The 72,089-nt window shown below is 34.2% G+C and overlaps 1 protein-coding gene, 1 long non-coding RNA gene and 1 pseudogene across 2 annotated transcripts; 2 read left to right on the top strand and 1 right to left on the bottom strand.

The window, feature by feature from the left end:
• Positions 1–39,836: 39,836 nt before the first annotated feature.
• LOC120178936 (aconitate hydratase, cytoplasmic-like) lies at positions 39,837–46,996 on the bottom strand. The gene is made up of 20 exons (XM_039184694.1): positions 46,548–46,996; positions 46,103–46,207; positions 45,781–45,941; positions 45,593–45,685; positions 45,014–45,199; positions 44,661–44,822; positions 44,022–44,166; positions 43,793–43,935; positions 43,656–43,712; positions 43,427–43,506; positions 43,217–43,292; positions 42,499–42,684; positions 42,221–42,288; positions 41,990–42,108; positions 41,717–41,838; positions 41,445–41,543; positions 40,879–41,358; positions 40,521–40,619; positions 40,196–40,438; positions 39,837–40,086 (listed from the first exon to the last, which is right to left on the bottom strand). Exons 1-20 carry the CDS (start codon positions 46,825–46,827, stop codon positions 40,018–40,020), a joined length of 2,973 nt encoding a protein of 990 aa, XP_039040625.1. The 5' UTR covers positions 46,828–46,996; the 3' UTR covers positions 39,837–40,017.
• A 17,662-nt stretch (positions 46,997–64,658) lies between these two features.
• LOC120178917 lies at positions 64,659–68,368 on the top strand (annotated as a pseudogene).
• A 35-nt stretch (positions 68,369–68,403) lies between these two features.
• LOC120178918 lies at positions 68,404–69,490 on the top strand. The gene is made up of 3 exons (XR_005521565.1): positions 68,404–68,793; positions 68,882–69,061; positions 69,200–69,490. It is a non-coding gene; the product is annotated as an uncharacterized LOC120178918 (long non-coding RNA).
• The last annotated feature ends 2,599 nt before the right edge of the window (positions 69,491–72,089 follow it).

Below are 72,089 nucleotides of genomic sequence, written 5' to 3'. Positions count from 1 at the left end.
TTTTAAATTAAAAGAATATTATCCTTAATCAAATTATGTAATAATGTCAAGTTATACACGTGAGGCTATCATGCAAATCATACAAAAATGATATTAAAGGGAAAAAAAAAACCTATGTCTAAACGAGCATACCAATAAACAATGGTAAACACCAAAAAACCTATCACACTATGAAATTAATTATTCAATATGACTAAATGCAAAAAGGGCCTAGGATTACAAATTTTTCGGGAAATTAATAATTTTTCCAACATTTATTAAGTCTCCCATATTCATTTACATGCAACAAACGCTCTCATCCTAAATTAATTAGCATTTTAAGATAATATTTTTCCAGTTACAAATGCCACCTAAACTAACACTATACATACAGGCCTACAAATAAAATATTTATACATTAAGATGAAATAGTACAAGACTAAATCTACCATTAATAATTTAAACTCAACATAAGATGACATGAAGGGGCCAAAATTATAGAAAGATGAAAATAGACATACAAAAAGGAAATTACTCCTTAAATTAACAAGCATACAACGTGACTAAATTGTGAAATAACCAAAATTACAAGCTACATTCGAAAATAAAACATAACAACAAATCAAGACTAAAAGTAAACACACTTTAAAATAAAACAACTAAATTAAAAACACAGAAACGCTCAAAATAAGGACTAAAACGAAACATGCGAAAATTACAAGCCGAAAGCATAAACAAACAGAAACTAAATACATTACCAGTTAGGATGAAATTAAAATAAGGATAAAACATGGAGACAAAATCAGAAATGCAAAAACACCAGTTTAAGGACCAAAATTAAATGCGCACAAAACCTAAGAACCATATTAAAAACTTGCAGAACCACGAAACCAGGACCAAAACATAAGAACTCGGAAATAAAAGGGAGTCTTACATGATTAAGCCTCTCAGACACGGAATCTATACGACACCGTTTTAACAATACCATATATTTAATTTCTAAGGCAAAAATAAACCCTAATTCATTTGTGTCATCTCCCAGCCGCAATGCTCTCTTCTCTCCATCACACTCCCCTTCTTTCCTGGTTCAACCGAGAACCACAAATCCTCATCTCCACCGCCTCATACTCCGATTGGGAGCTAAACCTCACCAAAACCGAAACTAGAACACCATTCAAACTAAACCATATAAAACCCCATCTATTAAACTCTCAACCAACTACCCTAAACCAAGACGCAAACTTCACATACTCTAAATCTTCCAACAATGGCCGACGAAGATAATGGACTGTTAAGGTAAACAACTTCCTCTCTTCCTATTTTATTTATATTGTACTTGCGTTTTATTAGTGTATGTTGCTGGAATTTCTAACTGTTTCAAAATCAAAACAAACATAGATTAAACTGGAAATCAAAATAAATCTAGAATATACCAAAAAGAGTTATTTTCCTTTTATTTCTTCTCGGCACAACGAGGGTTGGGTCTCCTCTTACAAATGTTCTTCGAGCTTTCGAATTGGGAGAGGATTTACACTGATGAGGAAATTTTTTTACTGTTCTTTCTATTGATTCCCCTCCTCCAAACTACTTTTTTTGCTTCGTCCTCTTCCAATGTAATGGTTACCCCTCTTTTTCTCTGTTGAATACCCTCTCCCTTGAATTATGTGTATCCTTGTTATGTAGAAAAAACTGAGCCTCTCCTGTTGGTTTCTGGTTCTGTTGAACGCCCTCGTTCTTCGCGTGTTGTAGGTCACGGGTGATGGGGAGCCGAGCTTGTCTGCTCGGGTATGGTGCTGGCAGGAGCTTCTGGGAGTCTCGTGCAGTGGAGCATGGGCACAGGGTCTTCACGCGTGGAACGTGGGCAGCACGGGCTGCTGGGGTCTCGTGCATCGTGGAGAAGTGAGTGCATGTGTGCTCGGTTGTGCTTGGTGGCTGAGCGTGGCATTGCTTTGGGCTTGCTGTTTGGTGGTGTAGATCACGTGGGAGACATAAATGTTACAACCGGGTCCGGATCAGTTTGTTGGGTCGGATCGGGTCTTGAACTGCTGTTGGGCTTTGGATTGGGTTGTAATTATTTTAATTTGGGCCTGTTTGGTTGTAATACCAGTGTATGCCCTGTAACAACGACAATAATAAGATTTAGTATATGTTAATAATTTTTTGTTTACATATATTTATATATATTAATAACTGCAAAAATACCAAACTTATGCTAATAACCGAAACTATAATAAAAACAATAATAATAAAACCCGATTAAAATCGAATGACACCCCGGACAAATCGAGCATCTACAGATTGAGATCAAATTTCGAGAGTTTGCAATTGATATTTGTTGATGGAACAAGATGCGCTCATCCGCTGTGAGTCATGCACTCATTGTGGTTTGGACGTAGAGCTGCAGTAGGTGAGGTAATGGCATTTATGAATCGATATTTGAAGGAGGGAGAAGGAGAAGAGAGGGTTGGCCGGCTACGTGTTGTCAATCTTCTTGTTCAGTCTCGATTGAAGGTATTTATAAAGGCATTGATGTTGTCAATTGTAGGATCATCATTGTTAGGTCGATATGTTAGATGGATCTGACAATCGAACTTTAGATTTTGTTTCGACGCATCATGTAGATCTATGAAAGGTTTTGTCTGTTAGAGATCTTGTATACGTACTGTAATTAACTACTAGAATGGTCGAAACCGGGGGTGCATCCTATTATTTAAAAAAATGTAAAATCTAGTTTAATATGTATGGAATGTGACAACGGGAATGAATGTGAGCATAGTCAAATTGGAACCATAAACATGCATGTCTCCCATTAATAACGTGGGAAAGGGCCCACTCAAGGACCAAGCTATACAGTGAATGGAAAGGACTCTTATTTCTTTCAAAAAAAATATTATTCAATAATATTTTAGATCTTTAGTAGTTTAAATTTAAGTTGAATTAAACTTTTATCCCCTTAAATTTTTAGATTAAATATATGATAAATCTTGATTATTTTGAAATTAAATATCTTATTTTTTTGATATTTGATTATGACTCCACATCTGTGGGCTCACTTCCACATGGAAAGGTAAAGTCTCCAATAGGGTTGTAAATGAGACGAGATAGATCGTGAGCTACTCGAGATCGACTCGGTCAAGGCTCGATAAATACTCTGATCGAATGAACTCGACTCGAGCTCGAGCTCGACTCAAGTTCTTAACGAGAGCCGAAACGAGTGAGTAGCTCGAAAAAATATTATATTATAATTTTAGATTTTTTAAAATTACATTATTAAAAATATATTAAAAATACACTATTGATAATTATAAAATTTTAAAAATATATTAAAAATTCTATAATACAACTACCCTCAAAATTTAATTAATGTCTTTGCAATGAGCCCTAAACCCTAAACCTTAAACTCTAAATTCATAAAACTTAAATCATACCTACCTCATAAATCGATACCAAATCAATTAATTAATATTTAAACCTTAAACCCTAAATCATAAACCCTAAAGGCTTTGACAGGAACACTAAAGAAGTCCAATAATGGTCCCTTGACAGGAACACCAAAGAACAGATCATTTGCCTTGACAGGAACACCAAAGAAGTCCAATGATGGTCCCTTCAGGGAATTACCAAATAATATATAAGATTCACTAAAAGGCTTTAGAATTACATTGGATAAAGTATGAAAGTATAGAATTGGAACCAAATACAATTCATTACTCCTTCAACGAACCTTAGGCTCTACATTTCCCACTTCTATAGCTTCTCTGCACCCTTCAACAAGGGCACTGAAAAGCTCAATCTGTGCATCAAGTGGAGCTGATGCAACAGCACCACCAACTTCCTCTGCTATCGAAGTGATTTGGTTCTCATTCCCAAATTTCAAAACCTGAATTTTGAAGCAATAAAGAAATTGTCAAAAATAAATACAGTATAAAGAAAGATGTAGGTGAGAACACATCTAAGAATTAATTTAACTTTCGAGAACTTCAATGCTGCATGGATTGAGAAAACGTGCTTCAGATTCTATCTAAGTACCAATATCCATTTACGGAAAGAAATGTGGAGGAATATACTCTTATATGCATATGACAAATTCCAGAAGACAAGAAACTATACCGCTCGAGAAAATCGCAATACATCTCTCTTAGGAAGATTCCCATAAGACCATCCTCTCACTTGAGCAGTTGCTCCCTCAATCATTGGTGCCACAGGGGCAGAGTATTCTGCTTTACGACGCTTTTGACCTCTCTCCTGAAGCTCTTGAAGATCAGAACCCTTCTTTCTTTTGTTACTCCTCTCAGGTTGACTTATTTTGGCATAACTCTTGGTATTTCTTGCAGCACGAGGAGCTAGAGTGTCCTAATGCAAAAAGAATAACTTAGGCAAATGGATCCAACTAATTGCCTAATAGAAACATAGACCCTAAAATGTACAAGCAACATTCAAGAAACTTTTGGTAGGAATGAGATTGACAGAAGACAGCAGGATCATACTTCAGCTTGACCAATGGCATCTGGTTTTATCCAGTGACTCCAGAATGTCCCATCATCTTCAGCACTACAGAAATTCGCAACCTGACCACAATGAATGTAACAGAAACCAATTTCATAAGACTTGAAAGAATATGTAAACCTAATAACAATACTTCATCACTATAACAACATATTAGCAGCTTGCCTTAAAAGCACTAAACAATTCATTCCCTAGTAGGAGTGTTTGGGTGGTGGGAAAATGTGTGAAAGAGAAGGCTTTTTGACGGGAAAAAAACAGGGGAAGAAGGTGAGGAGAAAGTAGTAGAGTTGTGAATTGAAAACAATCCCACATCGGTAGTGAATAGAGAGAGAATCTTTGAGGCAAGGGATACGCAGGTTCAAAACAATCCTTGAGCATGAATTGATCTTAAATTCTTGAGCTTCAATCGAGTTAGTATTCAGTTTTAATTAAGCTTGAATCTAGTTATAATTGAGTTTGAATCTCAAGCTTTAATTGAGCTCTTTAAGTTTTTTTGAGTCGAGTTTTAATTGAGTTTGAGACTCGTTTTAATTGAGTTTTTGAATTTACTTTTGAATTTGAGTTTTTTTGAGTTTGAGTTGAGTATTAATATTATCTTTTAAATTTGAATTGATCATGAAAATTGTAAGCTTGTGAGTTTTTGGGATAGTTTTGTGGTGCCTAAAAAACGGCTAATATACGGTGTGACTGGTTAAATAAGTTATCGGTTAAAATTTAGACCGGTTATGTTATATTATTTAATCGGAAATATTATCAGTATAATAACATATTAGGTAACGCTTATATAATGCAATAGATAGTGTTTATATAATAAAATAGGTATTTAACGGGAAATATTATCAAGTACAATAACATGTTAGGTAACGCTTATATAATGTAATAGATAGCGCTTATATAATAAAATAGGTATTTAACGGGAAATATTATCAAGTACAATAACATATTAGGTAGCGCTTATATAATGTAATAGGTAGCGCTTATATTGATCTATTTTATAAGTAAATCAGTATATTTATACCGGTAACATTGCAAATTTATCTATTACATTATCAGTTTTGATATTTCATAAAGTGTCGAAACTTTTTATAAAAGTATCGACACTTTATGCTTGCACCTCGTTGGGCATTAATATTTCATTCTGGACAAAAATATCGACACAAACTAAAAAAGTGTCGATATATGATTTAGACCTATTCTCTCATAAAATCGGTATAATTGTACCAGTTTTATTGATCATTTACCTATTACACTATACTTATGGGTTTTGATATTTTAGGGATCGATATTTTTTTAATAAATGTATCGACACTTTTTAAGGGTACACCTTTTTTGGCATTCATTCTAGACCGTAAGTATCGACACTTTATGCTTGTACCTCGTTGGTTTTAATATTTCATTCTGGACAAAAATATCGACACAAACTAAAAAAATGTCGATACATGATTTAGACCTATTCTCTCATAAAACCGGTATAATTATACCGGTTTCATTGAACATTATACTTATGGGTTTCGATGTTTTAGGGATCGATACTTTTTTAATAAATGTATCGACACTTTAAGGGTACACCTTTTTTGGCATTCATTCTAGACCATAAGTATCGACACAACTTTAACAAGTGTCGATACTATATGCTGACCTATTTTAGCATAAAACCGGTATATTTATATCGGTTACATTGTAAATTTACCTAATACATTATAATTATTGGTTTCGATGTTTTCGGGATCGATACTTTTAATAAGTGTCGATACTTTATGTTGACCTAATATATTATGCGTGCACCTCGTTTGGGTCGATACTTGTTACATTGTTAATTTACCTATTACATTATAATTATTGGTTTTGATGTTTTTTGGGTCGATACTTGTAGTTATTGTACATACCTAAATATGTACTGCGAATTTAATGTTGTACCCACCCTTTAACTACCACTACCAATACCACATCCTATTGAAAGCAGCACGACTGAAACATGTTCAAAATGAAACTTTGCTTACATCTCCAACAACTCCTGGACCACTGAACTTGCACAACAAAATTTTTGCCATGGATAATACTGATGTAGATAATGTTAAGCCAACCGAGGAATGCCATGAAGTACATAATGTTGATGAATCTGACAGATTGGTTGGTCAGCTCTTCTGTTCATGTGATCAAGCTTGGTACTTTTACAAGGGATTCGTACAGGAACATGGGTTTAGTGCACGTAAGGGAACAACACGGCTTGACGTGGAAGGGAATGTGAAGACACAAGAATTTTGTTGTTCCAAAGAAGGGTTTCGAGTATCAAAAGTCAATACTGTTGATCGTCAACGTGCTCATACGCCAGTTACAAGAACAGGATGTAAGGCTAGAGTCGTAGTTACAGCAACAAATACAAACGATCAGTGGGTTATAAGTAAGTCTGATCAGAAACATAATCATGCATTGTGCACACCTGCTATGACACCATTTATGCGTTCTAATAGAGCTGTAAGTAAGGCTGATATCGATGAGGCAACAACATTGAAAGAGGTCGGTGTTGGCACTTCACAAGTAATGAACTATTTAACACAGCAGGCAGGGGGCTATCATAATGTTGGATTTACACATAAAGACCTCTACAATGCACTTCAAAGAGGTAAAGCAAAGGAAATCGTCGATGGGGATGTGAATGCGCTTATTGCCTACTTTGATTATAAGAAACATAATGATCCCGGGTTTTTTATGACATACTCAGTAGACGAATCGGGGGCATTGTATAATCTTATTTGGTCGGATTCTACATCGAGATCAAATTACACATGCTTCGGTGATGTAATTGCGTTCGACACAACGTACAAAGATAATTTGTATGGTCGACCAATTATGCCTATTGTTGGTGTCAATCATCACCATAACACAATTGTGTTTGCCACTGCCATAATCGCTGACGAGACGTCTCAATCTTTCGAGTGGGTGCTACAGAATTTTTTAGAAGCCATGATGAATAAATCACCTATTTCAGTTGTCACCGATGGGGATAGGGCAATGCAGAGGGCAATCAAATCTGTTATCCCTTATGCTAAGCACAGATTATGTTCTTGGCATCTTTCTCGCAATGCACAAGCTAACATTGGTGACCCAAAGTTTACAGCAGCATTCTCAAAATGCATGGCTTCCTGGTGGACAACCAAGGAATTTGATATTCAATGGCGTTCGGTTGTTTCAGAATTCAACGTCCAAAAGCATCCATGGGTGATTGAGAAGGGAAATACACGACACTTATGGGCATAAGCATATCTAACCGGTCATTTCTTTGCCAATATTCGCTCAACACAAAGGTGCGAGTGTATGAATGCTTCACTAGCTATTGCACTGAAACACAAGAAGACATATTTAGATGTTGTTTGTGCAATTGAAGATGGAATTAGTAGAATGCGTATGAACGAGTTGAAAGCGGATTACTTAAGTTCCCATACAAAGCCCTTCCAGATCACAAAACTGGTCGACCTTGAAAGCCATGCCGCTGCGATTTTTACCCGCGAATCTTTTCGTGTGTTCCAAGATGAACTTATACGGGAGACGTTATACTGAGGCAGAGATTAAGTCCTTATCAGATGAATGTCAACCTTATATTTTGTCAAAGTACGTAGAAAAAAAAAGGAAATTTGAAATTAATTTTGATTCTCGTACGAAAACTCTAATTTGCTCCTGCAAAAAAATCGAGACCGTTGGACTTCCGTGTCGCCATCAACTTCACATTTTGAAGCACTTGGACTACACATATTTGCCCGAGACTTTGATTCAAAGTAGGTGGACTAATGATGCGAAGGCTTCTGCACCCAGTTATGTTGATTTGAATGTGTCTCCAGAAGTGATGCAAATGGCAAGGTTCGCTGCTCTACGTTCAACGTCAAGTAGGTTATGCTACATTGCATCAAAGACAGATGAGTCTTTAAAAACCGCAAGAGATGAGATGAAAAAAATAATAGAAGAATTAGAAAACTCGTTTGGTTTGAATGATTCAGTCAACCAGAGCATTATAGTAAACAACGTTCGTGACCCTCAACGAAAACAACGCAAGCGAAAAGAAGTGCCGAAGAACAAGATCGAGAAGAAAATTAGGCGATGTGGGTACTGCAACGGTGAGGGACATAACAAACTAACATGTCCTCAAGTCAAGCTCAGTTTGAGTACAAACATAAAGCCTACATCAACTGATTTTTTCGAAGACGGAATGGAATGACAACGATCTCCATATATCGTAAGTATCAACATGACTCCTATTGTGTATAAGAAACATGTACATATAAATATTTTGAATGAAGAAAGAAAAACCACGTTACTTAAAATTAGCGACACAATATTAAAAAGTGTCGATATAGGTTGTAGACCTATTCGTTCATAAAATCGGTATATTTATACCGGTTATATTACAAAATTATCTATTACATTATAATTCTAGGTGCCGATGTATAAATGTCGACACTTTTTGACAAGGTATCGACACATTTTTCTTTCATTCTGGACATAAAATACCGACACAATATTAAAAAGTGTCGACATAGGTTGTAGACCTATTCGCTAATAAAACCGGTATACTTATACCGGTTATATTACAAAATTATCTAGTACATTATAATTCTGGACATAAAGTACCGACACAAAATTAAAAAGTGTCGATATAAGTTGTAGACCTATTCTCTCATAAAACCGGTATATTTATACTGGTTATATTACAACATTATATATTACATTATAATTCTGGGTTCCGATGTGTATATGTCGACACTTTTTGACAAGGTATCGACACATTTTTCTTCCATTCTGGACATAAAGTACCGACACAATATTAAAAAGTGTCGACATAGGTTGTAGACCTATTCGCTAATAAAACCGGTATACTTATACCGGTTATATTACAAAATTATCTAGTACATTATAATTCTGGACATAAAGTACCGACACAAAATTAAAAAGTGTCGATATAGATTGTAGACCTATTCGCTCATAAAACCGGTATATTTATACCGGTTATATTACAAAATTATCTATTACATTATAATTCTGGGTTCCGATGTGTAAATGTCGACACTTTTTGACAAGGTATCGACACATTTTTCTTCCATTCTGGACATAAAGTACCGACACAAAATTAAAAAGTGTCGATATAAGTTGTAGACCTATTCGCTCATAAAACCGGTATATTTATACCGGTTATATTACAAAATTATCTATTACATTATAATTCTGGGTTCCGATGTGTAAATGTCGACACTTTTTGACAAGGTATCGACACATTTTTCTTCTATTCTGGACATAAAGTACCGACACAATATTAAAAAGTGTTGATATAGGTTGTAGACCTATTCGCTCATAAAACCGGTATATTTATACAGATTATATTACAAAATTATCTATTACATTATAATTATGGGTTCCGATGTTTTTTCAATCGACACTTTTTGAAAAGGTATCGACACATTTTTCTTCCATTCTGGACATAAAGTACCGACACAATATTAAAAAGTGTGAAAACTTTGTTGTGGATATCATGGAAAACAATGATATAGTAATGTGTTTCGATATATTTGCAAGCAGATGTAAAATACATTAATAACTAGTATTGATATTTCAACAATCCTCAAATGTATATGTATACAAAGAAGCAAATATGGAATAATTAATGAAAATATACACACAATATAATCACACCAAAATATACATACACAAGAATGTTCAAATAATGTACCGACAAACGAAATTAATCCGATGAAAAAGGGTTATTTCTAATGAAGTCCGGAATATTAGAGGCCTTCAACAAATTTTCCAAATACTCTCGTATGTTTCCGCCTTTTTCTGAGGACATACATAAATAATTTCAATTATCAAACTAATGAGGTGCAATTTTACTAACAATAAACTAAATTCACATAAGCATGAATAAATTTGTGTCATACCTAGAGCATTGTCGTTCGAATGGGAAGCAGCGTCAAAGGTATGTGGACATATGTAATTGTATTTCTATATAAACACATAAGTTGTTAAAATAATCAATGTCTGAACACCTGTTCAACTGGAAAAACATATTGCATAAATGCAACTTACCGGATTATAAATCATTTTTTTCGTTGAATCATCGACCAAAAGTGTATTTAGCTCATTAAAGTTTGGACACGCGTTCCAAACATCATTGAGATCTTTACATTAGGTAACAGTATCGTATGTTTTGCATTTTGCTTGATCCTGTTCACAAACAGTCGAACATAAATATGTAGGAATCATAGACAATGAAAAGTCAGCAAACTGTAATGACATTCATCTTACCCACACGAATAGAAAATGCTCAGAAAATAAAGGTAGTTTCTCAAGTACACGGTCGACGTTATGCCTGAGATTGTAATCAAGTTTGAATGTTAACATTCAAATGTATATTAACGATTTTGACTACAGTAATTCAATTGCTCCAAACATGTTCTAACCTCATCTTTGAAGACCAAAGGGCAATAACAAAATTGTCGACACAAAATTGCATAAATTCAAATAATCCTGTTTTGAGGACAACATCTACAACATGAAGAAAATGAGATTAAAGTTCTACGCTTATATGTTAAAATAATTGATACAAAAGAATAGAATTAAAACCTGCAGGCAGTCTTGGGATGTAGGCAAGGACACCATTGAGATCAAAAATTAAAAGTTTTCTTGAAGGCGGCGTTGCAGACACGATATACTTGTTTGGATCATCATCATCGTCATCTTCATCATCATCTTCATCGTCAGCTTCATCTTCATTGACCGCTTGGTTGTCCACATCTGTTAAAAGAAAATAAAATACAGTTCAGAACGTGTAAATGTTTAGAAACATAAATAATGAATTACCTAACTTGTTTGATGTCGTTGACGTAATTCGTCACGTAAGGAGACTTCATGTTGCAATGATGAAATATCGGATCGCATTCCACTCACAAGGGAATCAATATGCTCCCGAAAATTGACCATGTATTCCATCACGGTCTTAATTGTGACATCCTCTGCAACTGGAGCTTCTTCCATCATTGCGTCTCCACTTGGTTGCTCTTCTTCATGGCCAACGGGGTCCATTTCCTCCCTCTCTTGATCTAATCCGACCTCCTTGAAATGCTTCCAACCGAGTTTTTCAACAAAATCATATCCCGTTTTTTTAATAAATACCATGTCAATCTTGCGGGTTAATCAAACAGGGGCGTCATGCGAAAAATCAACTTCCTTCTTCTTCAACAGATGGGCGATGACACATCCATATGGTAGTGTAGTTGAAATTGTTGATCCCTTTATGACCATATATACAATTGTATTAAATATGAGTTTTGAAATGTTTGGAGCTGTTTTGGATTTGGATTTATACTTTGCTATCCACCAATAATCGCTGTCTCGAAGCGTTGAATGTTTTCCTCCACTAGGCCGGATATACCATGTGAGCATTTTGTGAAACACTCTCGACTCTACATCGAGGTGAATTGGGCTATTTCTAGCAACCCATTTAATTGTAGACCAATCTACACCATTTTCATCTGAATCCCCTTTATTCGCTACACCTAAACCCTCCGCAATAGTTTCCGGAGATATATATATATCCTTCCCCATGACATGTGTATTAATTCCTATTATATTAGTCTTATTAGGCTCGTTCTGTAAGGAAGCATTATTGTAGAAGACTCTAACTAGGTTGGGATAATATCTTGGTTCTACACCAAGGATTTCAAGCCAACCCCAAGATGTAAATGTGGATTTAAAACTAAATGCATATTTATCATCAAACAAGAAACCCAGGTCAATGACATGTTCGGGACGAATCTTCCTTACTTTAAAACTCGTCTGTCATCTTTGTTTCTCCATATCGGATCTAAAGTTCAGAGTTTCGAAGGACCTGATTTCCTCAGAAGAACCGTTTGTTTCAGAAGGAGGTTGTGGTTGAGAAGAACTGGGTTGAGAAGAGCTTTGAGAAAGACCGCGCTTCTGACGCTGACGTTTTGGAGCCATTTTGGTTGGATGCTATTACAATGCAACACAAACACATTCAGGAAAAAAACTCCAATATATAAATCAATCAAACCCATAAAATATCGATAAATTTATCTGAATAGCTGATCGTCACTGTTATGATAACGCTAGTATTCTTCGGAGAGGAAGAGTTACGGGTTTTTCGATTTAGAGTACTATATATAATGAACGGTGAAAAAACACTTGATATTTAAATTAGTATCGACAAAACATTAAACAGTGTCGATACATATTATATACCAATTCTCCCATAAAACCGGTATACTTATACCGGTTAGATTGAAAAATTACCTAATACATTATACTTTTGGGTTTTGATATTTATGGGATCAACACTTTTTATATATGGATCGATACTTTATGGTTGTACCCTGTTTTCCATTCATTCTGGACCAAAAATATCAACACAAACTACAAAAGTGTCGATACATTATTTAGACCTATTCTCTCATAAAACTGGTATACTTGTACCGGTTAGATTGAAAAATTACCTATTACATTATACTTATGGGTTTCGATATTTATGGGATCGACACTTTTTATATATGGATCGACACTTTATTGTTGCACCCTGTTTGCCATTCATTCTGGACCAAAAATATCGACACAAACTACAAAAATGTCGATACATTATTTAGACATATTCTCTCATAAAATCGGTATACTTGTACCGGTTAGATTGAAAAATTACCTATTACATTATACTTAGGGGTTTCGATGTTTATCGGATCGACACTTTTTATATATGGATCGACACTTTATTGTTGCACCCTGTTTGCCATTCATTCTGGACCAAAAATATCGACACAAACTACAAAAGTGTCGATACATTATTTAGACCTATTCTCTCATAAAACCGGTATACTTGTACCGATTAGATTGAAAAATTACCTATTACATTATACTTTTGGGTTTCGATGTTTATGGGATCGACACTTTTTATATATGGATCGACACTTTATGGTTGCACCCTGTTTGCAATATTGTAAATTTGCCTTTTACTTTAAAGTGAATTTTGTAGTTATTGTACATACCCTCAATATATATGGAATTGCCATTCATTCTCGCACATGATGACAATTATGATGACATTTGGTATAATACAGACAACAATCTCCATATATCGTAAGTATCAACATGACCCTTAATGTGTATAAGAAACATGTACAACAACATACTGCTAACTTTTCTCATCTCATTCATAATTATATTCACATACAAAATTATAAATCGTATACAAAATTATAAATCTTATACAAAATTAACCCTACATTTACATCATTGCATCCTTTTGTTATTCTTATGTATCATGGCAGCTTTTGTTATCTCCTGTCTTCATTGATTTTGATTGTGGCTTACGAGATCGTTTAATATTCGCGATCGATCCCACTCTCCAACAACCTATATTCAAATTGTCAGAACGTTAAGTATTGTAAACTACATCATTCAATCTATGACTTTTAACAATTTTCCCACAAACGAATTTTTCTTTCCACTTACAAAATCACCAGTTGCCCCTGTAGAACCGATCGATTCCATCCACATCATCACATACATGCCGCAATCATGTTTGTTACAAAATTTGAAAACCACACATGTCAATTATGATGAATACTGCATAAATTAAGCTTTCTATTTGTGATAACATCTCATACCCATTCAATTGCTTATTCTTCTTATGCTCCACAAATTTGAAATTTTTCAAGGGATACTTTCCTAGAGATCCACAGGATTCAACCCAAATGCGTTTCTTATTATAAAAATCTAATATTTTAATCTGCATTAAAATAGAAGAAGTTATGATCCAAAAAAATTATGCATTATAATTTACATAATGTCCTTTCATACATACATACATACCAATCTCTTAGCATCTTTCACTCTTTGTTTAGCTGCTTCAGTTGTAAACATACTATCATATATTGTTGCAACACGATCTACCATATCCAACACCAACAGATACCAATGTGAATTATGGTAGTTTATTGTGATCATGATCTACAACAAATTTCACACCCAATTTGACAAAATTCAACATTCTATATCCGAAAACATCATTTGCAATTGGTATGGTGTCTTACCTTCTCACAGTCAGTGAATTTCACATAGTTATTCAATATGGGACCCCAGAAGGTAGCAATACTCTCAACACTTTCTTTGATGTTGGCATCCAACGCCTGCTGCTGCAATTACGCAACAAACATTATTAATTTACCGTCTATAACACTACTTATCTCCATTTATTAATTTAACTCACCGCTAAGTGGTATGGAAGGTAGCCAATCCTCCGGAGTGACTTCTGATAATCGTAGCATACTGTCCAGGCGAGCAAATCAATAACCTAACAAAATTAATTACACAATCAGAACATATTCAATAAGTTTAACATTTTCTACTTTCTACTTACCACACCGCCAACCTATTCCGTAGGCTTCAACGTTGCAACGTCGTATACACTAGCGAATTGATTTCCTATTGAGATTACAGAATATCTGTATGAATCATTAGGATTAATATGTTGTCATGAAATATTTAAATATAACTCATAAAGAAATATATTTCACTTACTCCGATTCTAACTTACTATTCCATAAATAATCACAAATTGCAGCTTCGATGTCATCAATTCTGCTTGGAATATCCGCTTTTTCAACCTACAATTTTGCATACAAATTTTTGTCACAACAACATAATAAAAATCAAATTAAGTTTTCTTTTATTCAACTTACCTTCAGCTTCTTCTTCTGGGGTGCAGGACATTCCGAATCCAAATCTGCTGCTATAACACTCTCCGGTGTATAAATGACATTGACTTCCTTCCTCCTCATTTCTTCCATCTCTTCTTCTTCCTCCTCCCTCTTTTCTTCTTCATATTTTTTCAGTTCATCGTATTTTTTTCTACATAGCTCTTCATCTCTTTTATTTCACCCTTCAATTGATCTCCTTCATCCAAGTATTTATCAACCACCCCCTTCACCCCCGTAAGTTCACTCCTCAATTCCACAACCTCCTTCACCACTCCCTCAAATTTTTCACCCGTCACCATCTTAATATCACCCCTTAACACCCCAACTTCTTTCACCACTTCACCCCTCAACACCTCTACTTCTTTCACCACTCCATCTATTTTTCCTTCCACTACCCCTTTATGCCTCTCAAGTGTATCTTCGACTCTCTCAAGTTTCTCTTCGACTCTATCAAGTTTCTCTTCGACTCTTGATTGTCTTTGCATGATATCAAATTGGATTTTTTTTATATCAGCCAATTCAGACATCAAAATGTCGAAGTTACTATGTTTTCCCTCACCGTCGTCCCACTCACTGTCATCCCCCAATACAACCATCTCTCATTTCTTCTCCTCTGCCTCCTCTACATCCTTGCCAATAACCTTCAAAATTAAATTACAATATTAAGACATTGATTATATTCTTAATATTATTTAATTACATTTATTACCCTTTCTTGCTTCTTCGCTCTATCCAACTTCAACTTCACCATCACTCTAACCACCTCTTCCTTCCCCCATGCACGGATGCGTACCACTCCGGTTCTTTCATAAGCCGGTACTGCCTCACAGCCCGACCAAAAATCGAATAGTGCAACCTGCATTTATAATAAAATTTATATTTTTATATAAAAACACAAAAAAGTTCTTCAACTCATTTACCTCTAAGATTGCTATGCACCCTTTGAGGTATCTCTGGCTGCCCTTTTTAAAGGTGATTATTGTTTCAATCAATCTCGAATGGATATATTCAGCCCAATTGAATTCACCCTTCAAGCCTTCATCGCAAATGAGCTTCATATGTTCCTTGTTCGTTGACGTATGACCCGTTGGACAAAGAAAGATACCGACAAGGTATAATAGAACTCTGGCCTTCAGCTCATCCCCAACGTAAGATCCACTTTTTATTTCCTCTTCAATTTCATCATATGTCACCTTCTGCTTCAAACCATATTTGGAGGCAAATGCTTTCCAGTCCTTACTCTTACAGACTTCTACAACACTTTTGCCTTCATTTTCTACCCCCAATACGGCTGCAGCACATGGGATCCCGAGAGGAAATGAAAAATTACCATACTTAGCAATACATTGTCTGACATCAAATTGCGCCATCAAGGATCGACACAATTCCCTCCGAATAGGTCGATCCCTTACTCCTACCAACGATCCAAAACCTATTTCTCCCAGCACATTCAACTGACCCTTCTCCTTAAGGTGTTTAATTAATGAATTCACCCTTTTAATGCTGCATCTTGTCGACACTTCCTACATTTTTTAACAATATATAATGTTATAGTTCTTATATATTTTGTATCAACGTATTTACAAGTTTAATGAATACCTTATTTTCATGTGCTTTCCTCCGTTCTTTGTATTCTTTACTATCATTCCTTGACTGTGTGATGTAAGGTTCCTTTTCAGCATTACTCATTGAATTCCATTTGGACCTCACATCTTTTGTCACCTAATATTAAACATAAACGTTTCTTAATCAATACATTAACACTAAATACTACTCAATGTCAATTTCATTTTACATACCGAACATCTCTGTGTGCCATCTTCCTTCATCCTTTTGCATTCGGCCATACTGTCAACATTTAAAATTTGTAATCAATTTAAAGTTTATCGATACTTTAATCCAATTACCATTTCAACAATAATAACAAAAAGACATTGATACTTACTAGAAGTACATATATCCACCCTTTGGTTGCTTTCGAGTCTCGGCCTCAATTTCAAAGTCATCTGCGCCACCAACAATTTTCCAACCCATTGACTACATTTTTCCTTCATATATCAGTTTACGCAAATCAAATTATTTTGTTACATACACTTTATTCAATATACAAATATAGATAACTACTCTTGTGGTAAAACGGTTTTCTTCAAAAGAATTTGAATGACCACTACAAAATGTATTGGCACATTTATACAACCTATAATATCATTTTCTACTTATAATATTTAATAAAAGTATCAACATTTATATTTTACCTTCAATATCACTTTCTACCTGCAATCGGTCCCAAATGCTTCTTTACTCCAAAACCCCAAACAACACATAAAAACCCTATTCGCGATTACTGTAATAATAAAAAACTAGGGTTTCGACAACATACTTTTCGATTCGACTGCATCAACAAACAAACAAACATCACTTTAGAAATGCCTTCTGAAATGCAGCAACAATTATACTTCGATTTCAAAAACTCGTCCGTTCTATCGATTTTCAGAGGATATTTAGATATGGCCTTTATATTTTCATCGGATATGTTATTTATATTTAATCGATACAAATACAAAAGTGTCGATACTTTTATGTCAGGTGTCGATACTTTCGAAAGGATAATTACCTATTTCTTTGAAAGTGTCGATAATTTATTACACGTACTTACGAAAGTATCGACACTTTCAATATATCCGGTATCGTTTTACCGATTTTATCATTTTGATACCGGTTTTATCATATTTTTACCTGTTATATCGTTGTGGATCGATATATATTTTTAAAGTATCGACATATTATAGGCGCTAAAACTGCTTCTCTTTTAAATTCACAAAGTGTCGATCCTTATATAAAGTATCGACACTTTCAATATATCCGGTAACGTTTTACCGGTTTTATCATTTTGATACCGGTTTTATCATATTTTTACCTGGTATATCGTTTTGGATCAATACATTTTTTAAAAGTATCGACACTTTATAGGATTTAAAACTGCTTCTCTTTTAAATTCACGAAGTGTCGATCCTTATATTAAAGTACCGACACTTTAAATGTATCCGGTAGCGCTTTACCGGTTTTATCATTTCAATACCGGTTTTGTCATAGTTTTACCTGTTATATCGTTTTAGATCGACACATTTTTAATTTGGATCGACACGAACCGACAAGTTAAGTTTGCCGGTTGCACAATTTTTTAATATTTCTTCATGACTTAGACCTACTACATTATTATTAGTCAACATTTCTGGTAGCACTAAACCGAATTTGTTAAATATCTTTTAATGTATCCAGTAACGCCGTATATTAGCCGTATATTAACCCGCCTTTCCTGAGACAATCCCGAGTTTTTGAGTCGAGTTTAGTTTACATATAAAGTTTTTGAGTTTGAGTCGAGCTTGGTACTACTCGAGTTCGTCCCACCATTCTCGGTTTTAATTTAAGCAAAAAAATGAATTATTTAAGATGATGAATTATATTTTATAATTCAAATTTAACTTAAAATATTTTAAGCCGAGTCGAACGAGTCAATTTATTTGAGTTTTTGTTTAAACTTAATTATAATATTTGTAATATTATGATACTGTTTGATCTTAATTCAGATGATTTTCTATAGCTATATATAATACATATATGTTTATCTATATTTTTATATATATATGATATACATATATCATACATAGTCGAGTCGAGAGATTCGACTCAAACTTTGAAATTAACATGCTAATTACTAAAAATTTTGAGTTATTCGAGTTACAATTTGAGTTTTATTTTACAACTCGACTTAAATTTTAAAAAAATCGAATCGATTCAATTTTATAAAATTACAATCCGAAATCAATTTGAATCTAATATTTTCGAATCGAAACGAGTTAAAAAATCGATATTTCAATTTAAGTCAAGTTTTATTTACCCTTAATTACGTATAATATTAAAAGTTTTAATTATTTCAAAACCAAATATCAAAATATAAATTTATATACCAAAATATATCGTATATAAATATTAGACCCATCGAGTTTGAGTTTTGAAATATGGAAATCTATGAAAAGAAATAATTGGTCGAAAAGGTTACAATAATATATAATTGATTGGCTTATTTTACTTTTAAATTATTGAAAGTTATTTCGATTTTTTTATTTTTTTAACACCGTTAAAATAATTTCGTTCAATCAAAATATACCACGTGTAAATTTTAACTGATTTACTTTAATAAAAAGAATAAATGAGATAGTAAGTCTTTTGAAAGTTAATCTTGTTCAGTTTAATCCCTAAATATTTTTATTTAAATCGAACTTAATCTCTGTTTATTTTTCATGATTTATTTTATAATATTTTTATTTAATATATTATTTTTGTCCAATAAGAATATAAAATGTAACATCATCTTTTAGAGGAAAAGAATACCAACGAAGGAAATTGAACCTAGATCTCTTGACAAAATAATTTAGCACTCAATCACTAAATCAAATCCTTAATTTATTATTTTTGTGGAAAAATTGATATTTATTTTAGGACTTAATTACATGAATGATCGATTTCGATTCATTTTTTTACTTTTGAGCATCGATTTTGAAAAAAAGTTATGTTTCAGTCACTTATATTACCGATCTATCGAGTTTTAGTCACACTTACGTTATCGATTAGTACATTTATAATCAATGAGTCGTTAACTCCGGTTAGTTTGATGACGTGACAAATTAGTCAAAAGGGGTAAATTTTTATTTTCCCCCCTAAACTTTAGATAAATATCATTTTGATCCCTAATCTTTAGATAAAATATTAATTTTACCATTGAATTCGATCAAAGTCTCCCATCTTCGGCCACTACTCACCACCATCACCGTCAGTCGCCGTTGACTAACGTCGTTAACAACTGTTGCACCTAATTTTTTTTCAATTCATTCTTTATTGTTAATGACGTAGATTTAGAATATTAATTACAAATTCATTATTATGATTTAATTTTAAAGGAGGTTGAAATATTTTAGGTTAGATTTGTTCAATACGAGGCATTTTTGTGTGAAATGGACACTAAATTCACATTTAGGAGACCAAAAAAGAGTGATTTAAAAGTTTTAAGGTGCTAGTTGTCGCAACGACAGTGGTGAGTGGTGAAAGGAGACATGACACGTCATCAAAGTAACGGAAGTTAACGATCCAATCACCAAAACATAACAATCGATAATGTAAGTAACAAAAATTTGATAGATCAATAACATGAATAATTGGACGTAATTTTTTCAAATTTGGTGATTAAAAGTGATCAAAATTAAAACAACAGTGATCATTTATGTAGTTATCCCTTATGTTAAACTAAGATTGATATTTAATATACTCTAAAATCTAATCCAAATAAAGGAGAAGATATTAGGAATTTTGCAAAATGAAGAATCGTGTCACCTTGCGCAGCACTTTTAAAACCCCAGGCTTAATAGCCGCCTTATCATGTGCTCTCTCCTACCTTTTTTTTCCCTATGTAACTTCCACCCCAAATACCCTATTTTCTCTTCGATATTTTTCCTGAATTTTCTTTGTTTCACATCTCAAGATGGGTAATTGCTTTGCAAGCAACAAAATCGTATCACAAAACGACCCTCAAAGCTGCATGAACGATGCTAATGAAGCCATCAAAGATACGGGAAATTTTACAGTTTCGAACAAGGAACGGCCTGCTGGCGTTTACATGAAGAAGAAGAAGAACGTAGTAAGGTTCAAAATAAACGAAGAAGACGGTGGTGTTGATGAAAGATCGAGAGAACAAGGTGAGTCCATCAATGGGGTTGTGAGGATAAGACTTGGGTGACTCGGGGAGAGTTGGAGCAGATGATTTGGAGTGCCGGGAAAGATTTGAAGCAGTTGCCTTCGATGGAGCGATTGATAAAAGTTCTGAAGTTGAGAGGTGTTAGGGTTTCTGCACAAGGAAGAAGAGCAAGTGATGATGACGAAGACGGTGGCTTTCACGGTGGTTGGATGCCGGCGTTGGAGAGTATTCCGGAGTAGCATTAACAATATGAAACTGTTGTCTACTTGACTTGCGGTAGTTTTTGTGGTGATTAACCGATCTCTCTTATTGTGTGAAATCTTTTTTTTTTTCTTCTTGAAAACAGTTATGATTCGAATCATTATGTTATTGCAGTTGTAGTTGATTTTTTAAAAATAGTTTAGAATCACTATAATATATTTTTTATTATTAATTATTAATAATATATATGCTTTATAGCCGGATAACATACTATAAAAATATGGGATTATCTCAGGAAATGCGGGTTAATATAAGGCGTTACCGGATACATTAAAAGATATTTAACAAATTCGGTTTAGCGCTATCGGAAATGTTGAGTAATAATAATGTAATAGGTCTAAATCATGAAGAAATATTAAAAAATTTGGCAACCGGCAAACTTAGCTTGTCGGTTTAGGTCGATACTTTATAAAAATGTATTGATCCACATCAATATAACAAGAAAAAATATGACAAAACCAGTCACGAAAAGACAAAACCGGTAAAGCGCTACCGGATATATTGCACGTGCCGATACTTTAATATAAGTATCGACATATATTGAGTTTAAAGGAGAAGCAGTTTTAGCGCCTATAAAGTGTCGATACTTTATAAAAATGTATACAAAACCGGTCACGAAAAGATAAAACCGGTAAAGCACTACCAGATATATTGCACGTGTCGATACTTTAAAATAAGTATCGACACATGGTGAATTTAAAGGAGAAGCAGTTTTAGCGCCTATAAAGTGTCGATTCTTTATAAATATGTTTCAATCCACAACGATATAACAGGTAAAAATATGACAAAACCGGTCAGGAAAAGATAAAACCGGTAAAAAGATACCGGATATATTGCAAGTGTCGATACTTTAATATAAGTATCGACACATTGTGAATTTAAAGGATAAACAGTTTTAGCGTCTATAAAGTGTCGATTCTTTATAAATATGTATCGATCCACAACGATATAACAGGTAAAAATATGACAAAACCAGTCAGGAAAAGACAAAACCGATAAAGAGATATCGAATATATTGCAAGTGTCGATATTTTAATATAAGTATCGACACATTGTGAATTTAAAGGAGAAGCAATTTTAGCACTATAAAGTGTCGATTCTTTATAAATATGTATCGATCTACAACGATATAACAGGTAAAAATATGATAACACCGGTCTCAAATAGACAAAACCGATAAAGCGCTATCGGATATATTGAAAGTGTCGATAATTTAATATAAGTATCGACACTTTGTGAATTTAAAAGAGAAGCAGTTTTAGCTCCTATAAAGTGTCGATACTTTATAAAAATATATCGATCCATAATGATATAACAGGTAAAAATATGATAAACCGGTCTCTAAATGACAAAACTGGTAAAGCGCTACCGGATATATTGAAAGTGTTAATACTTTAATAGGTACGCGTAATAAATTATCGATACTTTCAAAGAAATAGGTAATTATACTATCGAAAGTATCGACACTTTTGTAGTTGTATCGATTAAATAAAAATAACATATGGCATAGTTAAATATCCTCTAAAAAATAGATAGAACGGACGAGTTTTTGAAATCGAAGCGTAATTGTTGCTACATTTCAGAAGGCGTTTCTAAAGCGAAGTTTGTTTGTTTGTTGATGAAGTCGAATCAAAAAGTACGTTGTCGAAACCCTAGTTTTTTATTATTGCAGTAATCGAAATAGGGTTTTTATGTGTTGTTTGTGGTTTTGGAGTAAAGAAGTATTTGAGACCGATTACATGTAGAAAGTGATATTCTAGGTAAAATATAAATATCAATACTTTTATTAAATATTATAGGTAGAAAATGATATTATATGTTGTATAAATGTGTCGATACTTGGAGTATTGAGTGTTCCCATTCGTTTGAAGGAAATAGGGATTAGGGTTTTTGGGTTTGGTTTGGGGATTTCGAATTAAAGCCAAGAAGGATTTGAGACCGATTATATAATATTCTAGGTAGAAAATAAATATGGATACATGTATATAATATTATAGGTAAAAATGATATTTTAGGTTGTATAAATGTGCCGACACATTTTGTAGTGGCCATTCAAATTCTTTTGAAGAAAACCGTTTTACCACAAGAGTAGTTATCTATATTTGTATATTGAATAAAGTGTATGCAACAAGTGTTTGATTTGACTTGCGTAAACTGATATATGAAGGAAAAGTTGAGTCAATGGGTGGAAATATTGTTGGTGGTGTAGATGACTTTGAAATTGAGGTCGAGACTCAAAAGAAACCAAAGGGTGGATATATGTACTTCTAGTAAGTATCAATGTCTTTTTGTTATTATTGTTGAAATGGTAATTGTATTAAAGTATTTAAGAACTTTAAATTGATGACAAATTTTAAATGTTGACAGTATGACCAAATGCAAAAGGATAAAGGAAGGTGGCGAACACATCGGTTCGATATGTAAATTGAAATTGACATTGAGTATTATTTAGCGTTAATGTATTGATTAAAAAATGTTTATGCTTAATATTAGGTGAGAAATGATGTGTTGGAGAAATGGAATTCGATGAGTGATGCTGAGAAAGAACCTTACATCGCACAGTCAAAGATGGATAGTGAAAAATACAAAGAATGGAGGAAAGCACATGAAAAGAAGGTATTCATTAAACTTGTAAATATGTTGATACAAAATATATAAGAACTATAACATTATATATTGTTAAAAATGTAGGAAGTGTCGACAAGGTGTAGCATTAAAAGGGTGAATTCATTAGTTATACACCTTAAGGAGAAGGGTCAGTTGAATGTGCTGGGAGAAATGAGGTTTGGATTGTTGGAGGAGTAAGGGATCGACCTATTCAGATGGAATTGAGTCTATCCTTGATGGCGCAATTTGATGTCAAACAATGTAAAGCTAAATATGGTGATTTTTCATTTCCTCTTGAGATCCCATGTGTTACAGCCGTATTGGGGGTAGGAAATGAAGGCAAAAGTGTTGTAGAAGTCTCTAAGAGTAAGGAATGGAAAGCACTTGCCTCCAAATATGGTTTGAAGCAGAATGTGACATATGCTGAACTTGAAGAGGAAATCAAAAGTGGATCTTACGGGGGGGTGAGCTAAAGGCCCGAGTTCTATTGTACCTTGTCGGGATCTTTCTTTGTCCAACGGGTGATACGTCAACGAACAAGGACTATATGAAGCTCATTTGCGATGAAGGCTTGAAGGGTGAATTCAATTGGGCTGAATATGTCCATTCGAGATTGATTGAATCAATAATCACCTTTAAAAAGGGCAGCTAGAGATACCTCAAAGGGTGCATAGCAATCTTAGAGGTAAATGAGTTGAAGAACGTTTTTGTTTTTTATATAAAATTATAAATTTTATTATAAATGCAGATTGCCCTGTTCGATTTTTGGTCGGGCTGTGAGGCAGTGCCATCTTATGAAAGAACTGGAGTAGCACGCATCCGTGCATGGGGGAAGGAATAGGTGGTTAGATTGATGGCGAAGTTGAAGTTGGATAGACCGAGGAAACAAGAAAGGGTAATAAATGTAATTAAATAATATTAAGAATATAATCAATGTCTTAATATTGTAATTTAATTTTGAAGGTTATTGGTATGTAGTGGAGGCAGTGGATGCAGTGGAAGCAGAGGACAAAGAAGAAGAGATGGTTGTATTAGGGGATGACGGTGAGGGAAAACAGAGTAAATTCGACATTTTGATGTCTGAATTGGCTGATATCAAAAAAATCCAATTTGATATCATGCAAAGACAATCAAGAGTAGAAGAGAAACTTGAGAGAGTCGAAGAGAAACTTGAGAGAGTCGAAGAGACACTTGAGAGGCGTAATGGGGAAGTGGAAGGAAAAATAGATGGAGTGGTGAAAGAAGTTGAGGGGTGAACTTAAGATGGTGAGGGGTGAAAAAATTGATGGAGTGGTGAAGGAGGTTGTGGAATTGAGGAGTGAACTTACGGGGTGAAAGGGGTGGTTGATGAATACTTGGATGAAGGGGAAAATTGAAGGGTGAAATAAAAGAGATGAAGACCTATGTAGAGCAAAAATACGATGAACTGAAAAAATATGAAGAAGAAAAGAGGGACGAAGAAGAAAAGAGGGACGAAGAAGAAAAGAGGGACGAAGAAGAAAAGACAAAGGAAATAAGGAGGAAGGATGTCGCTGTGATCTATACACCGGAGAGTGTTATAGATGCAGATTTGGATTCGAAATGTCCTGAACCCCAGAAGAAGAAGCATAAGGTAAGTTGAATAAAAGAAAACTTAATTTGATCTTTATCATGTTGTTGTGACAAAAATTTTTATGCAAAATTGTAGGTTGAAAAAGCGGATATTCTAAGCGGAATTGATGGCATCGAAGCTGCAATTTGTGATTATTTATGGAATAGTGGGTTAGAATCGGGGTAACTGAAATATATTGCTTTGTGAGTGATATTTGAATATTTCATGACAAGATATTAATCCTAATGATTCATACAGATATTCTGTAATCTCAATGAGAAATCAATTCGCTAATGTATCCGACGTTGCAACGTTAAAGCCTACGGAATGGGTTGGCGGTGTGGTAAGTAGAAAGTAAAAAATGTTAAAACCTATTGAATATGTTCTGATTATGTAATTAATTTTGTTAGGTTATTGATTTGCTCGCCTGGACAGTATGCTACGATTCGAAAAAATCACTCCGGAGGATTGGCTACCTTTCATACCACTTAGCGTTGAGTTAAATTAATAAATGTTGAAAAGTAGTGTTATAGACGGTAAACTAATAATGATTTTCGTGTAATTGCAGCAACAGGCATTGGATGCCAACAGAAAAGTAAGTGTTGAGAGTATTGCTATCTTTTGGGGTCCTATATTGGGTAACTATGTGAAATTCACCGACTGTGAGAAAGTAAGACACCATACGAATTGCAAATGATGTTTTCGGATATAGAATGTTGAATTTTGTCAAATTGGGTGTGAAATTTGTTGCAGATCATGATCACAATAAACTACCATAATTCACATTGGTATCTGTTGGTGTTGAATATGGTAGATCATGTTGCAACAATATATGATAGTCTGTTTACATATGAAGCAGCTAAACAAAGAGTGAATGATGCTAAGAGATTGATATGTATGAAAGGACATTATGTAAATTATAGTGCATATTTTGTTTGGATCATAACTTCATATTTTTTTAATGCAGATGAAAATATTAGATAGTTATAATAAGAAACGCAATTGGGTAGAAGTATGTGGATCTCTAGGAAAGTTCCACTTGAAAAATTTCAAATTTGTGGAGCATAAGAAGAAATGAGCAATTGAATGGGTATGAGATGTTATCATAAATAGAAAGCTTAATTTATGCAGGTTTCATAATTGACATGTGTGGTTTTCAAATTTTGTTACAGATATGATTGCGGCATGTATGTGATGATGTGGATGGAATCGATCGGTTCTACAGGGGTAACTAGTGATTTTGTAAGTGGAATTAAAAATTCGTTTTGCGGTTAACTTGTTAAAAGTCGTAGATTGAATGTTGTGGTTTACAATACTTAACGTACTGAGAATTTGAATATAGGTTGTTGGAGAGTGGGATCGATCGCTAATATTAAACGATCTCGTAAGCCACAATCAAAATCAACGAAGACAGGAGAAAACAAAAGCTGCCATGAGACACAAGAATAGCAAAAGTAAGCGATGATGTAAATGTAGAGTTAATTTTGTATAAGATTTATAATTTTGTATACAATTTATAATTTTGTATGTGGATGTAATTATGTATGAGATGAGAAAAGTTAGCAGTAAATTGGCAAAAATGTAAATGTAGGGACTAAATGACCATTCCATATTGAGACAATAACTACAAAATTCAATAACTTTAAAGTAAAAGGTAAATTTACAATGTAAACGCAAAAAATAGACTTTTTTAATGAAAAATTAATAAACACAAAGATTTGTTTCCAACATTTTGTCCAGTATGGTTCCCAAACGTTAAGTTTCCAAAAAATAGGTAAGCATATGTGTTGATACATTTATAAAACGTGTCGATCCCAAAAAAATCGAAACAGATAATTATAATGTAATAGGTAATTTTGTAATATAACATGTATAAATATATCGATTTTATGTGAGAATATGTCTACATAATATATTTATACTTTTTTATTTTGTGTCGATACTTTTTGTCCAGAATGAATGCCAAAAATGATGAACGAATAAAGTGTCGATACAGTTTTAAAAAGTGTCGATCCCAAAAACATCAAAATCCATAAATATAATGTAATAAGTAATTTTGTAATATAATCGGTATAAATATACCAGTTTTATGTGAGAATAGATCTACATAATGTATCGACACTTTTTAATGTTGTGTCGATACTTTTTGTCCAGAATGAATGCCAAAAATGATGAACGAATAAAGTGTCGATACATTTATAAAAAGTATCAATCCCAAAAACATCGAAACAAATAATTATAATGTACTAGGTAATTTTGTAATACAACCGGTATAAATATACCAGTTGTATGTAAGAATAGGTCTACATAATATATCGACACTTTTTTATTTTGTGTCGATACTTTTTGTCCAGAATGAATGCCAAAAATGATGAACGAATAAAGTGTCGATACATTTATAAAAAGTTTCGATACCAGAAACATCGAAACCCATAAATATAATATAATAGGTAAATTTACAATGTAACCAGTATAACAATACTGGTTTTATGAGAGAATATGTCTACAACATGTATCAACACTTGTGGAATTTGTGTCGATACTTTTTATCCAGAAGGAAATCCAAAAGTTGCACGCATAAAGTGTCGATACATTTTTAAAAAGTGTCGATCCCAATAACATCGAAACCGATAATTATAATATAATAGGTAAATTTCCAATGTAACCGGTATAAATATACCGCTTTTATGAGAAAATAGGTCATCATAAAGTATCGACAATTGTTAAATTTGTGTCGATACCATTTTAAATATCGCATGTTTTCCCCCTATATTATTTATAGATTATTTATAATGGATACAAATTCCAAATCGATAAACCCTAAACCTAAAGGCAGAAGAGAACTCTTCATCTCCGATAAATACTAGCGTTACCATAACAGTGACGATCAGATTTTCAGGTAAATTTATCGATATTTTATGGGTTTGATTGATTTCCACATTGGAGTTTTTTTTCTGAATGTGTTTGTGTTCCAATGTAATATCATCCACACCCAAAATGGCTCCAAAATGTCAGCGTCAAAAGCGCGGTCTTTCTCAAAGCTATTCTCAACCCACGTCTTCTCAACCACAACCTCCTTCTCAAACAATCGCTTCTTCTGAGGAAATCAGGTCGTTCGAAACTCTGAACTTTAGATCCGATACAGAGAAAGAAAGATGACAGACAAATTTTAAAGTAAGGAAGATTCGTCCCGAACGTGTCATTGACCTGTGTTTCTTGTTTGATAATAAATATGCGTTTAGTTTTAAATCCACATTTATATCTTGGGGTTGGCTTGAATTCCTTGGTATAGAACCAAAATATTACCCCAACCTAGTTAGAGTCTTCTACAACAATGATTCTTTACAAAGCGAGCCTAATAAGACTAATATAATAGGAATTAATACACATTTCATGGGGAATATATATATATATATATATATATATATATATATATATATATATATATATATATATATATATATATATATATATATATATATATATATCTGAAAACTATTGTGGATGGTCTAGATGTCGAGAATAAATGGGATTCAGATGAAAATAATTTAGATACTACAATACAACAGGTTGCTAGAAATAGCCCAATTCACCTAGTTGTAGAGTCGAGAGTGTTTCACAAAATGCTCAGTTGGTATATCCGGCCTACTGGGGGGAAACATTCAACGCTTCGAGACAGCGATTATTGGTGGATAGCAAAGTATAAATCCAATAAGGCTCCAAACATTGCTAAACTGATATTTAATACAATTGTATATATGGTCACAAAGGGAGCAATAATTTCAACTTCCCTAACATATGGATGTGTCATCACCCATATGTTGAATAAGAAAGAAGTTGATTTTTCGCATGACGCCCCTGTTCGATTAACTCGCAAGATTGACATGTTATTTATTAAAAAAAACAGGATATGATTTTGTTGAAAAAGTCGGTTGGAAGCATATGAAGGAGGTCATATTAGATCAAGAGAGGGAGGAAATGGACCACATTGGTCATGAAGACGACCAACCAATTGAAGACGCAATGATGGAAGAAGCTCCGGAAGCTCTAGAAGCTCCATAAGCTCCAGTTGGAGAGGATGCCACAATTAAGACGGTGATGAATGGTCAATTTTCTGGAGCATATTGATTCCCTTGTGAGTGGAAGGCGAGCCGATATTTCATAACTGCGTGATGAAGTCTCCATGTTGCGTGACGAATTACGTCAATGAAATCAAACGAGTTATGTAATTAATTATTTATGTTTCTAAACATTTACACGTTCTGAAAAGTATTTTATTTTCTTTTAACAGATGTGGACAACCAAGAGGTCAATGAAGATGACGATGAAGATGACGATGATGATGATGATGATTATGATTATGATTATAATGATCCAAACAAGTATATCGTGTCTGCAACGCCGCCTGCAAGAAAACTTATAATTTTTTATGTCAATGGTGTCCTTGCCTACATCCCAAGACAGCCAAAAGGTTTTAATTATGTTATTTTGTATCCATTATTTTAACATATAAGCGTAGAACTTTAATCTTATTTTCTTCATGTTGTAGATGTTGTCCTCAGAACAGGATTATATGAATTTATGCATTTTTGTGTAGACAATTTTGTTGTTGTCATTTGGTCTTCCAAGATGAGGTTAGAATTGTTGAGAAATTGAATTATTGTAGCAAAAATCGTTAATATATAATTAAATGTTAACATTCAAACTTGATTACAATCTCAGGCATAACATCGACCATGTACTTGAGAAACTACCTTTGCTGTCTGACCATTTTCTATTCACTTGGGTAAGATAAATCTCATTACAGTTTGCTGACTTTTATTTGTATATGATTCCTACATATTTATGTTCGACTGTTTGTGAACAGGATCATGCAAATTGTAAAACATGCGATAATGTTACCTACTGTAAAGATCCCAAGGATGTTTGGAACGCATTTCCTTATTTTAACGACCTAAATACACTGTTGGTCAATGATTCGCCGGAAAAAATGATTTATAATCTGGTAAGTTGCATTTATACAATATGTTTTTACAGTTAAACAGGTGTTCATACATTGATTGATTAACAATTTATGTGTTTATATAGAAATACAATTACATATGTCCACATTCCATTGACGATGCTTCCCATTCGGGCGACAATGCTCTAGGTATGACACAAATTTATTCCTGCTTATGCGAATTTAGTAGTAAAATTACACCTCATTAGTTTGATAATTGAAATTATTTATATATGTCCTCAAAAAAAGGCGTTAACATACGAGAGTATTTGGAAAATTTGTTGAAGGCGCCTAATGTTTCGAACTTCGTTAGAAATAACCCTTTTTAATCAGATTATTTTCGTTGTGGGTACATTATTTGAACATTGTTATGCATAAATTATTTGAACACTATTTGAACATTGTTATGTATAAATTTCTTGTGTACGTATGTTACTTGAACAGTATGAATCAATTATGCAATTTAATTTATAAGGTAACAACTTACCTTTTTCAAAACTTATTAACTTAGCTAATATGCATGTTATCATTGATTATTCCATTTTTGTTTATCTGTATACATATACATTTGAGGATTGTTGAAATATTAATAATAGTTATTAATGTATTTTACATCTGCGTGCAAATGTATCGAAACACATTATTAAAGAATCGTTTTATATAATCTCCACAACAAAGTTTTCACACATAAAGTTTCCAAACTTAAAGTTTCCCATAAAGTGTCGATAGAGTTTTAAAAAGTATCTATCCCAGAAACATAGAAATCAATAAATATAATGTAATAGATAATTTTGTAATATAACCGGTATAAATATACTGGTTTTATGTGAGAATAGGTCTACATAATGTGTCGACACTTGTTAATGTTGTGTCGATACTTTTTGCCATAATGAATGCCCAAAAGGGTGAACGCATAAAGTGTCGATATAATTATAAAAAGTATCGATCCCAAAAACATCGAAACCGATAATTATAATGTAATGGGTAAATTTACAATGTAACCGGTATAAATAAACCGTTTTTTTAGAAAATAGATATACATAATGTATCGACACTTGTAGAATTTGTATCAATATTTTTGGTCCACAAGGAAAATCCAAAAAGGGTGCACCCATAAAGTGTCGATACATTTTTAAACAGTATTGATCCCAGAAACATCGAAATCCATAAATATAATGTAATAGGTAATTTTATAATATAACCGGTATAAATATACCAGTTTTATGTTAGAATAGTTCTACATAATGTGTCGACACTTTTGAATGTTGTGTCGATACTTTTTGCCAGAATGAATGCCCAAAAGGGTGAACGCATAAAATGTCGATACATTTATAAAAAGTATCGATCCCAAAAGCATCGAAGCCGATAATTATAATGTAATAAGTAAATTTACAATGTAACCAATATAAATGTACCGGTTTTTTGAGAAAATAGGTGAACATAATGTATTGACACGTTGTAGATTTGTGTCGATACTTTTGGTCCACAAGGAAAATCCAAAAAGGTTGCACCCATAAAGTGTCGATACATTTTTAAACAGTATCGATCCCTAAAACATCGAAACCCATAATTATAATGTAATAGGTAATTTTGTAATATAACCGGTATAAATATACGGGTTTTATGTCAGAATAGGTCTACATAATTTGTCGACACTTTTAAATGATGTGTCGATACTTTTTGCCAGAATGAATGCCCAAAAGGGTGAACGCAAAAAGTATCGATACATTTATAAAAAGTATCGATCCCAAAAACATCGAAACCGATAATTATAATGTAATAGGTAAATTTACAATGTAACTAGTATAAATGTTCCGGTTTTATGAGAAATTAGGTGAACATAGTGTATCGACATGTTTTAGATTTGTGTCGATATTTGTAAATAACGCATTTTTTCTTTCTTCATTATTTATAATGTAACGCTACAAACCCTAAATTGACAAACCCTCTATTAGGAATACCAGCGTTCATAACAGTTACGATCAGTTATTCATGTGACAAACACTTTTTTTCACTTCTTGCGTTTGATAGGTATGTTGTCGAAACCCTAATTTTATAGAAAATCTTCGGTAAGAGGGGTTAGGTTTTAAATTTTGCTGTTTGTGAATGGTTATAGGTTGCAAGTTCAATTTTTGTTCGCGAAGATGATGACCTTCAAATGGAGCCCTAGTGTATCAATATTGAAGAAAATCGAAAGCGACCATTAAGTATCAATGTATTCATGTAATTGTTCTCGAAATGGTAATTGGATTAAAGTATTTAATCCAATTTAATTTATTTAAATCTCTACAATCTTACTAAATGCGAAAGGATAAAGGAAGCTCATAATCATGTTGACAACATAACCAATAAAACCCCTTATAGGGTCCAAATGGTAAGCTAGAAATTGGTAAGGCAAGTTTCTATTGATGGTTTAGGGTTTAGATCCCTCCAACGTAAGGAGCGCATGATTGAACATTATGTTTAATAGTTGTATTCAGTTGTTGAAGAATTGTTCTTAATTTTATATAAGGATAGATTTATTGGCTATGCAGTCAACATGAGTAAGATGGATAATCCCAGTTACAGAACTGATTCCGGCCATGATTGCGGGAGACTATAGTCTACATATTGTTTGGCATTTATGTGATGGTGCGGATGAAATATTAAACGGTCTCGTAAGCCACAATCAAAATAGACTAAGAGAGGAAATTTTGTTAATGTAGGGTTAATTTTGTATAAGTTATATACGATTTATAATTTTGTATGTGAATGTAATTATGTATAAGATGAGAAAAGTTTGCAATAGGTTGTTGTACATGTTTCTTATACATAATAGGAGTCATGTTGATACTTACGATATATGGAGATCGTTATCATCATGTGCGAGACTGAATGGCCATTCCATTTCGTCTTCGAAAAAATCAGTTGATGAAGGTTGCGTGCTTGTATTCAAACTGAGCTTGACTTGAGGACATGTTATTTTGTTATGTCCCTCACCGTTACAGTACCCACATCGCCTAATTTTCTTCTCGACCTTGTTCTTCGGTACTTCTTTTCGCTTGTGTTGTTTTCGTTGAGGGTCACGAACGTTGTTTACTACACTATTCTGGTTGACTGAATCATTCAAACCAAACGAGTTTTCAAATTCTTCTATTAGTCTTTTCATCTCATCTCTTGCGGTTTTGAAAGACGCGTCTGCCTTTGATGCAATGTAGCATAACCTACTTGACGTTGAACGTAGAGCAATGAACCTTGCCATTTGCATCACTTCTGGAGGCACATTCAAGTCAACATAATTAGGTGCAAAAGCCTTCGCATCCTTAGTCCACCTACTTTGAATCAAAGTCCCGGGCAAATATGTGTAATCCAAGTGCTTCAAAATGTGAAGTTGATGGCGACACGGAAGTCCAATGGTCTTGAATTTTTTGCAAGAGTAAATTAGGGTTTCCATACGAGAATCAAAACTAATTTCAAATGTTCTTTTTTTTCTTTGTATTTTATCAAAATATAATGTTTACATTCATCTGATAAGGACTGAATCTCTTCCTCAATCTGGTACAATGTCTCCCGTTGAAGTTCATCTTGGAACGCACAAAAAGATTCGCGGGTAAAAATCTCAGCAACATAGTTTTCAAGTTCGAACAGTTTTGTAATCTGGAAGGGCTTCGTCTGGGAACTTAAGTAATTCGCTTTCAACTCGTTCATACGCATTCTACTAATTCCATCTTCAATTGCACGAACAACATCTAAATATGTCTTCTTGTGTTTCAGTGCAATCGATAAAGAATCATTCATAGACTCGCACCTTTGTGTTGAGCGAATATTGGCAAAGAAATGACCAGTTAGATATGCTTGTGCCCATACGTGCCGAGTATTTCCCTTCTCAATCACCCATGGATGCTTTTCGACGTTGAATTTTGAAACAACCGAACACCATTGAATATTGAATTCCTCAGTTGTCCACCAGGAAGCCATGCATTTTGGGAATGCTGATGTAAATTTTGGGTCACCAATGTTAGCTTGTGCATTGCGAGAAAGATGCCAAAAACATAGCATAAGGAATAACATATTTGATAGCCCTCTGCATTGCCCTATCCCCATCGGTGACAACTGAAATAGGCGATTTATTCATCATGACTTCTAAAAAATTTTATAGCACCCACTCAAAAGATTGGGACATCTCATCAACGATTATGGCAGTGGCTAACACAATTGTGTTATGGTGATGATTGACACCGACAATAGGCATAATTGGTCGACTATACAAATTATCTTTGTACATTGTGTCGAACGCAATTACATTACCGAAGCATGTGTAATCTGATCTCGATGTAGAATCCGACCAAATAAGATTATGCAATTCCCCTGATTCGTCTACCGAGTATGTCATAAAAAACTCAGGATCATCATGTTTCTTATAATCAAAGTAAGCAATAAGCGCATTCACATCCCCATCGACGATTTCCTTTGCTTTACCTCTTTGAAGTGCATTGTAGAGGTCTTTATGTGTAAATCCAACATTATGATAGCCCCCTACCTGCTGCGTTAAATAGTTCATTACTTGTAACGTGTCAATACTGACCTCTTTCAATGTTGTTTCCTCATCGATATCAGTCTTACTTACAGCTTTATTAGAACGCATAAATGGTGTCATAGCATGTGTACACAATGCATGATTATGTTTCTGATAAAACTTACTTATAACCCAGTGATCGTTTGTATTTGTTGCTGTAACTACGACTCTAGCCTTGCATCCTGTTCTTGTGACTGGCGTATGAGCACGTTGACGATCAACAGTATTGGCTTTTGATACTCGAAACCCTTCTTTGGAACAACAAAATTCTTGTATCTTCAGATTCCCTTCCACATCAAGCCGTGTTGTTCCCTTACGTGCACTAAACTCATGTTCCCGTACGAATCCCTTGTAAAAGTACCAAGCTTGATCCCGTGAAGAGAAGAGCTGGCCAACCAATCTGTCAGATTCATCAACATTATGTGGCTTAACATTGTTTGCATCAGTATGATCCATAGCAAAAATTTTGTTGTGCAAGTTCAGTGGTCCCGGAGTTGATGGAGATGTAAGTAAAGGTTCATTCAACATGTTTTTGGTAGTGGTAGTTGAAGGGTAGGTACAACATTAAATTCGCGTGACATATTTAAGTGTGTACAATAACTACCTAAATATGTATCGATACATTTTCTAAAAGTATCGACCCAAAAAACATCAAAACCAATAATTATAATGTAATAGGTAAATTAACAATGTAACTGGCATAAATATACCGGTTAATTAGAAAACATGTCAACATAATGTATCGACACTTGTGTAATTTGTGTCGATACTTATTGTCCAGAATCAATGCCCAAACGGGGTGCACACATAAAGTGTCGATACAATTATTAAAAGTATTGATCCCAATAAAATCGAAACCGATAATTATAATGTAATATGTAAATTTACAATGTAACCGGTATAAATATATCAGTTTTATGAGAAAATAGGTCATCATAAAGCATCGACACTTATTAAATTTGTGTCGATATATTTTGTCCATAATGAATGCCAGACGGGTGCACTCATAAAGTGTCGATACATTTTTAAAAAGTATCGATCCCAAAAATATCGAAACTCATAATTATAATGTAATAGGTAATTTTGTAGTATAATCGATATATTTATACCGGTTTTATGTGAGAATAGGTCTACATAATGTGTCGACACTTTTTAATGTTGTGTAAATATTTTTTTCCAGAATGAATGCCCAAAAGGGTGAACGCATATAGTGTCGATACATTTATAAAAATGTATCGATCCAAAAAATATTGAAACCAATAATTATAATGTAATAGGTAAATTTACAATGTTACTGATATAAATATATCGGTTTACTTATAAAATAGGTCAATATAAACGCTACCTATTACATTATATAAGCGCTACCTAATATGTTATTGTACTTGATAATATTTCCGGTTAAATATATATTTTATTATGTAAGCGCTACCTATTACATTATATAAGCGTTATCTAATATGTTATTATACTTGATAATATTTCCGGTTAAATAATATAACATAACATAACCGGTCTAAATTTTAATCGGTCACTTGTTTAACCGATCACGCCGTATATTAGCCGTTTTTTAGGCTCCGCACAGCAGAAGTTCCTATGCTATTTATAATTATAAAAATGAATAACATTAAATTTTAATAATAATAAAATTAAATCAATAAAAACTAAAAGATAAAAGCTTAATAAAATTTATAATGTTGTATGTTTCATTAAAAACATATTTTTAAAAAATATTTTTAGAAAAATTTATCAAACAACGAAAAATATATTACACAGCATCATCTAAACACTAGTAAATACTTTCTAAAATTTGTTTTCCATAAACTGTAATTCATTTTATATAATTCATTTTCTAAAAAATCAATTACAATAAAATAAACAGGCCTTTAAATGTTCAAACTCAAAATTTCAAAAAACAACCGGACCTCAATTAGATTTTATGAGTAGGGGTGAGAACAACGTAACTACCGTTAAACTCACTGCATAATTTAAGTAATCAGTTTCCCTTCCTTTTGGAAGGTTTAGAAATACGTTGATTTACGGTTGATGTAAATTAAGGTTAATTATTTAATAAGATGAATTAAGCAACAAAATCAAAGTCAAAAGTGTCTTCCACCCAAAACTTCTCCGATGCCCCATGTTTAACCATGTTCCTCAATTTCCTGATAATGTGCCTAAAGTTTAGGGATTATTAGACGGATAAATACCTATAATTTTTTTCTTAAAAAATTACAATTAATTCCATTTTTATCGTAAATTATAGGTATATATTAATCTTATCTCTTGTTAATAAAATTATTAGATCAGATTATATTTTTATATGTTCGCAAGAATACAATTTAGATTAAACTATGTTTAAGATTAATTATATATTTGGATCGTTTGCGAATGAAATAAATTGGGTTAGAATTGTCGTCCTTACCTCTACAGTACTCGATATAGATTAGTCGATCAATAAATTGGATAAAGTGATTATACAAAAAAATTATATATTTGGATGAATGAGACATATGCAAAAGACTAGATTTTACATGGTTGAGTCTTCTCTATCTCAACAAATGATAAGAATAAAAATTCACTATAAACATAAAGATCACAAAAAATACAAATATATATTTTAAAATTCAGTATCCTGCCAAAACTTGGTGTATTCAAAAATACTTTTCAGGCATCCCCTACAAAATCATCTTTGTAACATAAATTCCAAAAATTACAAAGATCACAAAATAATTACATCTCTTCAAAATTATTTTCTCTCGTATTTATAAAAGTTAAGACATATTTCATATTTATAGGGACAATATTTTAGTAAAAAAAAATTGTGTCAATTTTATTGATCAATCCAACTTGTTCTTCTCTAATTTTGTTTAACCGGCGACGGCACCGGTTTTGATGCTGGTTGTCGTCCGCCGGTTGTCTTTTTTCTTTATTTTTTAGTTTTTAATAAGAATAATTATGTATTTATGATATGTTATCTGACTTTATGACACGTTTATCTATGCATTTGTAGCATATTTTTCTGTCTTTTGGTAGTTTATAGTGTGTCTTTATTTTCGTTAATCTTTTTTTCTCAGGGTTAGATTTGACACCTTCATTACTGATCAAGATGACACTTATTTGTTATCATGTTGATCTTCCATGCTTTGGACCCTCAGATTGATTTGGATACACGTTTTGTGTTCGTGGATAATTTTCTCATATCGCTTGACTTTGATTTGCGATTTGTCGGTGGCATTCAATAGCTTCATCCTCTTTTGTGGTTCGTTTGCTGATGCAGTCAGATTTGTTCGTATCTTTATTTTGTTCGAACATTGGTTAGATTTTTTAATCTTTTCTTTTTTTGGTCATTGTGTGATCTAGGTGACTAGCTTTTGTGTTAATGGTTATAGGAAAATGTCCTAATTATAATTTAGTTTACGTTTACGGTTTTGATGCTGGTTGTCGCCCGCAGGTTGTCTTTTTTCTTTGTTTTTTTAGTTTTGAATAAGAATAATTATGCCTTTGTGACATGTTCTCTTCCTTTGTGACATGTTCTCTTCCTTTATGTCACGCTTATCTCTGCCTTTGTGGCATGTTTTTCTTTGCCTTTTGGTAGTTTACTATTTTTTTGCCGTTGTTTTTGTTTATCGTTTTTTCTCAGGGTTGGATTTGACATCGCCACGACTGATTAAGATGACGCTTATTTGTTATCATACTGGTCTTCCCTGCTTTGGACCCTCGGATTGATTTGGGCACATGTTTTGCGTTCGTGGATAGTTTTTCCATGTCGCTTCACTCTTATTTACGATTTGTCGGTGACCTTCATTAGCTTCATCCCCTTTAGTGGTTCGTTTGCCGATACAGTCAGATTTGTTCGTATTTTTATTTTGGTTGAGCATTGGTTAGATTTTTTAATCTTTTTTTTTGTCATTGTGTGATATAAGTGGCTAGTTTTTGTATCAATGGCTATAAGAAAATGTCCTAATTATAATTTAGTTTACGTTTACTTTTATAGTTGTAAATCTTTATTGTAATTATGGATATTTTCTATCTTTAATAAAACTAGTTGCTTTCTATCAAAAATAAAGATTTATTGCAAAAAAATAAGTATTTACTTATTAATGCCTTAACATATTTTGTTATAATTCTTAAATTAAAATCCTCTTTGTCAATGCCTTAACATGGATAAGTTTGAATGGTTTAGATTTCCTTGTAGATAAACCTAAGTTATTCCAAGAGCTATGGCTCAAAGAAATATAGATTAATCTAAAACTTATAATATAATAATATTATAAATAAAACTTATGATATAAGTTAATTTTTTAATGTTTTTATTTTTAAATAATATTAATGATAAACTTACCATTTTGTCTTAGTTTTAAAGAATTAGACAGATTTTAGGTTGAATTTTTAGTTCAAAATATCTTCGGATAAAATAAACATCAAATTCATGTTTAGGAAATAAAAATATGTGAATTAATTTTATTTTTGAACTCAACTGTTGTCAACAACACTTGACAATGAAAACTTTTAACAGAACTTAAGAATCAAATTCATATTTTATCTAAAGTTTAAAATTAATTTTTTTTTATTAACATGTCCACGTTAACAAATTAATTAAAGTTAACAATTTAATGATTAAAATAAAATATCGTAAAAATGAAAGCCATCAAAACATAAATTTTCAAAACATAGAGAGAAGAACAAATTTTCCCCAATAATGATCTTGGATTCAAATCATTATATTTACTTTGGTTAAAAAAAACAGCAGCTTAGATTCGAATCAGGGTGTTTTATTGTGAACTATAATTCAACAACAAAATCCGGGAATCAAGATACCCCCTTTAGGCAAATGAAAGAAAAAATACTAAACTTTATGAAATAATTCTGTTTATTGACAGACAAAGCCCGCAGAGGGAAGGGAAACTACAAAGTCCCCGTCATTATTGGGGAAAATTCAGCTATTTATTATAGCTTTATTTGCATCTCATGGCAGGAAAAACTTGGACTGGCTGAGGCTCCCATCCAATGCGTTTATTGCTTAATCAAGTTTCTGATAACGTATGGGAGTATACCACCATTGTTGAAGTATGCCAATTCAACCTGCAACACCAAACCCACAATATTCAGCTTTGCTATCACACAACAGCAGGTGACCAGACACATGTATGCTGCTGCACATAACAAAGGAGTAGTTCAACCCATTTATTACCTCAGTATCGAAGCGCACGGTGCAGGTGAAAGACTTCCCATTGTCCGTCGTGACGGTCACGTCTTGGCCGGGCCTTATATCGCTTATTTTGCTTGGGAGATCTATTGTGTAACGCTCGCGTCCGGTCAAACCTAGAGTGTCTGCGTCCTCGCCGGACTTGAAACAAAGCGGAATGATGCCCATTCCTACCAAATTGCTGCGATGGATTCTCTCAAAACTTTTGGCAATCACTGCTTTTACTCCCTGTCATATAGCAAGGTTACCGAGTACAACCAAGGAGTAAAGACCAACATGAATTCTTTATCCTGGTGAAATCAAGACTTACCAACAGCATCGGACCTTTCGCAGCCCAGTCTCGGGAGCTACCACTTCCATATTCTGCTCCAGCCAAAACAATGGTGTCATGCCCTGCATTCTTGTACCTCTGAAATAACGGATTTATTGTCAAGCTTAGTATTGAATATTTAGTCAATTTCACCGCAGCTAAAGATAGTTATCATCTTGCCTAATACCAACTAAAAATAAATGAAAAAATAAAGATTGTAAAATTGGCAACAACTTGATAGTTTACTTTTCCTTGTAAAAGGATTTTCTGTAATGAAAAATGGAAAGTGACAAGCAGTGGTAAGGGATCAAGACTCGTTTCTATTAAAATAACAGTTGGTTAAAATTGAATAACTCACCATTGCTGCATCAAATACATATAGTTTCTCCCCTGTGGGGACGTGTACTGTCTTTGGGCCAACTTCCCCATTCAACAGCTTGTTCACAAGTCGAATGTTAGCAAAAGTTCCCCGAGCCATCACCTCATCATTACCACGACGACTTCCATAAGAATTGAAGTCCTTGCACTCCACACCACGTTCAAGTAGGAATTTGGCAGCAGGACTGTCCTTATGGATGCTTCCAGCTGGAGAAATGTGATCTGTTGTGATACTGTCACCAAAGTTCAGTAAACAGTAGGCATCCTTAACGCCATGGGCTCCAGGAGGCTCCATGGTCATATTCTTGAAGTATGGAGGCTCATGAATGTAGGTTGAGTTGGGGTCCCATGAGTATAAGGTGGAAGAAGGCACTGATAGTTGATTCCACGTGGGATTTCCCTTTGTAATAGCCTGGTAAGTACTTCTGAACATATCTGGCAAGACACTGGATTGAACAGCCTAGATAGCAGAGAAGCTCAAGCTAATTTATTTCATGCTTTAAGAACATGAAAGTTGAGATAATATACAAACTTAGGGGTGTCTACCTCTGCAACTTCTCTAGTAGATGGCCAGATGTCCTTAAAAAAGATGCTCTTACCATCCTTCCCAGTTCCAATTGGCTCCTTATCGAAGTCAATATCAACCTGAAAAATGGTAACAGTAATTCATTGATCATCACAAATACACTGCCAAAGCAATTACTCTTGTAAGAAAGCTTCGAGAGAGAATAAATCCAAATGCACAAGACACAGGGTATTCTGGACTATATAACGAGAACATAAACCTTAGTACTACTAAATAAAGAGATATTACATACCGTGCCAGCCAGGGCATAGGCAACCACTAAAGGCGGTGAAGCAAGGTAGTTGGCTCTTGTCAAGGCGTGAACACGACCCTCAAAATTACGATTTCCGGAAAGCACAGCAGCTGCTATAATGTCTGTAAAATATTAAAATTAATATATATTAGTAAGCATTAAACTTGGGTTGGGAATATGATTAACTTGTTAATGCAACACTAGTGTATTTACTTGCTTTCATCATGTATATGGATCCAACAAAAGTTTAACAGTAAAAAATTTTACTGGTACCATTTTCTGAAATAGCGGAGGCAACTGATTCATCCAATTCCCCAGAGTTTCCAATACAAGTTGTACAACCATATCCAACAATATGGAAACCCTGCTTATTCAAATATTCTTGCAGCCCACTTCACAAAATAAACAAAAATTGATTAAAAAATTGTCATAATTATAAATATATTTATAAAAAATTATTCACTCCAAGTTCACTTTAGATACAAATGGAAGTATAGGAAATACCTCTGCAATAGATATTTTGTGACAACCCCTGAACCTGGTGCAAGGCTAGTCTTTATCCAAGGCTTGACCTAGAACAATTATTTAAACACTCATTTATGCTCCAATAATACTATAGTTCAAGGAAAGGTAAGGAAGACTGAATATACCCAAGCGAATTTCCCTTTTAATAAGAATAATAATTTTAAAAACAAAGGTGGGTTTGGATTAGGAAGATAGGAAAGGAAAAAGAAATGAAAAAAAAAATTAGGAGATATTGAAAGCACAGATACATGCCATACCTGCAAACCGAGTTCAGAAGCCTTTTTTGCAACAAGACCAGCCCCAAGCATGACACTAGGGTTTGATGTATTGGTGCAGCTCGTAATTGCAGCAATCACAACACTGCCGTGCCTAAGCTCTGCTGGCTGCCCTTGGAATGAAAAATTTGCCACTTTTCCATGTGCCTCTTCTGGCACAGCAAAGCCCTACAACATGGTAACACATTCAGCAGAATGTTTAAAAGTTTTACAGAAGTGGACCATTCCATAAATTTACAGATTGAAGGAGAGAAGTTCTGATCAATCCTTCATACGTAATTTTATTAGCTATCCTTTATTTTTAATCCTTGTGGTATTATGCTTGAGTCAGCAGATTTTAGGAAAAGTAGTATACGGGTTAAGTTCTAAAAAGCTAAGAGAGGTTTGAACGTCTATAAACAGAGAAGATTTTGAACAAATTAGAAGTCAAGGATGCTTTCTTGTTCTATGTCAGATTCATCATAGGATGTTAATCCATTACTAGTTCCATGACAAATATGGCCATCATCTTATCTGGAAAATATGTCATGTTCAGCACACATGCACATTGTTACATTCTTCTCCAATTAACCCACGGAAAGTTAATGAAACAAATTATCAATTGATTGATAGAACATAATTTTTAATTAAAAGAAGAAAACGTTCACTAATGAGGACATAGATGACAAGATCTAAGAAATGCAGCAAATACAAGCCTCACCTTGAAACCAACTTTATTATTGAGACAAGATTTCCAATCAGACTTCATTTCTTTTAAAGGAACCCGATCATGAGGTCTGAAAAGAATAGAAGCGGTAATATCATATTAGTATAATACATTATATTTAATATATATACATAAATGCTAAAGAAAAATATAGAAATCTAAATGCTTAACAAAAAATTTGAAACAGCAGCAGAAAAGACAAACCTCTTTGGTCCTGAAATACAGGGTTCAACTTCAGCAAGGTTTAATTCTAGATATGATGAGTACACTCTGTCTTGTTGGGGCTGAACATATCAAGATTAGGGTTGGGAGGAAAACACAAGTAGAAAAGAATGAAATTAGACTAGGTTTATTAAAATACAATCAGAACAGCTGGAAAGTGAGAAGTTTATAGGAAAAAAAGTAAAAATGAATAAGGCAGAAAAGTTCTTGCCTCATTATAGTCAACAAACATTTTATTTGCTCGAAGATATGATTCTATCATTGCCACCTGAATTAAAGGACAAGGAAGTCACCTAGTTATTCAATAATTTTAGATAGAAAGCAACTGTAATGAAGTAGAATTCTCACAGTTTCATCACTTCTGCCAGTCAACTTGAGATACTGCAGAGTAACATGATCTACAGGGAAGAATCCCATGGTTGCACCGTACTCAGGAGACATATTAGCAATGGTAGCCCTGTCAGCCAGGGACAGTTCACTCATACCACCCCCTACAAATCGGTACAAAATAAAAAACGTACATAAAGAATTAGAGAGCCAGACAGTAACTTCAAACCAGCACCGTGAAAAGTATTACCATAAAACTCAACAAATTTGCCAACAACACCATGCTTCCTCAGAATTTGTGTAGCAGTTAGAACCAAGTCTGTAGCAGTGACACCATTTCTTAATTTTCCGGATAACTTAAATCCAACAACACCAGGTAAAACCATGCTCATAGGCTGTCAATTTTCAAAAATGGATTTAACTTTAGAAAACACAAGTGATAGAGATGTAAACTCCAGCTAATGAATGAGACAATAACAGTCCCCCTAAAAGAAAGTAAAAATGAGAACTGTTGGATGGTTTACAGGATTAGAATTATTCCTCCATTTATTGAACAAAATATCATCTTATTTTATTAGAATCTTCAATCAAATAGCAACTGAAACTAGTGAAAAAACAGCCGCTTGATAAATGCTGCAAACAAGAAATGCAAGACTCATAAACTACCATGCAAATACTTCAGATTCAGCAAAGATTTTCATGCTCACTTGTAACTTTAATTTTAGCATGTGGAATAGAAACGTGAAATTGCAATGCATTCAATAGAAAAGACCCATTTTCTACTCATCATTGTGTTACAGACTTTAATTAGCAACAACTGAAATCATCAAGAACCAAAGTTAGAGCTATTGCAGTAAAAGAATTGGGATCGGTCCATGAGAATACGGACCTGACCAAGCATGGCTGCCTCAGCTTCAATACCTCCAACTCCCCAACCAGCTACTCCTAACCCATCTATCATAGTTGTATGGGAATCAGTTCCAACCACACTATCAGGGTACAGCACGCCATCAGTGTTGAACACAACCCGTCCAAGATATTCAAGATTAACCTAAAATTTTAGGGTGTTAATTCGCCACCATGTTCACACAGATAAAGTATCCAAGAAAATTTTAAAGTAATGAAAAATGTAAGCTTATCATCACTCTGTAAAATATTTGCCACGTATAAAATCAGTGAGGATAACTTGACTATATTGTCTAAAGTGTTTATTGCATATTGTGCTCTATTTCCACAGTATACCTGATGTACAATACCAGATCCAGGAGGAACAACAAGCATATTATGGAAGGCATTGGATCCCCATTTAAGGAAAGAAAACCTTTCCTTGTTCCTCTGAAATTCAAGCTCCATGTTTGCTTGCACTGCATTTTCTGATCTTGTTACATCAACTTGAACTGAATGATCAATGACAAGATCTACTTTAACCTGAATACAAGATATTTTCAGCAACAAACTCTATGGATAGATTAAAAAAATGAAAATTAGTCCACAATAGCCAGGAACTTTGCAGAGGACATTTGACACGCAAAAATGCTAATTATTGAACCAATACCAATTATAAATCTGAAGGAAGATATCTCACACTGATAACATATGAAAAAAATCAGTTAATGATGCTTTCCTACTAAAAAGCATATTTATATGACATGTAAAAATTTCTCAAGATCCACAACATTATTAAGAAAACTTTTTTGAAAGATTACAATTTAACCTATAGCTTCCAGCAACTGACTATCCCTCGCAAAATAGAAACAGTTGGCAACATTTCAGTATTATCATTACAGAAAACATTTGTGCTAATGGCATAAAAAAGCGTACCAAAGGATTAATCTTTTTTGAATCATTGCCAAGCTTGTTCATAGCATCACGCATGCAAGCAAGGTCGACAACAGCTGGCACCCCAGTAAAATCCTGGCGACAAAACATAATGGATTAAATATAAAGCAATTCATCATGTGTTCCTCTTAGTAGAGACTATATATGTATCTAGAAGATTTATAAAACACCTGTAATAGAACACGAGCAGGCTTGAAGGGGATTTCAACTTGCTTTGGCGAAGTATTTTCCCAATCAATAATTTTCTCAACATCTTCTTTCTTCACTTGGAAGTTATCACAATTACGAACAGCAGATTCAAGCAGGATTCTGATAGAGTATGGTAGTTTGTCTATTACATATACAGCAGAAGCAAGGGACAGATACAATCAGTCGCACAACTAATAGAAACTAGTAAGCTGGACAAAGGCATGAGGCAGTATATCCATAATCCAACCAAGTCATCAAGTGAATATATTTTGTATACTAAATATAGTTGTACGAGAAAATTACCTATCCTTGGATCATTAAGGGCAGGCAAGCTATAGAACTTTCCAAACTCGCCACCTCCTGGCTTGGGAAGACTCGTTAACACCGACTTAAAAGGATGTTCACCAGCTGAAAACCATAAACATAAACAGATTAAATAAATTTAAATTTAATTGCCAATTTTTTAAACTACTAAAAACAATTAAAATCTAGGGGATCCGTTTTCACAATCATTATGCTGAATTCAAAATGACGGTATCTTTTCGATCCTGCAATCAATCATGATACATATTTAATTATGATTCGGTAAAAAATAATTAAAATTTTAAATCAGAGGCATTTCATTAACTTTAAGCTGGCAGAAAATTTGACTGAGAGTGAGAGACAAATAAAATGTATAATGAAGCTAAAATCAGATTGAAAGCAAGGCAAAAGGGAGAAGCTCCGAACGCATTGGAGAGAGCAGTACCCATAGAAGAGAACTTCCTCTGAAACCGTTCGATGATAGGATGAAAGGCTCTGATCTGAGCACGGAGGCTAAGAGGAGATCTACAATCGAGACGGTGGCTCCACCTCGAGGGAGAGCAATGAAAGGAACGAACGGCGGCGGAGGCAACAGATCGGTGGCTTCTGTTAACAAGAGAAGGATTGAGATTCCTTAACGAAGAAGGAAAAAAGCGAGTACGAGTGTAGGAGGAAAGCGCTCCTCTTAAGAGAGAAGCGGCCGAGGAAGAGGCCGAAATAGGCATGACGTCGAGAGATCAAATGGATCACACAAATAAATGAACACGCATTCACTCAAACGATAATGGCAGTAATGATTAAGCAGAAGATAAGGAATTCAGTGACAGTAGCAATCTAACAGAAATTCATGGCCCTTTGAAAATATTGTTAAAAATGGATTTGAAAGAGAAAGGGGCGTGTGGAAAGGGGGGGGTAGTGGAATGAGGAAAGAGCATAGGGCAGCGTGCCCGCTTTCTAGAATTCCAGTGATCAATTCATGCTAACCGGTCTACGGTTTATATGTTTTACTACCAATTATGTTCTGCCGCGTGGGTATTTTTTTTGGGGGCTATGTTTACTCGTGATGGATCTGAGTCCGAGAAAGCCGAATTGGCCACAATCCTGAAATTGAATTGGCATATTTGATCGAACTTTTTGCCTTTATTCCCGATTTATTCTTCAAATTAGATTTTTTTTTCATTTAATGTTAGTTTTTGGATTTATTTTAGGGTAAATTATACCCTTGGCCATATAACTATTTTGTCTATTTACTTTATCATCTATCTTTTAATTTTGTCAATCATACTACTTAACTATTTGATTGCAGTCAATCAAACCACTAGACGTTAATAGTTGACGGAATTACTGACGTGGCAATTAAATACTTTGGTATAATTATATATCTGGTCCCTTTTTTTAATCTTTATTTTTAACAAATTAAAATAATTTAAACAATACCATTCGATTGGATGATTAAATTTATTTTAATTTATTAAAACAAGACTAAATTTAAAGAATAAGTAAATAATAAGGATCATATGTAATACCCCAATTTAGGGGCTAAAATTAAGAAATTATAAAGTGGTGGATTTAATTTGGTATTTTGAAAGAAATAGTGGGTTAAATTGCAAAATTTTAAAGTTGGCATACCGTTTTATAAAGTGCAGGAAACTCAGTAACTAAACTCATGGTTTACCCATTTTTATTATGAGTTGAATTATAAACCCCTCCCCATGCGCAGGTTCTCATTTTTCCAGTTTTCCCTTCTCCAACAACCCTCCTTTTAACTCCGATCTACTCGTCGTCCGACCTCCGATCGACGAGCTGAAACCACCATCGTGTTCGTTGTCAACCGAGGAATAAAACCCCTCAAACCTTTCGTCATGAATCGTCGTCGTTCGTCGTTAATTTCAGTCGGAAGTATCATCGGTAATAACCAGATTTCAGTTGGTTTTTCATCGATTCACGACGATCCGAGCATCTGTTTACGACACCTCCCACACCATCGTGTTCCTTATTCCGTTCCAAGTCTGCCGGTGTCATCCTTGGTCTCCGCAGAAGGCGGCGCGTGAGGAGGTGAAGCTGTAAACGTTTTCGATTTGTTGAAATCGAGCTCTCCGCCGTTCAAAATTGTGAACCGAGCTTTGTAAGTATCTCGAAATCGCTCAAAATAATTTTTAGGAATTTTTCCAGGAATTTAACACTGTTCACGCACCACCACGCGCCTCCACTACGCGTGGGGAAAGAAAAGTAACCGGTTTGACCGGTTTTGGAAATGTTTTGACCGGTCACAACCCGACCTGATCCGTTGACCCGACCCGATCCGTTGACCGTTGATTGTTGATCGGCGTTGACTACTGTTGACTGGCTTTGACCGGGCATTAAACGACCTTTGACTTTGACCGAGTATACCTATCCTGACATTTTTTGACGTTCCAAATCCAATTCCGCTATTCATTTTTCAAAATTCGAACCCGAAGACCTCGAAATTACCAGTCAAACCCGTTGACTTTGATTTTGACCGAAAATTCTAAATTTCCGAAAAGTCATGTTTTATGCTTTCGACATCTTGAATCCGAATCCGAAGTCTGTTTCGCCAAATTCGAACCCGGTAAGCTATTTTTCACTGATTTATCATCCGATTCGATCCGATTTTCATAATTAAGCTCCTTTTTTTATATAATTTATGTTGATATGTATCTGAGGAATTATTGGAAGTTGAATTGAAGATCAAAGGCGTTCGAATGGAATTTTTATGGTCGATCAGTATTGCACGAAAATCGAGGTAATACTTTATTACCTCTTTATGCTTTATGGAACATGTTTATATTGATAAATGCATGAACAAGATAATGTTGGTCACTTTGGTGGAGTTGAATAATTTATACACTCGATATGATGTGGTAGAAATTCTGTAACTGATTACGGATTGAATGACTAATATAAGAGATTGAGGAATTGTTAGATTAAATTACAAGTTTGTGATTAGTAATAAAGAAATCAGCCATATATCTGGAACTTATAATTTATTTCATCAAAGGTTAAATGTTAAAGGTACTTGGATGAGAAATTATGAGAATACTCCGGTAGGGTAAAATTACGAAAATACTCTTATTTTATAAAAAGACAAGATTTAAATATGGAAGTTAGATAAGAAGATTTTACAGACATATTGATCTGATAAAAATATTGATGTGCATAAGAAATGTTAGTTTTATTTGAAAATTATGGATAACCGGTTTTAATCCTAGGAGAGTTTGTGAATGATACTAGAAGTCTGTTAAGAGAACCGTTTCAAGATCAGAGAGTGTTCAAGACAACAATTAATCATAGGATCTCTAAATTATATTATTTTCGTTAAGAGCTAATATCGAAATCATCTGGTTAAGAAATTACAGAAATGCCCTTGAAAGGTAAAATAGTCTGAGTTGACCCTGAATGAGAAAATACTTTGAGGATTTGTACTTAACTCGATTAAGTACGGATTTGATTGTTAAGATCCTGACTTAGTGCAGGAAAATTCCTGATATTCCGTTTGTAAAATCTGAGAAGCCACTTGACCCGGAAATATCCGAGTTATGAGTAAATACCTGAAGAACAATTTGTCAGGGGTGTTCTGTTGTCAGAATTGTTTGAAATGACTAAAATAAATGATAAGATTGAATTTAATAGTAAGATCGGACGGAAGGAAAGGATTGAAATACACTGTTGTAAAATGACCAAAATACCCCTATAATGGAAATGACCCAAGAATGCCACCAAGCTCAAGAATGATTGGATATCTTCGAGCTCTGAAATAAATGGAATAAAAATGAACACCCAAATACCCTTGTGTCATATTCTAAGTAAATGTCTTGGATTAGTTAAGGAATCCAAAAAAGCATAGGTATTGGACTACCTTTAAAAAGTTATGGAACACAGCTGAAGTAAGTCGATCAACTTTAATGATATGTCAGTGCCTGAACGACATAGATATTACTTGAATGTGTGTTCGCCTATTCAAGTTTAGCTCGATGATAATTTTGGAAGTATTCTGCTCAGCTCAACTCTAGATCGCATTCAGTATTAAGAATTGGACGTTTGTTCGATAAATCAACCAAGAAGACCAAATTGAATGGATCTGAAGTACAATATATATCTGAAATACAGGAACGTTGTATTACTCTGGAAAATCCCGAAGTAACTGGAATGACTTGAATGCTAAATGAACTAAGTAACTTCAGTGATTGAGGATTAAGTAAGTGATTAGGTTAAGCCTGGAAATTCGAATGAATTTACATTATGTATCGTCCTTATGGAACATGAACTAAAAATCAAGCACGTCAGTATTTCATGATATAGTGGAACCTTGGAAATGAAATAAAGACCATTGGAATATCTATTCAGCGATGATTCTGAAGATTATCTATGGACAAGAATTTGTGGTATTAAAGAGTAAATACCCTAGAAGGAAAATGAATTGACCAGTCGACATAGATTGTTAAGGTTCTGAATCTTCGTTCTCAAGTTGTTCGATTATCCGATCAATTGACATGGATGTAAAGGATTCTGAATACTCTTCTAATTACGTACAGCTTCTGAAAATTGTCCGAATAAGATATGATCCTGATAATTCACATTCTGAATAACTGATGATTCTGTCATTTAATGAACTCTTCCAATAGTGATTCTAAATTCCAACATTCTATCGACATACTAAAGATTTGTGTTCCTCTACTTGTTAAGATTATCTAATATCTTTGAATACTATCTGTAAATTCTGGTGTGTTCACATGAATATTTTACCTGATTTTTTATTTGATTACTGATCTGATACTTGACATGGATTCTGATCTGATATCTGACATGGATTCTGATCTAATACTTGACTTGGATTCTGATCGAATACTTGACCTGGATTTTGATATGATACTTGACCTGGATTATGTTTTGATTTTTGATATGTTCGTTTATGGACGGAACATGTTTTATTTGGGGGGTAATGTTGGAGGAAGTATACCTGGAGGTTCCTCGGCTGTGTGCTCAGGACCTTACTTACCGACTCCTCGGCTGTGTGCTCAGGGACATACTGGACTTGTCGGTGGGTGTATGGTTTTGGGGAACCTACACATTCTGATGTGATGGGATGGGGGTATATATATATATATATATATATATTAAAAGATCTGTATCTTTTTACTGGTTTTATGTGAACACACTAGATAACCTATTCTGATCTCTTGAACTCAGTCATCCGAAATATTTGTCTGAACCGAAAGCTCATTGTCCGTTACCATCTGAAATATCAGTAGGATCTCTGCTCAGCATAAAAATTTGTAAATGTTCGGAAATAATAAGGATATGTATGTTTATCTATATCTGCACGTTCTTCATCATCATCTGGTAGTTTTGTATTACTGAGCTTTCTAAAGCTCACTCAATTACTCATCTTTGCAGGTTAAAAGAATCGTACCAGTATATCTATCGACTTCAGTAAATGAGTTCTTCCAGCATTGTTGCAGAGTATGGTACATGTGATTAGGGGCATGTAATTGTATTTTGTTTTATATACGAGTCTGAAAATCTGTTTTATTTTTAAATAGTGACAACTGATTTTATTAGTTTATATGTACTGATAAAAAAAGTTTTAAATTTTCTGCTATGTTTACAGTGGGTAGCTCCGGTGGCCCAAATGTGACACCCCGGATCGGATCTGGTTCCACTAAATCTAAATGTAACCCCCCAAACCGATGTGGGTAACCAGATCCGATCCGGGGTGTCACATTTGGGCCACCGGAGCGACCCACTGTAAAAATAGCAGAAAATTTAAAACTTTTTTTATCAGTACATGTAAACTAATAAAATCAGTTGTCGCTATTTAAAAATAAAACAGATTTTCAGACTCGTATATAAAACAAAATACAATTACATGCCCCCTAATCACATGTATCATACTCTGCAATAATGCCGGAAGAACTCCTTTACTAAAGTCGATAGATATAATGGTACGATTCTTTTAACCTACAAAGATGAGTAACTGAGTGAGCTTTGGAAAGCTCAGTAATACAAAACTACCAGATGATGCTGAAGAACGTGCAGATACAGATAAACATACATATCCTTATTATTTTCGAACATTTATAAATTTTTATGTTGAGCAGAGATCCTACTGATATTTCAGATGGTAACGGACAATGAGCTTTCAGTTTAGACAAATATTTCAGATGACTGAGTTCAAGAGATCAGAATAGGTTATTTAGTGTGTTCCCGTAAAACCAGTAAAAAGATACAGATCTTTTAATATATATATACCCTCATCCCATCACATCAGAATGTGTAGGTTCCCCAGAACCATACACCCACCGACAAGTCCAGTATGGCCCTGAGCACACAGCCGAGGAGCCGGTAAGTAAGGTCCTGAGCACACAGCCGAGGAACCTCCAGGTATACTTCCTCCAATATTACCCCCCAAATAAAACATGTTTCTTCTGTAAACGAACATATCAAAAATCAAAACATAATCCAGGTCAAGTATCATATCAAAATCCAGGTCAAGTATTCGATCAGAATCCAAGTCAAGTATTAGATCAGAATCCATGTCAGATATCATATCAGAATCCATGTCAAGTATCAGATCAGTAATCAAATCGAAAATCAGGTAAAATGTTCATGTGAGTAGGGAACACACCAGAATTTACAGATAGTATTCAAAGATATTGGATAATCTTAACAAGTAGAGGAACACAAATCTTCAGTATGTCGATAGAATGTTGGAATTTAGAATCACTATTAGAAGAGTTCATTAACTAACAGAATCATCAATTATTCAGAATGTGAATTATCAGGATCATATCTTATTCGGAAAGTTTTCAGAAGCTGTACGTAATCAGAAGAGTATTCAGAATCCTTTACATCCATGTCAATTGATCAGATAATCGAACAACTTGAGAACGAAGATTCAGAACCTTAACAATCTATGTCGACTGGTCAATTCATTTTCCTTCTAGGGTATTTACTCTTTAATACCACAAATTCTTGTCCATATATCATCTTCAGAATCATAGCTGAATAGATATTCCAATGGTCTTTATTTCATTTCCAAGGTTCCACTATATCATGAAATACTGACATGCTTGATTTGTAGTTCATGTTCCATAAGGACGATACATCATATAAATTCATCCGAATTTTCAGGCTTAACCTAATCACTTACTTAATCATCAATCATTGAAGTTACTTAGTTCATTTAACATTCAACTCCATTCCAGTTACTTCGGGATTTTCCAGAGTAATACAATGTTCCTGTATTTCATATATATATTGTACTTCAGATCCATTCAATTTGGTCTTCTTGGTTGATTTGTCGAACAAACGTCCAATTCTTAATACTGAATGCGATCTAGAGTTGAGCTGAGCAGAATACTTCCAAAATTATCATCGAGCTAAACTTGAGTAGACGAACACGCATTCAAGTAATATATATGTCGTTCAGGTACTGACATATCATTAAAGTTGATCGGCTTACTTAACCTGTGTTCCATAACTTTTTAAAGGTAGTCCAATACATATGCTTATTTGGATTCCTTAATTAATCCAAGGCATTTACTTAGAATAGGACACAAGGGTATTTTGGTGTTCATTTTTATTCCATTTATTTCAGAGCTCGAAGATATCCAATCATTCTTGAGCTTGGTGGTATTCTTGGGTCATTTCCATTACAGAGATATTTTGATCATTTTACAACAGTGTATTTCAATCCTTTCCTTCCGTCCGATCTTACTATTAAATTCAATCTTATCATTTATTTCAGTCATTTCAAACAATTCTGACAACAGAACACCCCCGACAAATTGTTCTTCAGGTATTTACTCATAACTCGGATATTTCCGGGTCAAGTGCCTTCTCAGATTTTACAAACGGAATATCAGGAATTTTCCTGCACTAAGTCAGGATCTTAACAATCAAATCCGTACTTAATCGAGTTAAGTACAAATCCTCAAAGTTTTTTCTCATTCAGGGTTAACTCGGACTATTTTACCTTTCAAGGGCATTTTCGTAATTTCTTAACCAGATGATTTCGATATTAGCTCTTAACGAAAATAATATAATTTAGAGATCCTATTATTAATTGTTGTCTTGAACACTCTCTGATCTTGAAACGGTTCTCTTAACAGACTTCTAGTTTCCTTCACAAACTCTCCTAGGATTAAAACCGGTTATCCATAATTTTCAAATAAAACTAACATTTCTTATGCACATCAATATTTTTATCAGATCAATATGTCTGTAAAATCCTCTTATATAACTTCCATATTCAAATCTTATCTTTTTATAACATAAGAGTATTTTCGTAATTTTACCCTACTGGAGTATTCTCATAATTTCTCATCCAAGTACCTTTAACATTTAACCTTTGATGAAATAAATTATAAGTTGCAGATACAGGGCTAATTTCTTTATCACTAATCACAAACTTGTAATTTAATCTAATAATTCTTCAATCTCTTATATTAGTCATTCGATCCGTAATCAGTTACATAATTTCTACCACATCATATCGAGTGTATAAATTATTCAACCCCACCAAATTGACCAACATTATCTTGTTCATGCATTTATCAATATAAATATGTTCCATAAAGCATAAAGAGGTAGTAAAGTATTACTTCGATTTCCGTGCAATACTGATCGATCATAAAAATTCCATTCGAACGCCTTTGATCTTCAATTCAACTTCCAATAATTTCTCAGATACATATCAACATAAATTATATAAAAATGGAGCTTAATTCTGAAAATTGGATCGAATCGGATGATAAATCAGTGAAAAACGTCTAGTGGCTTGATTGACTACAATCAAATAGTTAAGTAGTCCGATTGATAAAACTAAAAGATTGATAGTAAAAGTAGAAGGGCTAAATAGTAAAATGATCAATTGTATAGTTTACCCTTCGTTTTAATATTTAAATTATTATTTTGTTTCACTTTATAAAAACAAAAAAGCATTAGAAATTTGCCGGCCATTCCAGCTAATAATAACACACAACATATCTGTTTAATTCATATAATGAATAATATCATTTATCATGAATCATATTTGCTTAAACCAATGGTACGTTGTAGCAATTGTCTATGATGGTGAGTCCGACATCACCTCTCCAGCAAGTTTTCCACACGACATTGATATCAAACAATCAACACTTTTATTAGATTTTTTTTTTGGTTGATGAGGTGAATTATCAACAACTCATAAGGCATTATGGGTCATTCAAATTTCACTCATTACATCTGAGCAATTAACTAGACTCTTTAAAAAAAAAATCAAATAACTGTTTATAGTATCATGTTCTTAGGGAATATTTTGAGTGTCAAACAATAAAAGTTTGAAGAAGCTGATACTTCAAGTAGTGTGTAGCAGCTGCAATGTTATGCATCCTAAAAGGGGATAAGATGTATTAATATGTGTAAGAGATGTATGGGTGGTCCGATTTGAAATGATATGTAATTTAGTTTAGGGTTAAATGTTCATTGCTCACTTAACTATATCATTTGTACCGAATTATTCCTTAAAATATTTTTCGGGACGAAACGTCCCTTTAACTTAAATTGTTATCTTGTTTACTCTATTCCGTCAACTTTGCTAAAAACAAATTTCACTGACTAATCAGAACACACCGCGTCACCCCTTAATTTTTATTTTTATTTTTTTATCTATATAAATAAAAATTAATTAATAAAATAAAATAAATAATATACCTAAATACCCCTCTTCCCCCAACCTCCACCGTCAAACCCTCCCCTTTCCCCAACATCTACGCAAACCCTCAATCCACCGTTAAAAATTTGGGGGGAAATTTGCAGATCACAACCTCCACCCCACCCCCGACACTCACATGCCTCAGCCTAAGCTTCAACAGCATTTTTGACTCATCCCTTCCTTTCCAACCATTCTCCAACCACGGAGCTACTCGGCCCCAATCGTTCACGTGCAACCCATAAACCCTAACCCCAAATCAATAATAAAAAAAACATAAAAGTAAATCCAATTTTTAAATCGATAGAAATGCTTTGCACTTGCTTTACCTCTGTCGGGTTTAATTTGTGATCTTTGTCAGCTTAAACAAATATTGAAATGACGATCATAGACTGATTGGCGGACATACCCAAGCTGTCCATCTTCTTCTTCGATATGTTGAAGCTGCTCCTTTTTTATGCATGCAGTTATTATGTAAAAACAGATATGGGATTTTCGTTGTGGGATTTTATCATGATTATAGAAAAGTTCAATACTGCTTGCTAAATTGTAGATATCTTTTTCTTTCAATTCCATGACTGTAACTTGGAAAATACTTGAACCATCCCATGAAGCTCATGGTTCATCGACTGAATACCTTGGATCGTCAAATGAAAGCCTCGGATCTATATCACAAGATCTTCTCCCTAAAGAGTTTCTCATTGGCAATCTAACTGACCCACCTCCATTTTTCATCTTTTTGAGTTTCTGTTTTTGCCTCCATTGTTGCAGTTTCTTGTTGAAAACTGAAGCGGCCTACTAGATGCCTCCGGTACTCTTCTTTTTTGTTTGCGAATCGTGATCTATATGATCCTTCAGGGGCTTCCCCTCGATTTGTTTAAGTTTCTGTTCGACTAAACTCCCTGTATAACCACCCACACCAAGTCGTCGTTCTTCTACGAACTCTATATCGTTTTCGCGATTGGTTTCCCTATCAGTTTGCTCTTCTTGGTTGGTTTTGAAAACGGGGACTTGAACAACACTTGAAGATGAACCCAAATTTCCAGCTGCTTCTTTTTATGTGGATTTATCTCGTAATATTGAGAAAAGAGTGGCCAAGAGCAAGGGAAAACAGAGGTCTAGGCAGGGTGTTCACTATTCAGTTAAAACGGAATTAACCGATCGAACAGAAATTTCGGTTGGTTAATTTTGGGTTCGATCAGTAAAAGTTTAATGATTTTTTTCAAATTTCGATTTTAGTTAATTTGATTCGAAATCGGTTAATTAACCAAAATTATTAAATATTTAATATATATATATATATATTATTTAGTTTTAGGGGTGTTTGAACTTGATTTTTACCGAATTAACCGAATAAACAAAAAATATTTAATATATAATATGTATTATTTATAAATTTCGGTTAATTCGGTTAACCGATTAATTAACCCAACTTAATTTGGTTTGGTTAAATAATTTTAGAAAAAATTTGATTCGGTTAACGGTTAATAGGAAAATTTTGATTAATAGAATTTGAATAATTCGGTTCGATTAGTTAACCGAATTACTCGTTTGAACACCGCTAGGTGTTGGGGTAAGGGAAAGGGAGGGTTTGACAGTGAATATGAGACGGGCGAAAGAGATAAGGGTCAATTTTGGTATATTATTTATTTTATTTTTATTAATTGATTTTTATTAAATCAGATAAAAAATAAATATTAAATCAGATTTGTTTTGAATGGAGTTGATAGAATGAGATAAACGGAGTAACGATTTATACTTGATGGGACAAAACATCTCGTAATATATTTTATTAGGGTAATTCGGTATAAATAATATAGTTAAGGGGAAAGGGGGCATTTAAGCCTTTAGGTTATGGTTAAATGCTTGATTTCTCAACAGGTGAAAGTCGAGAACTTGTTTCCTTCAAATTTGTTGCAATTGATTCAGATTTTATAATAAAGCTAACAGCGTATGACAATGAATTTTGTTAGTGACTTGTCATTGATGCTTACAAAGAATAAATCAATATGGATTATGCTGAAAAAAAAAGATTTTTAAAAAAATTTAAGACGCTTTTAAATGGGTAAAGGTGAAGATTTAAATCATAAAATTATAGTTTTATATTTTATTGTCGGAGACATTTACAACGATAAAAATATACTCAAAAATAATAATACTTAGAAGTTAAAAGTAAATAGCATCCACAATAGAAAAAGAAAGAAAACAAAACTTCATAGAAAAAAGAAAGAAAGGAACCGATCACTCTATCTTTTGTTTGAGTGTCAGACGCCAAGGTTTCAGAGTTTTTTCAAAGATTTGAACAATGAAAGTTTTATTCTAGTTGAAGAGAAGCATATATTTCAAATTCACTTTAATCAAACGGTAGCCAACATATATTTCAAATCTACTTTAATCCAAGGTTTCGGAATTCCACGAGGATCTCAACGGCGTAGGCAGTGAGGTGAACAGACGTTTGGTTCGACCGAAAATCATGAAAACATTGTCGGATTTTAAGTTCTCCATTAAAACTTTGACGAGCTTTCCACGTCAAACGGTGGTGGCTCACGAGGAGCTCTCAACCGAGTTTTAATCGTGGTGGTCAGGCACTCAGGATGATGGTGGCAGTGACACACACCAGCAGCCGACGATTGAGATCGGAGGCTGGTTTTTGAACAATCTTCATATGATTTATGAGGATCGAAGAGTTGCTCAAGGTAGCTGGTGGTTGAGGTTTGCTTACGAGGTGATGTTGGAGCTGCTGGTGACAACGATGAATGCTACTGCTAGCCGGAGGCAGTTTAACAGAGATGAACAGTGGTTTGGGCAAATGGTTCGTAGCCTCAACTTCCTTAGCATCCTTCTCTCTCCCTACCGGAGCACAGATAGACCTGAAGGTCTCCTAGACTGCTCTTGATCTAAGTTGTGTAGAACGAGTCTTCTTCTCATGACGTGTATAGGACATAAACAGATCTGAATGTCTACTAGACCACTCTCGATCTACTATATCTCTATCAGGAGTCTTAGCCTCAACTTCTTCAACATCCTTTGCTCTCCTTACCAGAACATCAACACCTCATCTTGATGGGTCAGTATTTGTCTACGCAGCTCGTATCTAAGTCCCTGAGCAAACTTACGACATCTATCTCTCTCGGTAGGTACCAAACTAGAACCATACTTCAATAACTTCATGAACTTGATCACATACTAAGAAAAAGTCATATCTTCCTAAACTAGGTCCTGAAAATGTTATCGTCTCTGCATCATATATCGCTCTCCTAGGAAACGGCTCCTAAACTGCTCTCTAAAAAAATCCCATGTCAGGCAATTGATTGGAACACTATTCACTACAAACTCCCACCAGGTGTGAGCATTCCCATCCAATATAGATACGGCTCCCAAGTATCTCTTCAACATATCTAAACTTAATTGATCTATACGTCTCTCAGTGTTATAAATCCAGTCATCTGCCTCAGTCTGAGCTCCACCAGTTGGGCCTTTATAAGTTATAACGATATTAGCTAGAAAGGTTCGAGCAATGAAAACTTCAAGTGTAATGCTTGTAGCTCGAACTATACCCTGAATCAATGGAGAAACTGCCTACCAAGATTCTCATCCAAAACGACACTCGTAGGCTCAGTCCCAGAAACTGACGCTTCTCTAATCGGGGTGGTCAAACCTATACCAGGGGTAGGAGGCAGATATATCAGTGTCACAGGAGCTCGAGGGGTAGAAATGTCTATTGGAGGCTAGGGATCTACACGCGTATCATCTAGCGGGTCATCAAATTTAGTCATTTGATGCCCACGAATAGGTCGACGACCTATCCTAACGCTCATCTCAGAGAATCTCGAGGTTCACTACATAAGATAAAACCTAAGATTATATTTGCATTTGAAGTCTCGTACATAATTAAATTCATAAAAATTTAGTGACATGACATTTATAACTTGGTTTTGTAAAATATTCCAAAACCATGTTTTTATTTTGGACTTGTCCATAATCTGAAGTTTTAAAATCAAAAGCTCTGATACTACTAATTCTAATCCCTTAGACCCAACCTATATGATACGACCAAATCTAACATAATAAAACTAAAATTTTTTGAAAAGTTTTCAATACTTTAAAAATCTTAAACATCTTTTAATTCTTAATCAAAACAATAAGATTAAATCATTTAAGTTAATTTAAGATATGAACCATCACAAGTAAAATCATAAATAAAATTATATAAAAAAATCAGTTCAGGTATTGTAAAACAAAAAGCATCGCGGGTAAGCAAAATATCTGATAATCGGTACAAAATAATTCCATACATCAATAATAATATATAGTAAGTCATACAACCAGTGTATCACAAAATATAGGTACATGTCACAAATCAGAAGGGCAGTTTGAAAGATAAAAATATTACAACATAATATACGATACGAATGTGTCGATCCTCTAAGTGTCTGGTCTGGGGTGTCTATCCAAAAGTATATGAAAGTGGAAAAGTTTGGGGAGTGATCTAGGGAGCTCAGTATGTTTCAACAAGTGCAGAAAAAAAACATATAGATACATTTCAAATATGATTTCAGAAACTATAGAGTAAAAATGGCAATATAGTTTTTGTTTAAAACACAGAGTTACCCTCCAACCAAACACTATATGCAGTTTTCCTAAACTACATCTATAAGGACTTACCTTAAGTCCATTGAGAATAGGCCTAAGCGCCAACCTAAGAGAGGACCTTGGGTCCATAAAGACTTACACTAGTCGTAGCGTATGAGCCACCTGAGGACTTACCCAATACATAAAGCAAAGGAGTCACCTTAAGTACCTTAGAGTCCATAAGGTCTTACCACTAGGCCCATTGGGCCTAGGATCCCACCTAAGGGTCGCCTTAGGTCCATAAGAAATTACTAGCTTGATTAGGGTTGAACCTGCAGAAATCTATGTCACATCCCAAAAATACCCAGTAAAATAATTTGAGACAGTTCCAGTAAAATCAATATATCATAAATCAAGCATAACTATTTTTCAATAAATATCGAAAACCATATAGCATGTATCAATCAAATAGAGATTTAAAATAAGTAAAATAGAAATTAGACGTTCAAGAAGTCGGTAATACATAATTAGGCTTTTAGATCAGATAAATCATTCAATATTCAAATCAAATCAGACAATCATACTTCAAATCAGATAAAAGTCATGTGCGCATAAGAATTTAAAATAGATATTAAAATCAATATGAAGAACATAAGGAACACACCTCGCAAACTAGGTTGGTGTGGAAGATCTACTGAGCACCGGTCTCGCTATGCTCTACAGCAATACACGATCCTAGATCATATTAGAATAGAGTTACTATTGGAGTAATATACTAACTAAGTATTTTACAGAGTTACAGAACCATACATGTAATCACGGGCTCTCGCGGAGAAACAACTCGAGAAGAATTGGGTCGAGCAGACGTACAGACGGGAGAATCATGAGTACCTTACATAATTAATAATATAAATCAGTCTTTGTCCATAATTTAAAATTTCCTTAACCAAATTAATTAAAATAATTATGCATGTTTGGCTTCAAAGGTTAATTCGAAGGCTTTCGAGTATTTGGTAAAAACTGACTTCAAATTTGGAATCAGGACGTCGAAAAACATAAAATATGATTTTTTAAAGAAAAAATTTAACTTTTTGGTCTAAATCAGTGATCAACGATGATCAATGGTCAAAGTCAAAGTCAACGGATATGGTCAATAGTCATATCAAAGTCAACGGTTCGATCAGTTGGTTTGGATGGACTAAAGGTTCGGCTAGACCTTGTTTAGACTAGTTCAGTCTGGCCAAACCAGTTTCAAGAAGGTTATGGGTTGGAGGACAAGCCCCACGCATGGGCGGCGCATGCGGTGGCGCCGAGGGCTGTTTCAGATGACTGATTACTCCTTGACCAATCATTCGTCAATATAAATAAAAAATCAGTTCGAAAACACGCTGAAATCAAATAAAATAATCGAAAAGAAATAAAAGCTTACCACAATGGCAAATGACGGAAAAGTGACGACGATGAGGCACAATTGACTGGATTTTTGTCGGAATTCCATGAGGGTCTCAACGAAGTAGGCGATGAGGCGAACAACACGTGATGGTCAGGCGATGAGGATCTCCAATGAAACTTCACGTCGAAATATGGTGGCTTACAAGGCGCTCTCAACGGGGTTTTAATCACGATGGTCAGGCGCTCACGATGATGGTGGCGGTGATATACACTTATGACTGATGGTTGAGATCGAGGCTAGTTTTTGAACAATCTTCATATGATTTGCGATGAACGACAGGCTTCTCGAGGTAGCTGGCGGTTGAGGTTTACACGTGAGGTGACGTGAAACAACTTGTGACGACGATGAACGCCACCACTGGCTGGAGGCGGTTTAAGAAGATGGGCAGTGGTTTGGGTAAATGGATCGTTGGTATTCTCCGGAGGCTTTTGGGTGCTTATCCCAAATTAAAAAAAAAACGAATGCTTCAAGGTGCAAATGGGATTGTAAAATCCCGACTATAATAATTTAGAGGATATATTTACTAAATCTATCAATTGCATCGATTTAACCTAAATGGCTAAGGCTTCGGAGAAGCTTCAAGCAAGCACGGGAACAATTTCTATGAATCGACCACTTTTTTTTTAAGTTATAGACTGATGGGTAATTCCTGGTCCAAGTTCCTGAACTAGCTGGAAACTCACGAAATAAAATCAAAATTTTCTTTCTATAACAATTTGTTCCCTGAATACATTAATTAAAAAAATTATTAATATTTAAACAAAAAACAATTAGGTCATACCACCTTAAAATTAAGGGTAAACTATAACATTGCTAACTAATGTTTGAGTGAATTTTCGTTTTCTTCATTAAAGTTTCAAAAATAATAAATTAGTAACTAATACTATTGATTTGTAACAAAATGGACACTAAAATTATCAATCCATAACAAAATGATCACTCCACCATTATCTCTATTAAATTGATGATGGGGCATCATTAATAATAATAAAAAGGTCAATATTTAGTTTTACCCGTAACAATTACTAAAATATCAAACATGTCATTAAAAATGATTTTATATATAATTTATCACAAAAACTTTATAATTTCCAGACCATCTCAATTATATGTCTAATCACTTTCCTTACAAAAAAAAAACTTAAACAAACTCTTGTTTGTTTTTAAATATTCTAACCATTTTCTTTACAAAATGAAAATCATCCCAAAAAAATTATTTTTTACATTAAAATTAATTGAATATATGACTTTAAATACTCATGTATTTATCTTTAATGAAGAAACTCCGTTTATCTATTCAGTGTGGTTTTTATAAATTTAATAGAGATAATGGTAGAGTGGTCATTTTGTTTTTTTAAAAATTATCTAACCCTATCAAATTAAATCACAAAAGTTTAATTTTTATTTTAAAATTTTTTGGATCATTTCCTAAATATTAAATTAATAAAAGAATTTAAAAAACATGAATTGTGGTGTCAATCGAAGTCAATTTTGAGATTTTTTAAACAATGTTTTAATACTATTTAGTTTTTTTATTAGTATGACATATATACTAATAAAATGTTATATTAATAATAATATGATAATATTTTTATAATTATCAGTATCCAATCTATTAATCGATTAATTCAAATCTGATATTCTAGAGACAAGAGTGACCCTAACTAGTTTACTCTATTCACAATCGTCAAGATTCAAACATCGACTTTGCTTATGGGATCTAGTGTCTCATCCACTAGACCAACTAGTTGTTAATAATATTGTTTTGTTGAGTCTCTCAACTATTAAAAGTTGCAAAATAGTCACCCGACTATTCATTATGTTCCAAACTCGTCCTTTTCCATTAAAAAAATTGATGGCAGTCTAAGTTGAACGTTAACTTGTTGGTTGTTATATGATAAATTCTTATCTCAAACGACTATCATATTCTAGTCATCATGTTAATATTCAACTCAAACAACAGTCAATTTTTAACGGAAAAAGACGAGTTTGGAACATAATGAATAGTCAAGTGACCATTTTATAAAATTTTAATAGTCGAGGGACTCAACAAAGCAATACCTTATAATCATAGGACAATTTTATAACTTTTAATAGTTGAGTGACTTAATAAAATAATACACTATAATTAGAAGATTATTTGCGTAATTTATCCTGAAAGTAAATAGTTTTGAAAAGATCAAATCATTAAAAAGTTGTTTGATAAAAAAAATAAGGATTAAAGCGAAAAATTAATCAAATACTAGTGATTAACTGAAAGTTAAATACAACAATTAATAGATTTTGGCCTGCCCGAAACGACGTGTTTTGGCATCGTCGCCATTGTCATTAAAACATAGACTGGGGGTCCTTGGCTCTTGCGTACTGTGTAGTGAGTATGGTTGAGTAATAAAATTGAGAAAATTAACACGAATCGAATAAAACGGTTCGGCTCGAGTTTATCTTTAAACGGTTCGATTTTGGGTTGATTTAAAGAATCAATTCTATTGATTCGGTTTGGTTCGAATTTTTCATATGAAACTCATTTGTTCCATATTGAACCGCATAAATATTTTTTTAAAATTTATAATTTCAACTGAATTTTTCATTAAAAATCGATGAACTAAATCGAACCGAAAAAACTACATTATCAAACCGAATCGAACAAAAAAAATCGATTTCACATCATTCAGTTTTTTAACTATTAGATTTCGATTTAAATTTTAATAAACCGTTTATTTCGAAAAAAATCGGTTTCACATAATTCTTCAAAGTTGCTTTGCCCATTTGCACTATCAAGAGATTTTCTTTCATTTAAAAAATTGGCAGTATATTGGGTGAACAAGGGGAAGCGGCTCTCGAGAAAGCGAGCATATGTTTACTAAATTGTGGGCCGACTGGTTCTGAGACTTTAAAGAATCTTGTTCTTGGTGGTGTTGGGAGCATTACTATAGTCGATGGATCTAAGGTTGAATTTGGTGACCTTGGAAACAATTTTATGGGTAGGTTTTAGTATGTTTCCCCCATTTATTTTTCACTTTTTTAATGTCCTTTAATTTGGGGTTTAATGATCTTGTCTTCTAATTTTGGGAATTGTTCTGGTGTAGTGGATGATTCAAGCCTTGGTCAGTCCAAAGCCAAGTGTGTTTGTTCATTCCTCCAAGAGCTAAACGATGCTGTTAAAGCTAAGTTTATTGAAGAGCATCATGATGCTTTAATAGACACCAACCCATCTTTCTTTTCTCAGTTACCTTGGTTGTGGCCACTCAGGTATGGAATCTTCCCATTTCTGAACTTTCACTGATGAACTTCACTGTAAGGTACCTTTTTTAGGCTTCCAGTGGTTACTTAAAAAGTTTTTGTTTATCTTTTAGTCTGGTTTTATTGGTTCCCCATGTGTGCGAAGAAAATTTGGAATTAAGGTGAACTTGTTCGTAATTTTGTGTTGCTTTGTTTCTTAAAAGAATCATCTGGTTTTATGTTTCTTCCCTTTTAACCATGCTGTTTCAGCTGGTGGAAGAGTCTATGGTGAAGCTTGATAGAATCTGTAGACAAGAAAATGTGATGTTGATATTTGCTCGCTCCTACGGCCTTACAGGTTTAGTTAGAATCAGTGTGAAGGTAACATATTATGGTTTATGTTGTTTGTGTTTTCATCCTATGTATCATTGGTCATGGCATTGATATCTCACTGATATAGGCATATAGCTTGATATTGGTAGGAACAAATCTTGAATTTCTATTGTTCTTATATAGGCCGGCCCATATATATGAATGGTTATTTGACATTTTCATAAGTTTAGTATTTAGACAAAAAAAGGGGGAAATGTCTTAATATGACGTTCATGTTTGCTTGTGGCAGGAACACACTGTAATTGAGTCAAAGCCTGACCATTTTCTGGATGACCTTCGGTTAAATAACCCATGGCATGAGTTAAGAGGGTATCTATCTTCCATTTTATTTTCTTTCTTAGTACATGGTTTGACTTCTGTATTCGCTACCGTGCACTATTGTGTATTTCTAATGTCACTTTAACTGTTAAAACATCATTGAGGTTAGATAGAACTTCCATTTTGTTTTTGTATTTGGAATCGGTAACTCATCTCCCAGAACTCATGCAATCTCCCCTCTTATGGTCAGCGGTCAAATTTTTTATATTTTTTGGTGGGGGAGGTAAGTAGATATTTTCCATAATTTTGGGATGAAACCTTTGGCATGTCGTTAAAGGATTTTTATAATTCATGCAATGACGTTATTTTCTTAATGCTTTTACTCCTATTGTGCTCTTAAAAAATATTTGAGTATTCTCTAAACTCTAAGCAGCAAGCTTATATCATTTGTTTTCCTCAATTGGAATTCTGACTGGCATTTACATATAATAGGTTTTCTGAAGAGATTGGAGTTGGTTTTAATCTTGTACATTATGTTTACAAGGCCAAAGATTTGGGGCACCTTGCTCTTTGTTCATAGTAGTACATTACATACTATGTATTTTGCAAAGAACTTATTGATGTGAAACAAATTGAGCGTGGAAAGTATCCTTTGTATGATTTGGTAGACACTTTATTTTTATTGTCTTTCTGTAATTGCAATGCAGTATGCTTTACATTGGTTTAGTTGTGTTCTGTGTTGATTTAGTATCAGCTGGGAAAATCAAACACTACTTCGGCTGGTGCTTAACCATTCCCTCCCACCTTTTTTTTTTAAATCTCAGGTTCAGATTTGCTGCAGATAATTAATGATAACTATGCTGAAGTTGGCACTGGTTCTGACTTTTGGGTGATTGTAGCAGCTTTGAAGGTTGATATTTAAAAGTTAACCCTTCGTTGCTATTACCTCAATAATTAATTTCTCCTGTAGATACTGTTCCTAAAGTAGTGTTGTGCGCAGTGACACCCAATAGCTTTGTTCTTATAGTGGACACTAGTCTGTTGAATGCTGATACATGTATAGAACGGTTGTAAACCAGAGGACTCTCTGAAAACCATGAACCAGAGGACTCTCTGAAAACCATGATGGATGGTGGCTAATGTGTCCTTTTCTCATTTTATTACCAAAGACGCATATTCACACAGCTGATTTGTTTCTCAGAACCATTTCACTCTTTCAAATATTTCTGGGAAAATTTTGGATAAAATTTCAGTTGTGATGCTGTCTCAATAATTTGAATTACTTTTCAACTTTTTATTGTCTGATTTCTTCATTTAAGTGACGCCATCTGTGGGAAGTTTCTGATGCATGATCATTAGTGGCGAGTGTGAGAGTTGTGGGATTTTGACTGGCGTTTTGGTGCCATGATATTTGCTTTATTTGTTCTGCAACTATATAAGATATTGGTCATTTAGTTTAAACCTGCATTTTCCATGTGACATTCTTGATGATATTACGTTGGCTATTTACAATTTCTTAAAGATTATTGAATATTCAATCAATATCGATCCTGCTATAACTTTTCATGATTATCTTAAACTTAATTCTATTCAAGCTCCTACAAGTTTGTCAATATCTAAATTAGTATCTGCAATTGTGAACTTTATGCAGGAGTTTATTGCAAATGAAGGTGGTGGGGAGGTGCCACTTGAGGGGTCAATACCAGATATGACATCTTCATCTGAGTTAGTGATTGATCCCTACAAAATTTCTAGCATTCCTTTTCTCTAAAATCGAGAATAATAACTCTATCAATTCTCTTGTTCAGGTGTTATGTCAGCTTGCAGAAGATCTGTCAGAATAAGTCTGAGGCTGATTATCATGTTATTGAGGAACGAGTTAGGAACATTCTTAAGAAAATTGGCAGAGATCCCCATAGTATTCCTAAAGCTACTATGAAAAGCTTTTGTAAAAATGCTAGAAAACTCAAAGTAAGTATACTACCTTTTTTTTATGTTTGCTATTTAATGGTTCAATCTATTGCATGTATCCTTATTGACACAAGAAGACTTTAATGATATAAATGCCATCATTCATAACAATTGAAGATGAGGTAAGTAAAGTATTTGTGGCCTATAATATGTCTCCAAGTATTACTTTCAGGAGGACCTCAGTTGATCTTTATCGTACTTTGTTGAATGGTTTTTATTAAATAATCTGGTTTTATTCCATCTAGGTTAAAGACCGTTAGTTGTTCCAGTCTTATTTTCATTATTTTTCCTGTTAATTTGGATTTTCATGCCATAAGTTTTTGTTATCAGCATCCTGCCTGCTGACCTGCATGAATGTTTATGTTACAATTAATAGAATGATGTACACTGTGCAACGATTGATGATTCCAAAGAGATCATAGTGAGTCATGACCCTTTTGGGTTAGTCCCTCTGCTAATCTTTTCTCTGTAGGCTTGTAGGTATCGCCCCATTGAGGAGTATAGTAATCCATCCCTTGCTGAGCTGCAGAAGTATTTAACTGATGAAGATTACGGGTCCAGTGACTTAAATTTTGATGCTTCCGTATGTCAAAATTATGTTCATCATCCCATGCCAATTCTCCCCCTTTCACTGAATATTATTATGATGTTCTTTATTCTCCTTTTGGACTAAAGACATTGTTCTATTTATATATGAAAGCTTTCTTTTATCTGACAATAGGTTAATAATAAATGAAGATTCTTTCATATAAAATGCTTAACACATGCTCTTTGATTGGTGCTTGTGCTTTTTGCAATGTCCCTTGTTTTCGGTTCTTTTTTCTAATCTTTGAAGTTTCACCTTCTATTAGGAAAGGCAAAACGTCAACCAAATAAGTTAATTTGTTTGATAATCTGTGTAATGTAATAGCGACTATGTTGGTCCTTTCTTTACTATTGTGTTTAATATGTTGACTTTTTTTTATGTTGATTTGCAATTCAATTCATGGTGATGTGTACAAAACATGGTCTTCTGTTTATGTGTTTCAGTATTGCTGTTGGATTATATATTCTTCTAAGAGCTGTTAACCGCCATGCTGCAAACTTTAACCATTTTCCTGGGCAGTTCGACGGGTAAGCCTAACACATTGTAGTTTTTTCTTTCTTCAGACATCATAACCTGAAGGTTGCATTCTATAACTATGCTGTTATTGTTTTGCAGTTGATTGGATTAGGATATATCTCGGCTTAAAACTACAGCTGTTAGCCTACTTAATGATATGGGTTGTACTGGTTTAACACTGACAGAGGACCTTATTGATGAAATGTGCCGATTTGGCACTGCAGAGCTCCATGCTGTGCTGCCGTCATTGGAGGAATTGCATCACAAGAAGTGATCAAGGTAGCATTTTAGACTTTTGTTGGCTCTGTTTCAAATTATGTTTGCATGGTCTGCTTGGAGAAATATACCGAAAAATGATTTTACATATTACACGACTTGGTAAGTACCATGAAATAAAAATTTTTGTGTTTGCTGCAGCTTATAACGACAGTTTGTTCCCATGTCTGGCACATTCATATTCAATGCGATTCACCACAAGTCTCAGTTGTTGACTCTGTGGTAGAACTTCAAGCAAAGCAAATTTTGGAAATAAATGGTGTGTTTTCGTCTCATCTGGTGCAATGATGATTTAAATGAAGAAGCGTGCAGACTTCAGGATTTGTTGGCAGATTCAGTCAAGATATGGGATGGCTATTTATTTGCAGGTATAGCTTTGCTGCTCCATATGTAAAAAAATTCTGGGTTGAGGCAGTATTTTTGTATTTTAACAAGAGCTACTTTTTATTTAGCTTATTGAACAAAGTTGTAGCAATGCCTCATGTTTTGGCATTCCACACCTCTAATTTACCCATTTATAAGAGGAAAAAAAGTATGGGTTGTTAATGAATGCTGGAAATGATCTGACTATGGGTTGAGCCTGTATCAAGATTTTGTACTATAATTCGAGTAGGTCTGGGCTGGGGCAAAGTAAAAAATTAACTGGTCCTGGTCCGGGTCTGGGTCGGGTGACATCTCTAGGCTCTAGCCAAAGCCGACAAATGAATAAATCACTTGAGGGATGAAATATTACAAATCGTGAGCCAAATTGGGAGAAAATTTGGTTAAGGATCCACCTACAGTCCAGTTTGCATTCACATGTGAAAAGCTAGCTAGCATCAGGATGTTGATGCTTCCATTCCTCGGTTGCAAAAGAAAAGGACAGTGGATTCATTCATTGCATTGATCAAGTGGATGCAATGGGGCCTTAAGCTTAGACAGCTAATGGTGGGTTGATAGGGATGCCAAATGTGGAACCATCATCTTCCATAATGCTCTTTTCATGGGTCTACCTCCTAATTTTCAATAATTTTGAATCTACATTAACACCTTCACCTTCATCTTTGTTAAAAGTTAGTTCAAAGTTTGGCAACCAACTTTGAAAAATGTTTTTCAAAGTTTGGCAACCAACTTTGAAAAATGTTTTTCAAAGTTTGGTAAATATTTTTTTGAAAAATATTTTTCAAAGTTTGGTAAAGTTTGATAGATGTTTGTTGAAAATAAGAATGGGTAAACTCACTTTAGTCATTGCACTTTAGGGTATTTTTAAAGATTAGTCCCTAAGTTTTAACTATAAATACCGTAGCTCATTTAGCTTCAAAATCATCCCAAATCCCAAATCATTTCTTTCTCCCAATACTAGAGAGTTTTTTGTGAGTAGTGAGTGTTTTGTAAACACCTGTAAATTTTCTCTCTTAGTAAAAGATCTGCAGCAGTCTAGAGACGTAAGCACAATTGGCTGAACTCTGTTATCAATTTTCGGGTATTATTTTTCCGCTTTTATTTCGCATTCTTACTAATCTAGTTATAGGGAAATTACTTGTTCTCATTTATTTCCCAACAACTGGTAATCAGAGCTTTTGGTTGTGAATTTTATCAATTTTTGCGAGGTTACTATTCATTACTATTCACGTAAATAGTACATTTCGTGAATAGTGAAATTTTGTCGGCGATACGAATTTATCGACGGAGGTGTTCTAATACACGACGGTTCGCAAAAATTGTCAGAACGATCCAAAGAAGCCAGATTCGAGTGGGAGCGATGGCTGCAGACGAAGGGAAGGTGAAAATTGAAAAGTTTGACGGTGCGGACTTTGGCTTTTGGAAGATGTAGATTGAAGATTTTTTGTACCAGAAAAATCTATATCAACCTCTCTCAGGAAAGCAACCAGAAGGCATGAAGAATGAAGATTGAGCTCTTCTCGACAGACAAGCCCTCGGAGTTATCATACTGATGCTATCCCGCAATGTTGCTTTCAACATAGCAAAGGAAAAGACCACGGCGGGTCTTATGGCGGCTCTCTCCGGTATGTATGAGAAGTCATCGGCCTCAAACAAAGTGCACTTGATGAGACGATTATTCAATTTGCGGATGGCGGAAGGGGCATCGGTGGCACAACACCTGAACTTAACACAATCACAACCCAGTTGAGTTCAGTGGAAATTGAATTCGATGATGAAGTTCGAGCTTTAATTCTCTTATCATCTCCACCAGACAGTTGGAATGCTACTGTTACAGCAGTCAGCAGCTCGTCGGGAAACAACAAATTAAAATTCGACGATGTTCGGGATCTGGTATTGAGTGAAAAAATTCGACGAAGAGAATCGGGTGAAGCATCAACCTCCTCAGCCTTACACACGAAGTCCAGAGGGAGAACTTCAGAAAGAAATTCAAATCGTGGCAGATCCAAATCCAGAACGGGAAAATCAAGAACGAGAAAGAAATATTTTACTTGTTGTAATTGCGGAAAGAAGGGACACTTTAAAAAGGATTACTGAGCACCGAAGAAAAATATCGGCGCACAAAAATCTGCCAACGTGACAGAGGATACAGGTGATGCTATGATTCTAAGCGTTAACAGTCCGATTGAATCATGGATCTTGGATTCAGGAGCATCTTTCCACTCCACCCCATGCCGAGAAATCATGGAGAACTATGTCAGTGGTGATTTTGGGAAGGTTCATCTAGCTGATGATGACACCTTGAAGATCGTCGGAAAAGGAGACATCCGATTAAAGTTGCCAAACCAGACCACCTGGACGCTGAAAGGAGTAAGTCATATTCATGGCCTCAAAAGAAATTTGATTTCAGTAGAACAACTTGATAGAGAAGAATATAGCACAACATTTTCAGGCTGTGAATGGAAGATTACCAAAGGAGCACTCGTCATTGCTCGTGGTAAGAAGACTGGTACTCTCTATGTAACCTCAAATTTAGAGAATATCATTGCAGTAGCAGATGCTGATGGAAAATCAAACCTATGACACCAAAGGCTTGGCCATATGAGCGAGAAAGGGATGAAGACACTTTTGTCAAAAGGCAAGCTGTCGG

The sequence above is a fragment of the Hibiscus syriacus genome, unplaced genomic scaffold, assembly GCF_006381635.1.
Source record: "Hibiscus syriacus cultivar Baekdansim isolate YM2019G1 unplaced genomic scaffold, ASM638163v2 tig00112383_pilon, whole genome shotgun sequence".
Classification (NCBI taxonomy): domain Eukaryota; kingdom Viridiplantae; phylum Streptophyta; class Magnoliopsida; order Malvales; family Malvaceae; genus Hibiscus; species Hibiscus syriacus.
This window is presented reverse-complemented; position numbering and strand designations above follow the sequence as displayed.

What these genes read in the sequence shown, in the direction of transcription:
- LOC120178936 (XM_039184694.1), bottom strand. Translation starts at nt 46,827, where the DNA reads ATGCCTATTTCGGCCTCTTCCTCGGCCGCTTCTCTCTTAAGAGGAGCG. An exon ending in AGGCAGCCATGCTTGGTCAG is followed by an intron (nt 44,167 to 44,660) that starts GTCCGTATTCTC and finishes GAAAATTGACAG; the next exon opens with CCTATGAGCATGGTTTTACC. An exon ending in CTCCGCTATTTCAGAAAATG is followed by an intron (nt 41,839 to 41,989) that starts GTACCAGTAAAA and finishes AATATTTTACAG; the next exon opens with ACATTATAGCAGCTGCTGTG.